Source organism: Hipposideros armiger, unplaced genomic scaffold, assembly GCF_001890085.2.
Source record: "Hipposideros armiger isolate ML-2016 unplaced genomic scaffold, ASM189008v1 scaffold_759, whole genome shotgun sequence".
Lineage (NCBI taxonomy): Eukaryota > Metazoa > Chordata > Mammalia > Chiroptera > Hipposideridae > Hipposideros > Hipposideros armiger.
The window spans coordinates 570,823-642,911 of NW_017732109.1; positions in this window are offsets into that span (position 1 = coordinate 570,823).

Genomic DNA, 72,089 nt, shown 5'->3' on the forward strand with positions numbered 1-72,089 from the left:
ACTTTTTCTGACTTATTTCGCTTATCATAATAATCTCAAGATCCATCCATGTTGCTGCATATGGCATTATTTCATCTTTTCTTACGGCAGAATCGTATCCCATTGTGTATATATACCACATCTTCTTTATCCAATCAGCTGTCGAAGGACACTTTGGTTGTTTTTATGTCTTGGCCACCAAAAATAATGCTGCAATGAACACCGGAGTACATATATCTTTACGGATAAATGTTTTCTGATTTTTTGGGTAGATACCAAGGAGAGGGATTGCTGGGTCATATGATAATTCTAGCCTTCATTTTTTGAGGAACTTCCACACTGCTTTCCATAGCAGCTGCACCAATATGCATTCCCACAAACAGTGTATGAGGTTCCTTTTTCTCCAAAGCCTCTGCAAGACTTGTTATTATTTGTCTTGATGATAGCCCTTCTAATTGGTGTGAGGTGATATCTTCTTGTCACTTTTACTTGCATTTCTCTGATGATTAGTGATATTGAGCATTTTTTCACATGTCTATTGGTCATTTGTATGTTCTTTTGGAGAAAATTACAGACCAATATCTCTGATGAATACAGATGCAAAAATCCTAAACAAAATTCTAGCAAATTGAATGCAACAATGTATTAAAAAGATTATACATCACGACCTATTGGGGTTCATCCCAGGGGCACAAGGATGGATCAACGTACACAAATTGATCAATGTGATAGACCACATAAACAAAATAAAGGACAAAAATCATATGATTATATCAATAGAGGCAGAAAAAGAGTTTGACAAGATACAACATTCATTTATGATTAAAACACTTAATAAAATAGGTATAGAAAAAAATACCTTAATATAGTAAAGGCTATATGACAAACCATCGATCGGCTAATATCATGATTAATGGCGAAAAACTGAAGTTCTTTGCTCTACATTCAGGAACACAACAGGGCTGTCTCCTATCACCTCTGGTTTTCAAGGTAGTATTGGAAGTCTTAGCCAGAGCAATCAGGCAAGAGAAAGGAATAACAGGCATCTGAATTGGGAATGAGGAAGTTAAATTGTCACTTTTTGCAGATGACATGATGCTATATATAGAAAACCCTAAAGACTCCACCAAAAAGCTGTTAGAAACAATAAACAAATTCATTAAAGTTGCCAGCTACAAAATCAACATACAAAAATCCATTGCATTCCTATTTGCTAACAATGAAATCTCAGAAAAACCAAAAACAAATTATTTTGCAATTGCAACAAAAGGAATAAAATACCTAGGAATAAACTTAACCAAGGATGTGAAAGACCTATACACTGAAAGTTGTAAGACATTTTTAAAAGAAATTGAAGACACAAAGAAATAGAAAGACATTCTCTGCTCATAGTTTGGAAGAATCAACATAGTTAAAATGGCCATATGACCCAAAGCAATATACAGATTTAATGCAATCCCCATCAAAATGCCAATGGCATTTTTTAAAGAAATAGAACAAACAAATTATCAGATTTGTATGGAACCACAAAAGACCCCAATGAGCCAAACAATCCTAAGAAAAAAGAATAATGCTGGAGGTATCACACTACCTGACTTCAGCTTGTACTACAGAGCAACAATAATCAAAACAGCATGGTACTGGCAGAAGAACAGACACACAAACCAATGGAATAGAATTGAAAACCCAGAAATAAACACATGTAAATATGGACAGATAATTTTCAATAAAGAAGCCAAAAATATACAATGGAGAAAAGACAGCCTCTTTAATAAATGGTGCTGGGAGAATTGGAAAGCCACGTGCAATAGAATGAAACTAGACTGCTATCTGTCACCGTGTACCAAAATTAATTCAAAATGGATCAAAGACCTAAACATAAGACCTGAAACAATAAAATGCATAGAAGAAAACATAGGTACTAAATTTATGGACCTTGGGTTCAAAGAGGATTTTATGAATTTGACCTCAAAGGCAAGGGAAGTAAAAGCTAAAATAAATGAATGGGACTATATCAAACTAAAAAGCTCCTGCACAACAAAAGAAACCATTGACAAACTAAAGAGGCAACCAATTAAATGGGAGAAGAGTTTTACAAACAATGCCTCTGATAAAGGACTAATATCCAAAATATATAAGGAACTCATACAACTCAACAACCAAAAAACATACAATCCAATTAAAAAATGGGCAGATGGCCTGAATAGACATTTCTTCAGAGGACATACAAATGAAAAATAAATTTTTAAAATATCAGAAAAAAACAAAAAATATATAGACATAGACAGTAGACAGAAAGATATTTAAAAGTATGTTTTAAATGTTATATATACTATTTAAAAATAATGCATTACATTATGTTTGTTTTATTAATTTGACTAGACATTAACATAAAGATGAATATTGAAAGTGGAAAGAATTATTTAACATAAAATAAGATTTCTCACACGAGATTTTATTTTCTGATATTAAGAAAATGATTTGTTAAAGATATTAAACATTTAGGGTTATTGTGTTTACATTTATAATCACATCTTAATATTAGCCCCTCCACTATGAAAAACAAGGACATTAATACATTTGCACTTCCCCCTCTCATGTCTATTTGCTATTATATCAAGTCTGACATTTTCAAGGAGTGTAACATTGTTATTCAATTTTGTAGCTATAGGTCCCAACGTTATTTAGCATTGCTTTTATATTTACATTTATTTATGCTGAACAGAGCTGATTTCATCATGGTTTCTCAATTCTTGAGTTGTTTTTATTAGACTATAATTTGACCAGAGTTCAGTGACAAAAAGTATTTTTTTTTTCTTGGTGCCAAGTTTGTTCATATCTGAGGATGTTAGGCTATGCCTCTGTGCATGATGAACTTGGCAGAATATAAAGCTCTTCCTTCACAATTACGCAGATCTGGGGGGGGGTCGTGGAATACCACTGCATTGTTGTTCAGTCTGCCTGGCAGCTTGGTTTTTAGCTCTTTATATGGCTTGTTATTATTAACTAGGTGCCTAAAGAATTCTGAACAAATGAAAAGCAACTATTTACACTTTAGTTTTAAAATCACATCTAACTGGCTTAAAAATCTTTTTGTGGTGTACTTTTCATTTGAAGTCTGATAATAGGTCAAAAAGTCAATTTCAGAGAAATCTATAAGATGTACTTTTAAACACATTGGTTACTTTTTCTATCAGGAAATTTTCTTCATTTGTATAACTTTGGATAACTTTTCCCCTCAACTTTTTTTTTTTTAAGATTTTATTGGAGAATTGGGGGAGGGGAACAGCATAGGGGAACCTGGGAAGGGGAACAGACAAGTTGCTGTCCTTTTGTTCTTCAGTCTAGTTGTGGAGGATGTCGCTTCACTGGCCCATGTTGGTATTATTATTGCGTTTTTCCCGGATGAGCAGTCACTCACCAGCCATTGGACGGCTGCTCCCGGCAGCTCATGAAAGCTCATGCCAGCTGCAGCCTATGCCGTCACCAGTGACTCATGGCAGCCCAGCTCCAGGTCGAGCTGTTGTTCACCATCTTAGCTGTAGAGGGTGCAGCATCACTGGCCGTCATGTGGGATCCGAACCTGGGCCCTGCTGCTCAGAGCTGGCGTCCCAAACCAACTCTTACCCAACGTGCCACTCGGCTGGCCCTCCTCTACTTTTTAATACCCTTCAATCTGCTACTAATTTTATGTTATTTCAACTTTGACTATTCATATATCTATTTGTAGCCAAGTGTTTACACTTATTTTTCTTTCCAATAGCATTTCCCGTCATTTTCTCTAGGCCCTGTATAAATAGAGTTCAGAATATGGTCCCCATTCCAGCAGCATCAGTATCATCTAGGAACTTGTTCAAAGCACAAATAAATGCTCAGCCTGCTTCAGACCTACATTATCAGATACATGGGGTGTGACCCAGCATCATGTCCTCTAATAATACCTCTAGGTGATTCGGAAGAATGTTCAAGATTGAACACCACTGTTCTATATCATTAATTCACTAAGTAGGTAAATCTATATAGTTGTTTTCTAGTACTGCAGTCCTCAACTTATTACCTTCATCTGCAACATCCCCTAACAGCTCCTCCTATGTTTCTTGCTTCATTGAACTCATGCTCTTAGGTAATTCTAAGTTGTTTGACTTACATTGTTATTTTACTATGCTATTGTTCTATGTCTACATAATTGATTTGATATTTTATCATTTTATCCATTTTTGAATGGTGATGCCTGGGACCTACTGTTTGCACTGATCTTAAATCAGAGATGTGATTCCAACGTATCAGAGGCAAGAATGTTTTTTTTTCCCTCTGAGAGCAAGGAGTTTTGTTTCACATCCAGTTATCGTAGCCTGAATAAAGCAATAAATCCCAGAAGTAGATGGTCTCCCTACTCACATTTATCTGTCTCCTGTACCAGGGTTCAACACATATGCCTTTGGGGGTGTGGTGGAGAGAATTTGAGATTCAGATCATCTCCCTATTTCAGTATTTTACCCTGGAGTCCTCGCTTTTACAGAAAGCATCAGGGCCTCTACTGCACTGTTTCTCCCAGCAGCTATTTCTATTCCCCAGTTGGAAGGAGGGAACCATGAACGCTTCCACTTATGGCCTTATAAGCATATACACTAATAATATTACATTATATTGGCATATAAATATGACTATGGCCTTACCATCAATTCATACCTATTATACACACGTGTGTTTGGCTGTCATAAATTCATTTATTTGAGAGGTTCCCAAGCAATTTCTGAGAGTCTCTGGCACCTCCAAAACCCCCTACACTGTAGAAGCCCCTTCTGTGCTTCCCCTGGAAAAGCGCTGCTTCTATCCAACTTCTCTGAGAAAAGGTCCACGTTATTTTATTTGGCCAAGTTCAGCTACCTTTATTCCTGGACCAAGCCATGAAACAGGGGCAGTTGCTGTGTCAGTAAACACTGCTGAAGACACTGCATTGCTTAATTCAGAATTAGGAAGTTCAGGGCAGCGCATGGCGATCATTACCGAAACTCATGATCTTGTCTGTTGTCTCGCTTTTGTTTGCCTTTGCATCCACGTTGGCAGGGGTGAAGCAGAGGACCCCAATTGATCCTTCCCCCCACAAAAGCTAAATTCTCCCCACATTCTCCCCACAACTGTCACCTAAAGGTAATAAAATGAGCCCCATTTTGCCTTTACCCCAATTTATGCCACTTGCCATAAGAAGCCCAAGGCTTCTAGATCACCCTCGTTCCACTCACTTAAATAACCTTATGGTTGCACACCCTCTCGACACCCCCAGATAGAGGGACTAGGCCAGAAAATAAGTAAAGAACAGATGATCTAGAAAGAAAAGATACACAGTAGCTCTGTCCTCAAGGAAGGGTGGACGCACAGGTGGAGAGGATGGCCTTGGAGAGGAACAAGGCTGCATCCTCCATAGAGACGATGGAGACGGAAGACGGGCAGATGTGGCAGTGGCGGGAGCTTGCATAAAACCTTTTCTGGTAGCTTCTGGCATTTTCTATGAAATAAGTCATCAGCTGAGAATGCAGGTGGGGCGCTGGGGATTATAGCAAAGAAAGTAAAGTTTTGAGGATAAAAAAAAAAGGAAAGAAAAGAAAGAATGAAAGAGTCATCTGTGAAATTAGGACAATGACGGACTACAGATAATGAAACATTGAATGATTGTCCAAAAGCCTCAGGGCCCTGCTTGGCATAAAATCCTCCTGTGGTTTCTCATCTCAGAGTAAAAAACAAAGACCCTATTCTGACGTGTCAGGCCTTACTTCTGACTCCACATAATCTCTGATGTCATCTCCTGATGTAGTGCTCCTTCATCCTGCTGCAGTTGTACTTGGCTTGGCAGTTCCTCTGACATTTCAGAAAGGCTCACCCCAGGATCTTTGAAGTTGCCTTTCCTGCCTCTTGTAAGCCTTTCCTCCCAGGTCCCTTACTAGTTCACTGCCTCTCTTCCCTTAAGTTTTGTTCTAAAATGCCACCTCAGTGAGACTTCACCAAGTCACTCAATCTAAAGTTAAAATCTCGCTAGACAACCTGGCCACCTCTGTGCCCCTCCCCCACCCCCATTGCATTGATCAATTTTTAAGATAAAAGAGTTAAAGTTTTTTTCTTTTCTTTTTTAAAGATTTTTATTGGGGAATTGGGGGATGGGAACAGTGCTGGGGAATTGGGGGAAGGGGAACAGACAAGTTGCTGTCCTTTTGTTCTTCAGTCTAGTTGTGGAGGACATTGCTTCACTGGCCCAAGTTGGCACCATCGTTGAGCTTTTTCCGGTGAGGCAGATCAGTCACTGGCTTCTGGACGGCTGCTCATACTGGCTGCTGGCTACACATAGCAGCCCATGGCAACCCACTGCCACAGGGGCTGCAGCCTATGCCGTCGCGGTGACTCACGGCAGCCCAGCTCCAGGTTGAGTTGTTGTTCAGCAATTTAGCTGCAGAGGGCAGCATCACTGGCCCTCATGTGGGATCTGGACCGGGGCCCTCTGGTGTCCCAAGCCAGCTCTTAACCAACACGCCACTCGGCCGGCCCTTAAGTTTTTTTCTTATTGTTTTTTTTTTCTCTCACTGAGAAGTATGTTTTTTGTTTGTTTGTTTGTTTTTAAATTAATCAGTGGCTACAACTATGCCTGGCACATACCAGCAATAAATAAACTTTTGCTGAATACATAAATTGGGAGAATTCCAAGGAGATGTTGGAACTATTTTGTCTTATTAGTTTTACATCATCAATTTCTTATTTTGATGAACAGAAAATATTCATTACATGCCTAAATACATAGGTACTGATTTTGTCTTGATGGATTCACTTAATTTGTGATCCAGTAACACAAGTGCATGGGGTCTTTGAAGCTGTTTATACCCACAGAGTGTATTGAAAAAAAAAAAACTAAACATTTATCTAAGCCATATGAAGAGACTATTAGTAGCCTAATCTATTTTGATGATTGTCTAATATCTTCTTTTGATATTGAAATTACAGGCTTGTATAATAAGTTAATTGGTCAATTTCTAAACAGTTAATTTGGGCTATTTCTATCATGCTGTACTTAAAAGCATCTAGAATTTGTTAGCCTGGTAGAGTAACTTATAAGCAAGTATCATTCATTTTTGTATATCCAGTGGTTTGTGATACATAATACACATCTTATAAATAATCGCTATTATTTCCTTTCTATTTGCTTTTATATACTTTTTATAAACATTTTTTTGGCCTTATAACCATAAAATAGCAGCTCCCCTTTTCATATAGTTGAAGTCAGATACATACCATGTGAAGTAGAAGGCAGCTTTTTACCTAAATTGGCAATGAAGTTAGCAAAACCTATAATTCTAGTTTTTATTTTATAATCTCAATAATCAGTTTGGAGTCTTCATTGATCAAAATAATTGGATATTTTTCAAGTTCTGCTTTATACTGCATAAAAATTGATTTTGTTTTATAATCAGAATGAGAAATAAATTGTAGAAAGTAGGTGTATAAATAAAGGGAAATTTCATGTAAAATATTTCAGGGAAACAATGTGTAATTACGGCACAGCTATTTTCAGATGGAATTTCGAATCAGACTCTGATCAGTTCACAAATTCACAGTGGATTAGTCTATTGTCCTTAATCACAGGGATATGCTTTTTCTTTAAACAAGCAACTTACAAAATAGTCATATACTTAAAGAACCATGTGTAATCTATTTTAGATACATAATCATTGAAATCAGAAATATTACGTTTTCCAGGTAACACTATAATGTGTGTGGGCATCTGGCAAGTCATTCAAAATAATTAGCAAATAAAATTTATTCTATTTGTCCCATTTTTACATATTTTTTCACTATTACTCCTAATATAAATGGAGCTTTATAATGGATTACAGTCCTTCATATATGGTAAACTCTCTTTTATTTTATTTTGAAGAAACAATGTAAGAAGCCCTTTCAAATATTTTGTCCTTACACTCACCTGTTTGCATTATTGTTCAAATTTAATAAGTGTTGATTCCCGCAATCTTTAATGCAAAGTTCAGTCAGTAGTTAATACTATTACACCACTTCTGTGTACAAAAATGCAGTAAAACTAGTATGTTTTTCACTTACAATAAAATGAACCACGTGGCTTTCATGTGACAAAAATATGGTGCTAAAAATCTACATGTAGGTTTGAATAAATATACTCACTTTTATTTTTAAGATATCTTTCTGGCAGCTAGATTGCTGGTAGGTCACCTTGATCCTCTCAAAGTTTGGCTTTAGCATTGTCTATTACCACAATTTCATCTATCCTGTACTGCATGATGCCAACTTATATTTGCTTCTGATGTAGCGGTTCCAAAACTGGCATGGTTTTAGTCTGATTGCTTATAATCATTTGTAACTGAAATTTAAAATTTTTCTCATGATGGCTTGTTTTTCCAAGTGTGCTTCCAGTCATTGCAACTTCATGTGTGGAATTTTAGGTTTCACGAGGACTGATCTATTTAGGTTTTGCTTTCACTGTTAGGGCATAGTTGATTCCTAGGTATAGTCCACCCTCCTAGGGCCTGACCAGCTGGTATTTCACTGAAAATCTGAAATACTCGTCAAGGCACCTTCCCTTTGTCTGGAATTGAATTCCAAGAGTGACTGCTGAAATCACTTTCTGATATTTAGCTTCATAGCTATTGGTTTTTGCTGGGATTCTTGGAGTCACTACCTACACGTTTGCAGCTTAGGGGTGAACCAACAATTTCAAAAAAATTTGCATACAGGTTTTCAGGCTACGCTTATGTTTCCAACTCTTCTATTCAAGACATTTTGTACCACCTGAAATACTTCTGTCTCTTTGCCTGGTGAGGTAGTACCTTTCACTTAGGTTTCATGTTTCCATGTCTTCATTTGGAAAATTTCTTGGGGAAAGTCCAGCTGAATGTGCCACACAAGGAAGCCAAATCTTTGTGCATTGTACCATCATGGATCATGGGACAAAAATCTTCCCTCAGCATTTCAAAGCCAATGCTTTAAAACACAACTGTATTCTTTCCCATCCAAACCTTAGTAAACAGAAAACTTGTATTAAGCTCAACATACAGTAGATATTATGCTCCATCCTCTCATTTTTTTCCTGCACATAGTGTTTATTACATTTTAAATTTATTTCATTTATCTGTCTACCTGTGACTGGATAATTTCACTTAACATAATATTCTTAAGTTTTGTTCATATTGTCACATATTGTAGGATTTCCTTCTCTTTAAAGGTTGAATAGTGTTTTTATATCTGCCTATATTTTCTTTATCCATTCATCAGTTCATCAAACATTTAGGTTATTTCTGCATCTTGGCTACTATGATGATTTTAGGTACCTTTGTAAAAACATTAAAATGTAGTATGATTGCTATCGAGCTAATTAAAAATGAAATAGATAATTGTTTTAAAAAGTGCCTTTTGGGCTGGCCGAGTGGCTCAGCTGGTTAAAAGCTCACTTGGGAGCACCAGCTCTGAGCAGCAGGGATGCGGTTCGGATCCCACATTGAGGGCCAGTGATGGTCGCCCTCTACAGCTAAGATGATGAACAGCAGCTCAACCTGGAGCTGGGCTGCTGTGAGTCGCCAGCGACTGTGTAGGCTGCAGCAGGACTGCAGTGGGCTGCTGTGAGCTACATGAGTGGCTGGCAGCCAGCGTGAGTGGCCGACCATTGACCGGCGACCGATTGCCTCACCCGGGAAGAGCACAATGATCATACTGACATGGGCCAGTGAAGCGACGTCCTCCACAACTAGACTGAAGAACAAAAATAGCAAATTGTCTACCTGTCTGTTCCCCTTCCCCGATTCCCCAATGCTGTTCCCCTCCACTCAATTCCCCAATAAAATCATTAAAAAAAAGTGCCTTTTGTTTTAATTTAATGTTTCAGTATATATATTTTTATATTTTAAACCACTTAATCACATTCCTTCTGATCCAATTTAAATGATCATATATTAAACAATTTGCAATCCCCAAATGGCTGAGACACCTTGGTGAGTTGGCAAGGTAACAGATTATTTTGTTACATTGTAAATTGATTAGATTTGAGGACACCTCATTTGCATAGTTAAGATAATTTTCCCCTATTTTTGTAAAAAGCAACAAGTCCTGGTATGAAAGACATCAGCCACATGCAATTGTCTACACTTATTTGATTTTAGGTGAAATCTTTTTGTTTTCTCCAATCACTTGTATATATAATTTTAGATTGGTTTAAAATAAGTTATGTAAATTCCCTATGATATTTTTGAGCGGTGTTGAGATACATACTTTTCAGATGACTCATGTTGCATTGCAGCAAGCATCTGTTCAGATTACCAGGAGGACATTACATAAAAAGTTAGCATGTGTGCATCTTTAAGACATTAGACATGACCAGATGTTTCATATTCTCAGAGCCCTTTCAATAATGAAAGGCTCCTATGCAGCTCCCAGGTAAGGGCATTTGGAGAGGTAGAGGGGAGTGGGAAGGAACTTGGGCTTACAGGCAGGAAGATGCAATAGCATTGCTCAGTAGTCTTGCATTTTTTATGGTGTGGTGGTGACTGCTGCCCCAGTGGGCACGCCTTAGGCCAAAATCCATGTCTAGGAAGACAAAACAATCTCCAGGCCCTGTTCAAATACCTCTCTATAGGATAAAATATTTAGGTGCTCAGCCTAATGCAATTCTAAATACAGAAAAAGTGGGCTCCTCTTGTATGTTCAGGCTTTATTATAAATCATCTTGAATAAGCATAGAAAGAATCCTGTTGTATCACAAAAGAAACACTGACCTTTCCTTCTTTTGCAGCTTGTAATTAGAATAAATAATTCAACTCTTTTAACATGCTGCCTTTCCCAGCTTCCCTTGCTTAAAGCATACCCTAAAACGGTCACTTATTTTATCAACCCCAAAGTGCACAAGACCGATATTGTACAGTTCTTGTTTAACAAAACTTACACCAAATGCTGACTAGTATAGCAGACCCAATCAGGGTATTTCCAAATGAAAGAGAGCCCTAGGTCTCTAGAAATGACTCAGTTACAAACAGCTATGAATGGCGCCTGTGTTCATGTCCAGTGCTCCTCACCACGTTTCAGGGGACTTAGCCATTTGCATGTCTTCTTAGGAGAAGTTTCTGTTCATGTCCTCTGCCCATTTTTTTTTAAATTAAAGTTTATAGGGGTGATAATTGTTAGTAAAGTTACATAGGTTTCAGGTGTACAATTCTGTAATACACCATCTATATATCACATTGTGTTTTTACCACCCAGTGTCAGTTCTCCTTCCGTCACCATATATTTGCTCTCTTTTACCCTCATCTACCACCCTCCTCACCCCCTATAACCACTGAACTATTGTCTGTGTCTATGAGTTTTGTTTCTTCATTTGTTTGCCTTGTTTCTTGGTTGTTTTCAGTTTTATATACCACATATCAGTGAAATTATATGGTTCTCTACTTTTTCTGTCTGATTTATTTCAAGATCCATCCATGTTGTTGCAAATGGCACTATTTCATCTTTTCTTATGAAGAATAGTATTCCATTGTGTATATATGCCACATCTTCTTTATCCAATCATCTATCAAAGAACACTTTTGTTGTTTCCATGTCTTGGACACCAAAAATAATGCTGCAATGAACACCGGAGTACATATATCTTTACGGATAAATGTTTTCTGATTTTTTGGGTAGATACCCAGGAGAGGGATTCCTGGATCATATGGCAATTCTATTCTTATTTTTTTGAGGAACCTCCACCCTTCCTTCCATAGCGACTGCACCAATCTGCATTCCCACCAATAGTGTATGAGGGTTCCTTTTTCTCCACAACCTCTCCAACACTTGTTATTATTTTTCTTGTTGATGATAGCCATTCTAACTTGTGTGAGTGATATCTTATTGTGGTTTTTATTTGCATTTATCTAATAATTAGTGATGTTGAGTATCTTTTCATATGTCTATTGACCATCTGTGTGTCCTCTTTAGAGAAATGTCTATTCAAGTCTTCTGCCCATTTTTAATTGGATTATTTGTTTTTTTGTTGTTGAGTTGTATGCATTTCTTATATATTTTGGATATTATCCTCTTGTTGGAGGCTTTGTTTACAAAAATATCCCTCCATTCAGTTAGTTGCCTCTTCATTTTGTCTATGGTTTCTTTTGCTGGGCAGAAGCTTTTTAGTTTGGTATAGTCCCGTTCATTTATTTTAGCTTTTACTTCCCTTGCCTTTATAGTAAAATTCATAAAATCCTCCTTGAACCCAACATCCATATTTTAGTACCTATGTTTTCCCCTATGCAGTTTATTGTTTCACATCTTATATTTAGGTTTTTGATCCATTTTGAATTAATTTTGGTACATGGTGAGAGATAGCAGCCTACTTTCATTTCTTGACATGTCGTTTTCCAAATCTCCCAGAAACATTTATTGAAGAGGCTATCTTTTCTCCATTGTATGTTTTTCCTCTGCCCATTTTTTTTTATCAGATTATTTGTTGTTTTGTTGATGAGTTGTATGAGTTCCTTATGTACTTTGGATATTAGCCCCTTTTCAGAGGTGTTGCTTGCAAATATCTTCTTCCATTTGGTTGGTTGTCTCTTTGTTTTTATTGATAGTTTCTCTTGCTGTGAATCTGAAAACATTTATCCATAAAGATATATGTGCTCCAATATTCATTGCAGCTTTATTTATGGTGGCCAAAACATGGAAACCACCAAAGTGTCCTTCGATAAATGATTGGATAAAGAAGGTTTGTTATACATACAATGGAATACTATTCAGCCATAAGAAAAGATGAAATATTGCCATTTAAAACAACATGGATGGATCTTGAGATTATCATGCTAAGTGAAATAAATCAGACTTAAAAAGTTGTGAACCATATGAGTTCACTCATATGTGTGATATAAAACTGAAAGCAACAAAGGAACAAGACAAACAAATAAAGAAATAAAAATCATATTACCCAGACAACAGTTTAGTGGTTACCAGAGAGTAAGGGGGAAAGAGGAATGGTAGAAGAGGGTAAAGGGGGTCAAATATATGGTGATGAAGAGAGAACTGACTCTGGATGGTGAGCACACAATGTGACATTTAGATGATGTATTATAGAATTGTACACTTGAAACCACTGTAATTTTGCTAACATTGTCACCCCAATCAATTCAATTCAAAAATTCTCATTTTAATTTTGTGAGTGCTCCCCTCCAAAAAATTAGTTAGAGTCTATTTTTGTTGCTTTCAATCAAGAAAATATTACTTATACATATGCTAGTATATGCACTTACTGTTATTTTGTACCACTGTCTCTGTATCTCTACTACCTAGGTTGTTACGGATATCCATATTTTATAATAGTCTCCATAATTATAATAATATACATCTAATCTGGTAAAACATATTACCTAGATGGACTTTTCGAATACTTAAAATTTACTCCTGGGATGAGATAAGATCTTTCATGCATTTAACTTCCTCCAGACTGAAGAAAAAAAAATCCTTTTAAATTTCAAAAGAATCACTTCTTTAAATAAGAAGAATGAAAAGTAAAGTGGAATTAATGGGTGTTGAATTATAAAAGAAAGTATGGCAGAAAAGAGGTACATCATACTGGGTCATATAAGACAGCTAAGCCCCAGGATATTGGAAAGGATTCAAAGCATTTGAAGCTGGAGTAAACAACATCAGATTTATGTTTACCAGTGGGGAATGGCGAGAAGAATTATGAAGAAAATGAAATAGGGTAGGGATTTATTGCTGCTGCCAAAATGAGAAATTATGGTAGCTGAGATGGTTGGATGTTGGTAGTGTGAGCTCAGAGAAGATGAGAGAGATGTTCAGGTGGAATTTAAAGGACGTGATGATTAATTATCTTGTCTGTCCTAAGGCCGTGTTGAGGATGTGAAAAGAGGGTTGTCCTACAGGTTTCTTGCTCGTGCAGACATAAAGTACCACAATCAGAAATGGGGAATGGGGGTGGGGGTGGGGTAGGAATTTGGGGAGGAGCAGAGAAATTAAAATGACGAATTCAATTTTAGACATTTTCAATTTAAAGAACTTGTGAAACCCATGCACGACGAGGGTCAGTAGTTTGCTAGAGATTAGGACTAAGAAAAATATTGGATAAAAGATACAAATTTACAAGTGGCCTGCATAGAGATAATGGTTTCAGCCTAGAGAATGGATGTAACTACATATGGAGAAAATGCAGAAACTGAGAAGAGACAGCCTTTAATAGAACATTGTGAAGTGTAATATTTAAGAAATAACAAAAAGAAGATGATTGCATGATCTACTAGGGTTGCCATACAAAATACCACAGACTGGGTAGCTTAAGCAGCAGAAATTCATTTTCTCACTGTTCTGGAGGCTGAAAATCCAAGATCAAAGTTTTGGCAGATTGGTTTTCTCTCTCTCTCTCTCTCTCCTCTTAAAAAAGCACAAGTTCTATTGGATTTCTGACCTCATTTATATCTTAATTACTCATCCTAAAGGTCCTATCTCCAAATACAATAACAGTGGGAGTTGGGGTTCCACATATGAATTTAGGGGGACACAACTTAATTCATAACAATGATCCAAAGGAACGTGACTGTGAAGGGGCATTTGAAGCCAAAAAGGAAAATGCCAGCAATATCAGGAAAACAGAAGTCAAGGGAAATCAAGAGTGAAGACTAAAGCTTAACAGAATCAAGTTCAGGGTAAAGAAAACTATAGTCAGTTTATTAGAGCTGAGGAAATAGAATAAGTTTTAAAAATTCTGTTTTAATGTTTCTCTGACAGGGAGAGAAGGATATTGTTCGCTGCAGAAAAGAATGCAATATTGACCAAAGTATTTGATTTGTTTACTTAGGAGAAAGTGGATCATATTTAAATGCTGATGTAACATCAGAGACAAAACAGTTTGTTGACAGTGAAAGGGAAGTGAGGGCAGAGGCATGAGAACTGAGGACCATTGTAAATGTTACTGCATACATTGTGAGAGAATAGATGGTTAGGCTGGGGAAGTTTGAGAGCTCACATGTGGTTGTTGGTCATAATTTGATATTGACCACTCTCTACCTGGTTGTGTGATTGCTCCCAGGGATGCTCATAAGCCCTGGTTCAGGTAGAGAGATAGCATATACACACACACACACACACACACACACACACACACACACACACACACACACACTTTGTAGGTGACCATGATGATATTCAGCAATGAGGTATGTAGCACTTTTTCTAGGATGAGTTTTTTCTAGTATGAGTTAGTGAACTTAATTGTTTGACCTCATATGCACATATACCAAATCATTATGTTGTACACCTGAAGCTAATACAATGTTATATGTCAATTATAGCTCAATCAAAAATACATACAATTTAAAAAACACAAAAGAATCCAACAGTACTCTAGACTAGAAAAAAATAGCCTTTAATCACTTACAAGAATTTTTATTTCAAAGTATTTTTAAAGGTTTGAGAATGTTGACAACATGCAAAGATTTCTGGTCCCAAACTTTGACAATCATTATCCTCAAGACTCATGAGGGCAGAATTGCAGAATGTTGAAAAACAAATCCAATGTACGCACTGCCAATATACTTACTGCTTGAACCCAGGTGATAAATAACCCCACCCAACTGGATATGAAATCCGGGAGTGGAGAGCTTCCCATGAGTGGCATTATTTTTGTGCTGTACCTATCTTGAAGCCATACTCAAAACTGCGTTGCCTCTACCAAACAGACATGATCCGTTATGCTTCCTTGAAGATTGGGAGATAAGTAAATTTTGTTTGTTTTTTGTTTGCTTTTTTTTCATATCCCAAAGCAGAAGTGTAATCAAACTTCCTTTTAGAAATGATCTCTTCCATCAAAGTTCCATTCTTTCTGACTAATTTTCTCTCTCTTCCTTGTTGGTCACTACATAGACTCTAAGGGTCCCGTTGCTGGGAGCAATTAAACTCTTATTTTCAATTTTCATTTCCACTCAGTTCTCATGAAGAAACTCAGTCCTACAACATACCCCTTCTGGGGCTCTTCTATCCCCACCCCAGCTTTATGTGATTATTTTTAAATTGGCTATCTCAGGGGTCGGTTGGCTACACTTAGGACTTCTAAATCTCAGCACTTCTCTTTTGTGAGTTCTGTGTAAAGCTTCTTTACTTTAAAAAAGCTTGAAAGGGGGTATAAAGGAGAATATGTTTATTGAATAGGTCAGTATTTTATAGAGTTCAGAGGGTTTTTTTTTTCTTTTTTTCTGGTAAAGAGGTCAGAAGACACGATGTCATAAAAATGGTTATAAATGTGGGTCTTTGGATGGGGCTAGAAGAAAGGAGGTCTGCAGTAGGAGCTGGGTGTTCCAAGAAGGCTTTTTCCATTTTATTAACAGTTTCCTAATCTACATCAAGTCAAAGTACTGTGTGGGTTTTCCTCTGCTTCAATATGTTCATAACATGGTGGAATTAGTAGAAAAAGCAACTTGACACAAAAGGGAGACGATGAAAGCCATCATACTTTTTTTTTTTAAGGGAAAGGATACAAACATAGGAACCCCACTAATAAAAACTGCCTATGGGTACCTCACACAGAACACCTGAATAGCAGTGGACAATTTAGGGGGAAAAAATACAGACATAAAATCATTTGCTTCTGTCAACTACCTTTCATTTCTAACATTATGGGATTAGATCAAGCAGGCGGACATCCAGACTCCAGTCCCTTCAGGGATTATGGTTCACACTTGGAGCATGCCCTGGTGTTAGATGTTAGGACTACTGGCCTTTCCACTGCTCCTTTTTTTCTTTACCGCTACCAAGCACAATATCCCTAAGTGAACAATAATATGCAGTCTCGGAATTTCAATTCCCATACCAACTCTGCCCTTGAAAAAAATCTGTTTTTTATTAGTAATTTAGAGCTAATGTACTTTGCAGACAGTCTCCCTGTTCTGAGGTTATTCACACCTGGAATGAAATTCTGAAATATCCAAAGAGGAACACTAATTTTATCCAGCCATAAAACTCCTAGACTTCAATATTTGACTACTAATGATGTTAAAGTTTTTCCTTTTCTTTCCTTTCTCTCTCTCACCCTCCCTCCCTTCTTCCCTCCCTCCCTCCTTCTTTCTCTCCCCCTTGCCCTTCTTCCCTCTCTTTCTCTTATTTTTCTTTTCTCTTATTTTTGAAGATGAGGATTTTGCTTTGGTTAAGTGCACTGGCCTGGATATTTGTACATTCTTGAATGAAATTTTATTAATACATTATTAATTTGGCTAAGATTTGTTTTTCTGCAGATATACTTTTACTCTTGGAAAAAATAAACATAGTTAGAAAGTCTTTCAGAATTGCAAGGGAAACTTGCCTTCTCATATTTTTATTTGTCATGGAAATATCAAGAGAAAAAAATAGCTAAAATTGAAATTCCAAAACATTTCTCTTGATACCAGTTATCAATAGATACATGTATAATCCAAAATCAAAATGCTAGATTGAATTGACCCCTTTCTCTCTATATAGTGACTGAAGATGAATATTTTGGAAAAGTAGATCTCAAATCCCTGAAAGCAAATTTGAAATAAATAACTAAAATAGCGATGTTTGCTATATTTTTAAGGCCTAAACAAAAAATATAAATATATAAAATTTTGAAGCCAGCCATAATCCAGTATTGCTCTGAAATTGGTGTCAAATAGAAACATACACATGTGTAATGCTGGATTGGTACAAATTGCAACATTTTCAGTTGTTTAACTTAGTACACAGGGAGTGAAAGCTTTCGAAGAGAAAAAAATACAAAAAACTAAAGATAAGTTAAAAGATAACTAATTTAATAATATTTCTTAACTAATTTGATAACATATGAAATATATAAGGCAATCAGTCGGCTCTACTTTTAAGGACTGATATTTTTATTACCATTAATTACCTCCTGTTATGGACAATTTTCATGGTGACAAGATAGCATATTTTTCTTTAATGATGCACAGGTTAAGATAAGGTTAAAATGGAAATAAATAAATAAATAAATAACAGTGCAGCCAAACAGTATAGTCTTATAAAAGAATCCTACTAAAAAGTATAACTATTTGGTTTATCTTAAGCAGTTTACCAAAAGCATCAGCCTAGGGCCACATGAGCAAAGTAACATATGTTAGCCTTCGAGAAAAATGGACCTGGTTTCTACATCCAGTTCGACCAATTTCATAGCTGTGTGACCTCAGAAAAATGAAACTACCTCTCTGGGTTTCAGTTTTCTAATCTCTAAATTTGTGACAGTAATAGGCAACTTTTAAAAGTATTTTATAAAGACATTATCAGATAGTGGACGCAGAGTACAAAATAAGAATAACAACATAGCTGGTGCTTAAAGAATAATATCTTAGAATACATGTACATGGAAAAAAGAATGTGAAAACTTCACAAAACTAGGCTTATTCAATCCTACCTCATTTTATCTTATACCTTAAAAATTCCCCCTCGCATCATAGAAATAATGGCTAAATTAACAAACAGTGCAGACTTAAAAAAAGAATACTGACTATATTTGTAATAAAAAAAAATAAGGTGCAATATTATAGTGTAGTCTTTCCACACTGGGAAATCTTAAATTGAGATAAATATGTGAGGCTCATCCTCCTCATCTTGGTAATTCATCCAGAGCAAGGCTGTGGAAGACACGTCACTAGCTCCAGGAAAATGGGTGTGTCCTTTCTGATCCCCCCTCCAAGACATTATTCCCCAACTTCTGGCCCTTAAAAATACAAAGAAACAGATGAAAATACATAATTACAGAAATGATAAATATGTACTGATAGAAGATAGGTTGATAGATAGATAGATAGATAGATAGATAGATAGATAGATAGATAGATTTATTAATATATGTTTGAAATGACTGGAAGACAACATTTAGACAGTCATTTATTATCAATAAACTGTATTGGTTTATGAACAATCTAATAAGACAGAGGCCACTTTTTACTTATTGCAACAAACTTGGACAAAAGGCACTATCATATTAACACAAATTAAAGCCTTATGTAGTTGAAATACCTCTGAAACAAACAATATTCTAATTTCTCTTCCTGAGTATCTTATTTATTTGCTGTGAGATTTGGATGTATCTATATAATCATTTTGTAGCTTATCCAAGAAGTTGAATTTTTTCAGAGGCTGTTAGAGTGGAACTTTTGGTCGTCGTAAACTAAAAGATATGCTTGGAAGATACTTGAAAAATATATGAAGTGTTCTGATCTTTAAATTAGGAAACCTTCTTAAACCCATCATCATTTCTAAATGAAAGAAAATAGCAACATTTTATAAGCATCCAGTAAGTCATGCTGTAGATTTGATGTATAAACAAAAATATCTAAGTGAGAAAATTTTGTCAAACTAAATATTCATAATTATTAAATTTCCATGTTAATGATAAAAATTTGAGTTACCTCATTTTTTTTTTTATGAAAACTTTCAAAAGGTGATGTCTTAGTCCTTTGTCCTGTTTCATTGGGCTGGGAGAAACAAACCCCAAAAAACAGGAAGTAGACTCTGTCTACCAAGAAATACAAAAATATTCTGTCACTTTATAAGAAACAAGGACTCTTTAGTCATTTAGTATAAATATTAAAGGTAAGTAATGAGATCAAAGCAGTGCTTCTGGAAATTGTAAAAGTTTTAGGACATTTTTCTTTACTATTTTTATTCTTCAAAATATGAAAAAAATATTTCACTGATTAAAAATTCAGGATGTAAGTGCCATAGAATACTTGCTCGTAAATATTTGCTCATAAGTTTGGAAAATGAATCATGTTGGTGTCATATGCTTGGTTACCAAGGAGGCACTATAATTACTGAGAGGTCTGATACTTTGAAAAGTCATGCCCACTAATAAATGAAGATTTTGCCTATGCACTGAATCTTCAGAAAGCATTGGCAAGTTGGTTAATAAATTAAAAAAATTGTGTGTGCATATATAAATATATATATATATATATGTGTGTGTGTGTATACACACACATATATACATATACATATACATATACATATACATATACATATACATATACATATACATGTAAATGTATACCTTGGTATGCTCTGGTGGAGAAATATTGTCAGTTAGTAAAAGTAAATGTTATTTAACAATGATAAATGTGAAGTTTGATAACAAATTATTTGAATTTTACTCTTTAAGAAACCAAAATTTATGGGAAACACTAGAATACTACATTGCAATATTCAGATATTGATCATAAGATGCTGTCTGCAAGAATGTAATTTACACTAATTGGGTACCCCATTCTGAAACTTATAAAAAATGTATTATTTACTTTTACCGAAATCTTCCCCTTTAGAAACAAACCTTGTGAGGGAAACATTTTAAGTTATCCTTCCATTTTATCAAAATGTTACCCCATAACACTAAACATGTTTCTTTATGCTTCCTTCTTCACTCTGACCAATCTTATGCAACCCTAGTTTTGAAAAGAGCTTTGCACTTCTGCACAATTCCTGGTAATTTTCTTTATTTCACATTTTGCTCTGGCCTCCCTTTTTTCTCCTAGTTTTTATTTTTAGCCCACAACTCACCCACTGTGCCATCTGGAAATATTACTAGATGAGTAACAATTACATTTCTGCTGAAAGACTAAGGATTATCTGCAATATTATTTGACGATGTATCATCCTACAGGATGTAATACTAAAACTGTCACATACTATATCACACTAGCACCAACTATCATATAACACCTGCACAGGCCCCTCCATCAAGTTCTGATTACTGTCAACGAGAGGTTAGCAATTGAGCCAGAGAGTAAAATTTGCAGAATAATGGCATCTGACATGTCTCCACAGCTGGCAAAGACATGCAACAGATGAAAAGGCAGCACATAATATCACTTTCCTTTCTCAGCAAAGGCACACTTTACTGTGGGACATTTCAACAGCCGCTGGTGGCTTTTGTGAGATACCCCTTTTTTTCCTAAAATGCAATTAAATGCAGGAAGGCCATACTGTATTTTATAAAAATATGCATGTCAATTCAATGAACACTTCGGAACTATTCACGCTGGACTGAAGTGTTCCTTCTTCTGCAAAAAGCCATTAGTTACAAGTGGTCTGAGTTTTCACGTTTGGGGTTGAAATCTCTTTACCAAAACGTCTCATTTCAATCTTCCAATTTACTCTGACTCCTCTTAGCCTTTCTAGCAAGAGTTGCTCTGCTTACGAGGGAGCTAAACAAATCAATTCAAAACAAAATCTTTCGTTTCAGCCAAAGATTGGAGAAGTCGTGCTTACTGGGTGTCTTTGGTTTCCAATCATTTTCCCTTCAATCTGGTATGCAGGGCCCGTCCTTTTCACTGTGAAATTCCTCCCTAGTGGGAGGTCATAGGGTGGGATGAAGGAGTGTAACCTTTCTTTAAATAAAAACTATTATTCTCCCTTCTTTTCTTTTTCCATAAAAAAAGAGGAATCAGAATTAATTGAAGCAAAATATAAGAAAAACCCTTGTTTTATTTCCACAGAATGCCTTGTAACTACATATATACATTTATTATTCATGTACACCTGTAATACAAGCTATTCATATTTGTAATGAGGTTACGGTTGACCAATTATTGTTTGGAGGATTGATCTCTGGCTTCCAAACGTATGGGCTTTCTGCAAATGTGCTCTCTTTGGTTCCATAAATTTGAAACATTGATAGCTTAAACGCTTTGGGAGAAAAAGTTAGGATACATTGGCTAAAATAAATGATGAATTTTCAAGGACTTTCAAGTTGTACAAGGGACTCATACCCTATGTGTTAAACATTTGGCAGTGGGGTTTTCAATCAACCATGACCTGAAAGTTTATTCTTTACAACACAGAGTAGTCAAAAAAATAAGTATCAACATTGAGCTTATACTCTCAGCTCAGTCAAGTTTGATAGATTTTGTGATACATAGTGTACATAATGATATTTACTAGTCATAGGGTAAAACTTGGGGGAAAAAAATGAAGATTTTGCCAAAGCACTCTGGAAAATGAGTTGTAAATTTGATATTCTGGCAAGCTTTATACCAACTGCAATATTCTGTACTGGGTAGGTGTGCAATAAATGTTGGCAGGCTACATTCATAAAGTAAGACAATAGTTTCAATATTTTAAACACAGTTTATATCAAAGCTTTAAATGTAAAATTTAGTGTTAAGAAACACTGGCTAAGTTTCTAAATATGCTATTAACATAGGTCAATCTTTTTGCAAGTGATTTTATGCCCTTGGGGGAAAAAAAAGAAAGAAAAGCCAGACCTATACCTCAAAGAAGTGCTTCAAACACGGGAGTGTTACCGAGAGCATTTAATGACACATGCTTTGATCTCTTTGTACATCCAATAAATACAAAACGTTGCTATATTTTAAGGATGTGCATGCCTATACACATTATGACTTTAACAAATGTTTCAAACTGCATTTTGAAAGTTATTGATTTGGTAAAGCTCCAAACATTTCCCTTAGAAAGTTTCCAACATGAAACCTATGAGCTTCAAAGTTGGATGGTTTTGAATATTGCAAAAAGCTGTGTATGCAAAATTTTTCAGACATACTGTTTTGTGTTTCAGATGATGAAAGTACAATGCAAATAGCTATAAAAATGAATGTAAGTACCTGGTAACTTTGATGAAAGCATCCCATTATAGACTAGCTTTGCATATGAAGGTTGAAAATAGATTGGATATACAGTGCAAAATGCATTCTAATATTTAAAATATATTAGTGGTTTGGTTTTTTTTTCCTGTTTGTTTTTTTGGGGTTTTTTTGAGCTTCAGTATGGATAAGTACTTTTCACAGTATGGAGTGATGTTTTGAGGGCACATTCTAGAATGTTATTTTAGTTCTTTTAGAAATGTGTCCATTGCTGGATGCTGCTACTGGGTGATTAGTTGTACAATGTTACAGCTGTGGCCCAACAAGTAGACATGTGTGGACATAGATAAACTAAGAAAATCTGCTTTACCATTTACATACTCACCCGTAATATTTTAACAGCAACATGCTTTTAACTATTTAGAACGTAAAATAAAACATTGGAACTATAGATAGGTGAGACAATATAACAATGATTGAACATTTGTCTATGATAAAATTCAGTTTTATTGATTTAAAACTATGGAGAATGAGAAATGACCTTATAGATTGTAGGTGATTGTTGTCAAATTGTGTTGGATGTAGACCCTGGCTTATCACTGAGAGTCTGAAGGACCCCCATGAGGCCAAGGACAGAAAAAAAACATGCATGTAGAGAGACAGAGAGGTTCATGACTATTCTATTGTATATTGGGGCTCTGTGCAAAATTTTGCTATTTATTTTTTAATTAAAAAAGAGATATCATTGCTTAAAATAATGTGAAAACTGATTTAAACCAAAATTCTTTTTTTAGAAATGAAAAATAAAAGTGCTTTACAGTGAGACACAATTATTTCTTTTTTTTCCTTCAGTTTGTTTGTTCATATGTTTGTTTTATTTTTGCTTAATTTTGCTTATTGATTAGCATTTTCTATTTCAGCTGTATACCCTATATACATTTTATGGTTTCGAACCTATAAGGAGTTGAACAATGTTAGTGATCATATAAATATATTATGACGCATCATTCCCTTAATTTATGCCACACTCACTTATTTATATCAAGGACTGGAATAAAAGAATTGTCACACTGTATTTTTGATGGCCTGGTTAATTTTATTCACTTCAATCAACAAAATTTTACAGAGGGCCTCCTCTTTGGCAGATGCTTAGAGATTAACTATAATCTCTAACTGACAGGTAAATATATAATAATTATAAAACATTCTAAGGATTATGATAGAGGTATCCACAAAGAATTTGAGGGGAAACAAAAGAAAGAAGCTCTACCTAATGGACTGGTTAGGCTGGGAGGAGGTGTATGAAAAACCTCTACTACAAACAGCATTTGAGCTGGGTTTTGGGTGAGAAACTCTTCCTAGGAAGATAGTGGTTAGGAATGTGAGGGATGGGAAAGGCTCAAGGATTTTATTATTATTATTATTGTTATTATTATTATTAAAGTTTATTGTGGTGACAGTGGTTACTAATGTTACATAGGTTTCATGTGTACAATTCTGTAATACATCATCAATATATATCGCATTGTATGTTCACCACCCAGAGTCAGTTCTCCTTCCATCACCATATATTTGATTTCCTTTACCATCATCTACCACCCTCTCCCCTTACCCTTTGGTAACCACTAAACTATTATCTGTGTCTATGAGTTTTTGTTTCTTCATTTGTTTGTCTTATTCTGTTGCTGTTTTCAGTTTTATACACCACATATCAGTGAAATCATATGGTTCTCGACTTTTTCTGTCTGATTTATTTCACTTAGCATAATAATCTCAAAATCCATCCATGTTGCTGCAAATGGCACTATTTCATCTTTTCTTATGGCAAAGTAGTATTTCATTGTGTATATATACTACATCTTCTTTATCCAATCATCTATTGAAGGACACTTTGTTTCCATGTCTTGGCCACTATAAATAAAGATGCAGTAAACGTACATATTTAAGGATTTAAGGTCAAGGACGTGGTATTTGTAAATGTTCTTTGATGGAGATAGTCCAAGCTAGAGAAGAAAGTGAAGGGAGGTATAAGATGCAGAATGCTGAAGCCCACCTCTCTGAGAAGCAAACTCTTTTCTGTAGTGTTTGCTGTACACTGTCCTTTTCCTTTCTTCCCCTGTGTCCCTTTGAAGTTGCACGCCAGAGTCCAGGGAATCTAGAATGAGGTAGCTGCAGTTTTTGCAACAAAATGTATCTGGGAGTGATGAGCAAACTTTAGAGTATACATTCTTTTAATGTTGCCCTGTGTGTATTATATATGTGATACACATATATCACAGTACATCCTGTATTATCCATTCTTATAATCATGAATGGATATTATATTTGCACACAATAAAAAGTTTCGTGTGTATGTGTGTGTGTTTGTGTGTGTGTGTGTGTGTGTGTGTTTTCAGCAATTTAAAAATATGTGTCTACTCATACAAAGAACTGCCAAGTCCAATGTGAAGGAATTATTGGTAGGCAGTGGATATTGGCTGTATCTGCGGGAAAGGCTGTCACTAGAGAGCAGAGGGGTCCAGGTCACACAGCGCAGGCTCACTGGCCAGAGAAATCAGGCAGGGGCACAGCTGCCTTGCAGAATAGAAGAGTGCTGAGGAGCCATGCACCATGAAGAGACACATCTTTCTTTGGACAATGAACAAGCCAAGAAAACAAAAAAAGATTACTATGTCAGGGTTAGGTTTTCATGTGTCAGGCAGCCCTCTTAAGCTAACATTATTACAAGCTGTATATGAACCACAGCGGAAGAAATCACTAATCCAGAGGCATGGTATCTCCCAGAATTAAGTTGAATTATGGAGCATTTCCTCCTATCCCCTGGCTCGTCCTTTTCATCTGCCTCTCCCTGATCTCTTCCTGCTTACATATATTTGTTTGCCTTTTCCTGGCTTATTTCTACTTAACTTGTCACAGCTCCCACTTGAAGTCCTGGCATTTTCCCTTGCCTCATCTTGCACTTTGGTCTCTTACATACCGGTTTAAATATCCATCTGCTGATTTTTATTACCACCCATTCTCAACCTGATTTTGTGCCTCAGAAGTTTCAGACTTTCTATGTCTCAGGATCACTGGTGACCAAAAAAAAAAAAAAAACCTGCAAAAATTAGAGAAGCTACAGTAGGGACCTGCTTGAGAAATAGTTACCCATTCCTTCACTGGATCCACAATGTGCCTGTAATATGGCTGGGTCAGCCTACTCAGGACTTGCTTGGACGATGCTTCCATTTAGATGGATTTCCAGAGGTGTCAGTGCTGCCTTTCATATTGTAAATATGTGGCACTATTGACATCTGGCTTCAGCTATTGTTCAGTATTTATAAATCTGACTTTTTTCAGATGTCAAATGATTTTGCAACAAATCTAAATTTAAGGTGAAGGATACTATGATACATTCCACCTAGGTAAGTGAGTTCCCCACGATCGTAAACTAATGGTGTTTTCCTTGCTAAGTTTGGACTTGCTTGGAACCCATCCGCGCTTCCTTCTTTCCCATGTCTACTTTTTGGAATAGAAGTGTCTATCGATGCTTCTCCCACCATTGATTGCATTTACACATCATTTGTCTGGTTTCACAAACTCATAGCTGGAGGGGACTTTTGCTTCAGGATTTATTGTAACTTGAGCCTCATCTATGTTTGATTTAGATGATGTTTAGATGGGGCTTTGAACTTTAGAGTTGATCTTGGAATTAGTTAAGGCTTTGAGGGTGTTGGAATGGAATGAATGTATTTTGCATACAAGAAGAACAGGAAATCTGAAGGGGCAGGGTGGGATACTATAGGCTGGATTGTGTACTCCCAAAATTCATGTTGGAGCTCTAATCCCCAATGTGCCTTTATGTGAAGATATGGTCTTTGAGGTGATAAAGGTTAAATGAAGCCATAAGGGGGGGGACCCCAATCCGATAGGGGGAGCGCCTTTATTAGAAGAGGAAGATACACCAGAGCTTTCTTTCTCTGTCATGTGAGCACACACATATGCAAGGAAGAGAGCTCTCACCAGGAACCAAACTGGCCAAAACGTTGTTCTTGGACTTCCGGCCTCCAGAATTATGAGAAACAAATTACTGGTGTTTAAGCCACCTAGTCTGTGGTATTTTGCTATGGCAGCCTAGGTGGTTTAATACAAAAATCAATACTTTTATGCACCTTATACCCTAATTTTCATAATTTATTGCAATCCATGCGCTTTTCATTTCCCGCAGCATGATTATCACTGCATACAGTGTTTTCTCTTCTTGTAAATGTCCCATGCATCCTTCAGTGGTCATTCAAATATCATCTTTACTCTAAAGATATTATTAATTTATAAGATATTAGTCAATAAACTAGTTATTGATTAATTTATTTTTTGGGCATGCTTATCTACCCTTTACATGTCAGCCACTGAGATAGACATTTTATCTTTGGTCTTCACAACAATGCATTGATGAATTTGTAGTAGTGAGAAAAACCATAAGATTATTCAAACATAAAAGATGATGGCTTATAATAATGATAAAATGCATTTTTATTCTCCCCCTTTTCCACTTATGAAGACAGATAAAGGAAGAAGCAGAGCAAGGCTAACATTTCTAAGTTCTATCCAAGGCTTCTGCCTGCTCTGTGTGAAACCCATGGATCTTTGTTAATGCAAAACCAGGCCCATGTGGAATGCCAAATTGTTCTGCATAATAAAATGCAGGGCATGCAGTTTCTTGAAAAGATTTAAAGTGGAGGGGGGGGAACTAGCAGAATAAAAAGCTGAGAGATTTTTTGAGGGGTGGGGGGTGTGTGTTTGGAAAAGGAAGGGTGGGATTCAAATAACATAATAAGCAGGAGTCTGAAATCTGCAAAGAAATGTGGCAGGTGAGGAATTTTCAAAGGCGTTTAAATGAGGGACTTGCAGTAAAAGAGTGAATGATATACAATTTTGTGTTATTTGTGCTATTGTTATGTTAATCCTGAAATCACCTCAAACACCGCCTGAGTGGTTTTTATAGAAACCAAGGAACATAGACTGTTTCCCTTTGTAGATTTGCATGAAGCAGAAAACTGAGAACAAGTCTATCACCAAGGTCCCACCCAATATTTTCACAGAGACATAGATGATAGAATTCAGTGGTGCTTGGATATTGGACAAAGCAACCATTGTATGTGGAACAACAGGGGCTGTAAGAGTTTCTTAAGGCTACCGTAACAAGTACCAGAGTCTGGGTGTCTTAAACCACTGAGCTTTACTTTCTCACAGTTTTGAAGGCTAGAAGTCCAAGGTCAAGGAAAATATTGACAGGGTTGGTTCCTCCTGAGTGTGGAAGGGGAGGATGTGTTCCAGGACACTTTCCTGGTAGGCCAGTGGCTATCTTCTCCAGTGCTCTCACACTGCCTTTCCTCTGTGTGTGCCTGTGTCTAAATTTCCATTTCTATAAGGACACTGATCATACTGGATTAGGGCCCATTCAAGTGACTTCATTTTAGCTTAATTACTAGCTCTTTAATGATTCTATCTCTGTCTATGGTCACATGTTTAGATACTGGAGTTTAGGACCCATTTAGGAATTTTTTAGGGGTAGGACATAATTCAGCCCATTAACAGGGGTTTATAGAAACCTTGAGATTGGTATTACACTTTCTGTAGGAGGTAAGGTAAGAATATTGAGCAAATGGTTTTAATCTCAAAACATAAAGTAGCCTCAACATATATCTAGGTTTCATAACCAATTTAAAGATTTAAAAAATGAGATTCAGTGATATTAAGTAGCTAATCTAAGGCTCACAGCTTTCCTGTGGCAAATCTAAGATTCAAGCTCATGGGATCAGAAAAATTATATATACCATTTCAATCCACCATTCTGCCTCTCAGTCATACTCACAAAGGAATACACCTGATGTATGCCTTTCTAATGTATTAAATGAATATTTTAAAACATTATTAAAACTAAGATAACCTTCAGTGTCTTAACTAAACTTTTTGAGCCAAGAACAAATTACAGTAAGAAGCAATTTTATCATGAGTAATATATAGCGATTGTTAGTTTTGATCTCATATAAAAAGAACAGGGACTTCACACACACATACACACACACACACACACACACACACACACACACACAGAAGGAAGAAAGCATTATGTGAGTAGATACATGTCTTTAATTCTTATCCATTGAAAAAGTATAACATTTAGAATCTATGCCTTAAGGAAAATTTCAAAAGTTACAAAGAAAAAATTTCATAACATTTTCATTGTAGGCATTGATATTTATCATTGAAGATGTCATAATGAAACTTAATCATAATAATATTATGAAAACTGGACATTTTCAAATCACATTTATATCTATCAGTATTAGCATTGTCAAGTTCTGTTAGTTAAACTACAAATAACAGAAAACCTAAATGTAAGCTATGGATAACTTTTATAATGTCTAGAGACAGATACATTTAAATAAAATAATATTAAGAAATTTTGTGTCAAAGAATCGACATCTTGTACAACAATTCTTATACTGAATTACCGGGAATGCTAGCTGCCAGCTCCGGTAGACTTTAAGAGGAGGCAAAGAACTCATGTGGTTAATTTTGCATGGAAAATAAAAGGATAAAGTTAAAGGGGTTTCTTTACTGTAAAACTCACCAAAGCCCAAATATACTAACACTTTTACAGTCTCCAAAAGGGTAACACAGCATAGATGCATAGATGCGTCACCAGGGTGTGTGATTCTGGAACTTGTACTTGAGGATCGCCCTGCAGAGAAAGAATTTTTCAGAATGCTCTTTTGGAGATATTGCTCCAAATACATCATAGAATATCTTCAGATGCTAATCATTTTGACAAGCACTTATTAAGTGTCTGTTATATTAACAATAATGGGCTTAGTAGTTGAAAGTTTAACTTGGGAGGTAGGATGGAAATATTATGCTTACCAATATAAATAAGGTAGATTATGTTTAGGTGTTCATGTACTAAGAGATTCATTTACTCTTTTACATAACATTTATTAAGCAGAATGTATGTACAGTCAAATATCTTATATAATCTATAGTCATAGTATACAGTACATTGAAAATTATTGTTCCCAATGGACACCCTCAATCAAGGAACAATTATTATAGAGAGATAAAAGTATTTTGTACAATTTTAACATTAAATATACATTATTCCATCGTATGTATCTTTGTCATGATTGCAGTAATAAAAGGCTCTAGTAGAAATATTTATTGTTTGCTAATAACTGCATGTATTCATAAGAAGTAAAATTATTTGATATGCAAAATAGCTATACAAAATGTTAAATAGAAATAATCTATATAATGGGGATTATCATCTCAATTAACTCAAATATTTAATAACATATGGCACTAAATTTTCTAAATATTTTGGAGAAACCATAGCTTACTCTAGAAGATTCACTTTGTAGTCATAAAATAAAATTCTGGCAGCTAATTTGCTCTGAAACCAAGATTCTCAGGTTAGGTAACATTCCAATAACAAATTGTTCATAGCAGTTAGCTAATGAATCATAAACTATATTCCATTGGTTTGCATCATTTGAAAGTCAGAAGTATTTATGCATTTATAAGGATGCCATTTATGTCATGAAATTAATGTGGTCTTTATTCTAATTAGGGCTGTTTTCTAACTTGGTAAATGGAAAGGGAACTGAAATATATGAATACATACCTGGGATGAACAAAGGAACCAGGCAAAGCAAAAGGCAGTTGCCTCCAAACCACTCAAAGAGGAGCATTTATTCAAGAAATAAAAGAAACAAGTGGATTCCACCATGACCAAAGATGACCTCAGGAAGCACACTGATACCATGGGAAAGGTCAAGGGTTTGGGATCCCAACAGCATAGGCTCTTGTTCTGTGTCTACCAGCTACTATTTTTATGGACTTGGTCAAGTCATTCAATTTGTCTAAGCATAAATCTCCTCATCTGAAAACTGAGGAAAATAAAGCTTACTTTGTAGAGTTATAAAGACAAGCTAGGATTCATGTATGTTCAGTGCTTAGTACAGGGTCTAGCACTTAGCAACCACTAAATATATGGCTACTTTTATTACAAATAAAAGATTTAACAGTATCCTGAAGGAAATTTTGGAGAGAAGTAAAATTTAAATGGTTAGATTAGGTTGTCACCTCTTAAAATAGAGAGAACATAAAACTTAAATGGTGGAAAATTTCTATATACATCTTGCTTGAAATTTTACTATTTGTAAACTATCTATTACACATAAACGATTCGATATTACCTCCCTATTTTTCTGATCCTTAAACGTTGTCTGGCTGTTTAGTGTCCTGTTTCTAGTTAACAGAACAAAGTATGTTGTAAAGGAAAAACTCCTGTTCTCAAAATAAGCCCATCTAAACACTAAAACTTGTGAGCATATATGTAAAAAACTATATCCCAGGGGTGCCAAAAAATGTATATGCATTTTAAGTGATGTTATCTATGTATTACTTTTGAAAGTTGAATTGAATTTCAGTAGTAAGGTGTAATTGCAAACATCAAATGTGGCTTGTATTCATCTTTTGTTATCAGTGTTACTGATACTATTACAATTTTAGTACAGTTTTTTTCTTTCTTAAAATATGTATGCATTTTTTGGCACAATGTGTGTGTGTGTGTGTGTGTGTGTGTGTGTGTGTGTGTGTGTGGTGTATGGTGTAAGTATGCCCTATCAGTTATTGGCAGAACCAGATAAGATCTAGCCAAGATTCTCATCAAATAGTTTACATAATCAATTCAGTGCCGTCTCTGGAAAGTGGGAAAGAGCTAAAGGAGTCTACTCAGGCTATATCAAATGAACTGTCAATCAGGGATCACCTATTCATTTCTGTGCCTTTCTCATGCCTTGAAAGCAGCTAGTGAAAATCTTCTCTGACTGACAGCTATGAGCTGTCAAAGGTGTTAATGAATATACTATCATTCAACGGACCCCTTGTAAAGAAGTAATTGAAAACACAGTCTACCATTGACTAACGAGATGGCACATTTTGTTTTAAAATGGTCTTTAGCTAAAAGGTTCTAAATTATTCTTAAACTAATAAGATAGGAGGAGGAGAGTCTATTCTTTTTCATGTCATCCCAAAACCTGATACACAGTTTTGGTCCTGTGTCATTGGAAAGTCTTGCCTTTCTAACCACTCCAAAATTCAGAGTCCATACATGCATATCCGTTTGTAAAATATATCTATTAATCAAAAGTTTTAATTGAAATATACTATTTGTCCATATCTATAAAACATCAGGAGGAAACTTCATTTGATCCCGAATTACTGGAATAAAAAACTTAATTGCCTATTTTACTTTGAGCATGCATAGTTTCAGAAGATTGTTTCAGAAAAGCATGTGTGTGTGTTTGTGTGTGTGTGTGTGTGTGTGTGTGCGTGCACACATGCTATTGTCTGAATCAGTTTTCAACAATCCCATTGAGAAAAAAAACAAAAAACTGCTGGCATTGAGCCACTATAAAATATATTTGGAGGAAGCTCATAACAAATAAGAATTTTGGTCATATTCCTATGGGAGATCTAAAGCGAGCAGTAGAATGTCAGCATACTTGTATTTGGCAGAGTGGATAAAAAATGTGTATAAATTTACAACAAAACTATTTTCAGTTTGCAGTGTAATATTTTCTCAGATTATTTACTTTTATTGCACTATTTATTAGACTTACAATAGGGTTCTGTGACCACGACGAAGTAATGGACAATGTCTGAGGAAACCGATAATGAGGATAAAGGTAACACACAGGTGCAGTCATGCAATTGAACCATTTATTAAGTTTATTAGCTTTTTTATTGCACATGCCCATACAAAAGCTACATTGAAATGAGGAGAAAGTTCTGGTGCAAGCTAAAAGCAACAAATTTGATGTTAAGGATGCACTTTTATTTTTGAATTGCCCCATTGGAGAGGACATAGGGACATAAAATACAGAATTTTATTTCTCCAGATGAAACCTGGAAATCGAATGAAATTATGGCTACAAAAGATGAAGCTTATTTCTGAATTGTACTCAACTGAGCCAGGGCAAATTTCGTTTTAGAATAAATAATGTTATATAGTTACATTTGATGTGTGAGATGTTTGAAAGAACACATAAGTTATTTATTTATATTACTAAGTTTAAAGAAGGTGTCAGGAATAATATTCTAAATTTACCTGCCAGCCTAAATCACGGTTATGCTGTGTACCATAAATGCTCAAATGACAGAAAAGATGATTTTGAATGGCAAGACCAGGAAGACCTTAGGCAAAATATTGAAAAAAACATATCTTTCTCTCCTCCAAGCAATCCCATTAACACCATCATTCTCCCTTCAAGCCTCTGTCTAACCTCAATCCCAGGCCCTTGTTCTGGATTCCAGACAAACCTCTATAAAACTATAGAAGATCTTTAACTAGTAAAGGTTTAACTTGAAGCTTTTTTCACAAGAAGGTACCCAAATGTCAAGGCGTCCTCTCCTAAAGGCACCTCTCTGACTGCTCATTGCAAATCCTGACCTGAATATTGAACCCATTGCTTGAGTTTGAATAAAAGAAGGCTAGATATGACATATCTAAAAATGAAACAACTCTTGGTCCAGAATCAAAATATTATGCATTTTCATTAAGATATATGGTCTTAGCATAGCACAATAGACGAATTCACAACTCAGCTCTCGCCTCTTCAAGGAACGACAGGGTTGACCTATAGGCTACACAGGTTTTCTATGCAATTTAATCTCCTTATGTTCTGAAATGTTCTATGAGAGAATTTACATCGAGTTTCACCACAAGTCAGCCCACTGCAATTGTTTTCAGGCACTTAATATTTGTATCATATTATTCACAAATATTTTTAAGGTCTTGATACATTCTGTTTTCATGTGCTATTTTTCACTATGTTTCTGGTCTACTTTTTTCTAGAACAAAAATCTACATATCAATATTGTTTAGTGTATATATAATATACATAAATTCACCTTGATATAATAAACTGTGTTTATATAAAGGACCTAGTTCTTATCTTGTAGCTTATTCCATGTCTTGGAGAACTAACTCACCCATGCCTGCTGTTTAACCAATGATTTCTTCTAACTCTTAATCTCCAAGATGGACCTCTCACAAAAAAATAAATAAATAAATAAATAAAATAAATATTCATTTGCATAGCTTGAAACACTTGCCTAGCAATCACATGTGTTTGGTGAAGGAGTTCTCTTTTATGGTATAATTATTATTGTTATTATTATTATTATTTTTACTTCTGCCTTTCTTCTAGAATTTTTTTTTAAATTTTCTTTGCTTTTATAATTGTGAGTAGACAAAGGGTCTGTTGGGAGGGACTCCAATGCAGACCCAGGTCACCCACTGCCTGTGACCAGCCGGGGACTACCTGGTAGGAGCTACAAAATGATCCACACTTGTTTGCTGCCTAGGCTAAACCTGGAGGCATGTGGGAGAGGCCACACTATGAATTGAGGACCTCTGCCACCAAGTACCAGGCCTGGGGTAGCTCTGCAAAATACTAGGATACCCCGAGGCCTGCTGCCACCTGCTGGCTCCCTTAAGGTTCAGCCACTGATAGAGCCTTTTGGGGGAGGCAAGTTGGGTGAGGCAGGGTCTCAGGGAGTCAGTGGACTTGGAACACTTGTAGTCACCAGGTTAATGTAGACTCTGGTTTGGTGCCAGTGCTGAGCCTGGAGCTTCTCAGCCAAAGTCTCAGAGCACACACACCAAGACTAGTTGCTGTCTGTTGGGCCTGCCAGGCTCTGATAGTTTTCCAAGAAAGAGTGCAATGCAGGCAGGGTTGCCTGCTTGAGGAGAAAATTTCTCAGGCATTGGGGGAGAGGGGTGGAGCGCGGTCTCAGTGAGTCAACAGTTTGGAGCAGTGGAGCTCACCAGGCCAATCAGATTCAGATTTGGCCCTGGTGGGGGTGGGCTCAACACAGGAAAGATGGCTTCCACCTGTCAGCTGCCGAAGAGAAGAACATTATACAGGACAAATTCCAACTGTCCTCCCCTTCTACCCCCAAAGCCACACACCTCAGCCTGCCCCCTCCCGTACCCCCATATGTCTCTGATGCCTCCTGAGTCACCGTCCCTTTGCTGGAGCCCAAGGTAAGTGCCTGTGAGCAAGTGAGTCTGTGTGTGGCCCATTTAAGAGGACGTCTGGTTTTCTGGCAGCCTTCAGTCCCACCAGGACATTCAGATCCCCACTGTTTTTTGCAGCCAGATGTTGTGTGTGTGTGGGTCCTCTTTCTAACATCGGTTAGAAACTGCCCAGGGTGGGGCACTGGGGTTCCTTCAGGGGGAACCTCCATGGCCGAGATAGCCCCCTGATTCTCAACCACTACACAGAGGTTTGGGTCTCTTTTGCGTCTTTGCCCCCACTACCAGCCTCCATGTGGCTTCATCTTTATATTTTTAGTCAGAGGACTTCTGTTCAGGTAGACTTTAGATGGCTCTCCAGGTTGATTGTTATATAACTTAGTTGTAATTTTAATGTATTCATGGAAGGATGCAGGCATAGTATTTATCTACTCCGCCATGTTTGATCTCTTAATCTATTCCATATATTTATAAAATAACAATTATGATATCATCTAATATCTATTAGACTACCTCGTATTGTCACTTTAATTTTTGCAAACATCTTTTGCTTTAAAATCTTAACTTTATCTAACAGTTTCACAGCTATCATAGTTTTATATTATCTGTCAGTTTTTACCTGTTTATATTATCTGTCAAAATCCTTAAAAGCTGTTTTTGTTTATAAAATTAATAGCTTTCACAATAATCACTAATCACTATGATATTTTAAACTTGCAAAAATAGTTGTATATTTAGATTGCTACTGATGGAAATGTTTTCAATATATAAAGCCTGTTAGGAGACATTCATTCCAAGTTACTGGAACCCTTACCTACATTTATGTGACTATTCACCCATTAACATTAAATCTAAATGGCATACCTTAGTCTTACTATGGAAATTGCTGTCCTTATTAGATATGACAGTGCCTAAAAGGATGAAGTAGGCATTTGGCAATTTGACTTTCCTAAAACTGCAGCTAATGGAGAAACTGACAAGCAGATTAAAGTTGACTATCGAGATTGAGGTTGATATGCCTCCTGGTGCTTTTACAACACCAGGAACCACACTTGCCCATTTTAAGGAAAACTTAAATTAAGTGGAAGAATTTTGGAGTCTTACAGAAGAGATGTGATCAATCTTTGAAAATGATGAGGAATCAAATTAGCTCCAAAATGCCAGGGGCCAACCATCTCAAGGGCTCTCACAGAGTAGGAACTGTTCTTTCACACACTGCACTGAAGCCTGAATGGATTATAAACATCTTATTGCTACCCCACCTTTGCATGACTAGCTCAAAATCCAGAGCCCACAGACACAATGCTTTATAAAGTATCAGGTGCAGTAAGAGAGACAATCTCAAACCTGGCTCTTTCAACTTCTAGTGTCGTTTACAAGCCTTCCTATAAGATGTCATATCATGGAGGAGAGGGAGGAGATATCATGATTCCCTCATATCATGGAGGAGAGGGAATTCCCTACAGGGGCATTGGTATAGGGATTGAATTCATCCATGTATAATTCATTGTTTTGTTTATTGTAAAGAAGTTTGTGTTTAAGCTGCTGGGGCTAGATCAGGGGTTGGCAAACTTTTGAGACAGAAGAGCCAATCCTGTCCCTCAAAGTTTTGGGAGACCTATAAAACAACTGAAATCACCATTATGTGAATAATATTCTTTAAAAATTTTATAAATGAAACTATTATAGTTTTATTTTCATTTTCAATTTTACTTCAGAGCCACATGTACATACCCAAAGAGCCAGCCACATGTGGCTCACGAGCTGCACTTTGCCAACCCCTGCACTAGATGAATCAACAGAAAGACAAAATATCTGCTATGATGGAATTCATATTATACTGGGGGAGAAAATAAATTGTAAAATGTATATTATGATATCTCATGTAGATAAATGATTAGGTCAATGAAAAGTGAAGTTAAAAAAGTGAGATGCAAAGCCAGTTTGAAAAGGGTGGCAATGAGGTCGTCACCAAAGTGGTAAAATTGGCACAGAGAATTGATTCATGAGAAGCCTGGAGGAAGAGCTTTGTGGGCAGAGGACACAGCAAGTGCAGGGGTCCTGAAGCTGGAGAGCGATTGATATGATTGAGAAATAACAAGGAAGCAGCCAGTGTGACTGAAAGAGTGAACAAAAGAGAAAGTGCCTGGATATGTAAACAGGAGTTGCATTGCTTAAGGCTGGAAGCCATGGAATGAACTTTAGCTTTTATTGGGTTTTCGGAAAAGTCATGACTATTTTTGCAAAGAAAAACATAGAATAAATACGTCATGACTTTTCCAACAACCCAATATTTTTAAAGCTGTAGGAAACAATGGAAGGTTTTAAGCAGGAGAAAGGCATAATCATCATTTTCTAAGCATTGAATGTCATAAGTTGCTATATATCCAACTATGACACTTCTCAGTCCAACTTCAAAACACAAATGCCAAAAATATAAAAATGGCCATGCAAATTATGACACAGAAACATAAAAAGAAATTATGCAGGAAATATAGAAAAATAAAAGGATACAGAGTTAAGCAGAAAAATATGAAATATTAAATTGTAAGATATACATATATATATTAGGATATATAATTGTAAGATTATATATATATATGGATAACAAGCAAAAGTAAGACAGTTGTGTTATAATGGCATGATTATGTGGGATTGAAAATTTAACAATGATATATTTCTTTTTCAATTTCATGTATCAATTAGTTTTCTCTTCTAACTCAGAATCACCTAACCACTCTATTTAGTGTATACAAATGCATTAGGAAGACCTAAGGGCAGGCCACCATAAATTCATCACTTCAACTCCCATTATCGTAGATTGTCTCTAGTACCTGTCAAACTTACCTTCCCTGTTTTACCATTCCTTGCTAAAAACATTTCTAACTGTACCCTACCAAACCAAAAGTTTCCTTGGTCATCTTATTTTTATTATATGATCAAGTCTAAGTCATCTTTCTACAGTATATTTTTCATAATTTTTATGATAACTTTTGGCATCCTAAATATGGACCTATCCTACCCTGTGCTAAAATAGTTTAGGAATATGGAGCAGAAATGAAAAATAAGCATGCTTTCTCAATAAAGATGTATAATTTTAAAATCTAGTCTTGTTATTTTTGAATGTAGTGACTATTCTATTTAAAATAAAATTTAACACGTAACTTATTTTACCCTGAATAGATATTTCAGTGAAAGTCAGAAACAGATGTAGACTTTAACAGCATAACACTTTAATGATATGCCAATCTTCAGTAAGAGGATTAACTATCTCAGTGCTGATGGACCAGTAAGTGTTATATTGATGTGATCATATACTTCCAGAAAAGTAAAGATGAAAGAATTGGCATTATATTTAGACCTCCTGAGGGGAGGTCCTGGCTCTGAAAGGCATTACCTTTGTGACTATGGACAAGGTAGATAATCTCTCTCATCATTAGTTTCCTCACCTGAAAAATAAGTACAGTAAAATTTACTAGCTCATAAGGTACTTAAGATAATTAATTAAGTGATATTCTACATGCAATGTAATTAGCCTATCTCCTGATGCAGAATAGAGTTTTATTTTTTTAATACCATTCATTATCATCACAATCATAATCAGAATTGAAGCCACCAGTACCACCACACAACCAATTTTTCAACCCTATTCCCTACTCAGAACAGTTTATTATGGGGTGTAATAGTTCATGCTTTAATTCTACCAAATGGGTTCAAATTCTAGATCTGCCATCTATCACCTTATTTAATTTTTCTGTTTTCACTTTATTTAACCTTTTTTAAATTTAACTTTGTGTATACAGTTGAAAAAAAATACCTGTGTTGTAGGGTCATTTATAGGGTTCAAGGGTTTGATATAAAGTGCTTAGAACAGTACCCGAATGTTAGCTTTTATTCATTCAAATGCCTTCTTTGTATAAGTCAAATTTCAGATTTGCAATTTTCACATATGTCCATCTGTATAAACTTTACAAAAATCATCATCATTAAGCTTATACTCCTATTTAATATATCTAATAATTTAAAACTTTCTAAAGAACACATTAAGAAAGGTTAACAATATTGTTATATTTTTTCAAAAATTCAGAGAGAAATTGCAGTTCTGAAGGCAGCATTAAGATCTTTGAATAAAAAGCAAACCAGAAACTTATAAAATTCTCTGGAAAAGTTTTCTAAATGTTGACTCAGACAGTATTATTGTAAATGCAATAACTCAGACAGAGAAAGACAAATACTATATGGTTTAACTTACTTGTGGAAGCTAAAAAAAAAAGAACAAATAAAACAAAATAAAAAAGGACTCAGGGAAACAGAGACCAAAAGGATGATTACTAGATGGGAGGGGTGGGGAATGGGTGAAAAAGGTAAAGGGGAATATAGTAAAAAAATATTGTATAAGTTTATATGAAGACAGATGATTACTAGAAGTATTGGGTGATCTCATCATAAGGTATAAAAATGTTGAATCACTATAATGTATACCTGAAACTAATATAACTAATATAATATTATATATCAACTATGATTAAATTATAAGTCAATAAATCAACAAACAAATAAATAAAAAACCAAAATGTTATGCACATTGCTCAAAAAAAAAAAAGTTGTCAAAATGAGGTGAACATTTTCCTACATGTATAAAACTAGGTAAGTTAAGTGGGGGTAAATTAAATTCCAACTATTAGGGGTTTTTGACAGCCAGGCTATAAATAATATTTTCCATACCTAACTGTTGTTCTGGACAATGTCTAGATAACTGTCCGGCCTGCTATTATTATCCATGGGGCTTTCTCATCCACCTCGACTTTTCCAGGTGTCAACCCTACCTTAGGAAAGACTGTATAACAGGTTTTGGGAAAAGTGCAGACCTGTGAATTTACTAGTGGCAGTGAGGGAACAGTTGTCTGCATGCCTGGAACTCGACCAGCAGACTGTTGACTTAATTATGCCACACAACTGCGCCAACATTTTAAAGCTGTGAAAGATGGAGACTTTTCATGCTCTTATTATTAATTTTTTTTACCCTGCCACCGTAATCTGCCTGAATAAATCATTTAAACTCTTAATGCCATACCTAACATCACCATTATTAGGGTCTTCTGTATAATCATTTTGTTAACTAGTATAAGCCTGGAATAAGAAAATAATTAAATATCCCTAACTCACTTTAGAAGTGTTTAAAATTCCATCCACCTTTGTATCCAATTCCTGAGCATAGAACCATGAAGGATAGATATATTTGGGGAGGAAGTAAGAAAATAGAAGGTAAACATTTACTGCCAAATTTATTTAAACTCAACATTGCATAAGTTGTTGCCTATGATTTCCAGGAAAATTTGATAAACCTTACTTTTGACACCATTAGTAAATTCATTTGAAATAAAATGCAAGGTTTAGGGAAACTTTTGTCAGGTTTGAAAGTGTTTGACCACTTATGAATTTAAGAGAGATGTTAAAATATTGTTTAAAAACTTTGATCCGAGTGGACTTAGCAAGGTAATAGAAAGGAAAAACATATTTTTTTTCACATTGACTTTCAACCCCTCTATATGAATTCCTTTCCCACCACTTTAATAATATCTCAAGTAGAGTCCATAAATTTTCCTGTCACCCACAGCTATTTGTAATCGTCCTAATTTCCAGACCTTGAAAATCCTGGTCAGTCTAATGTAGAATCATCTATCATTTATCCACTTCAAAATGTCAGTCCTCCTAGATCTTATTCTGACTCATGGCAGGCCCCTGGAGAGGAGAAGTAGGTTTGGGAGGTTTCTTCACCTCTTTGTTCTGGTCCTCCCCTACTCCCTCTGTTGATGTTGGTTTCCTCCAGGATTGGGGCAGGAGTGGGAGTGGAGATGATGATCAGGTAGCTGCTAAAGTCACTGAGATCAGATGTCAGTAGTCTTTTTCTTTCTTTCTTTCTTTCTTTCTTTCTTTCTTTCTTTCTTTCTTTCTTTCTTTCTTTCTTTCTTTCTNTCTCTCTCTCTCTTCTTTCTTTCTCTCTCTCTCTCTCTCTCTCTCTCTCTCTCTCTCTCTCTCTCTCTCTCTCTTTCTTTCTTTCGGGGGAAATGGGAAAGGGAAACAGCCAAGTTGTCCTTCAGTCTTAATTGTGGAGGGCACAGCTAGCTCAGCTCCAAGTCCAGTCGCCATGCAGCCTCCCATTGGCAGCCGCTCAGCTCAAGGTGCCATGTTCAGTCTTAGTTGTGGGAGGGCATAGCCCACTGTCCCATGTGGGAGTCAAACTGGCAACCTTGTTAGGAGCACATGCTCTTGCCAGCTGAGCCATTCTGCCACCTGTTGCTCAGCCGCAGCTCAGCTCGGGTGCATGTGGGAATCAAACTGGCGACCCTGTTGCTCAGAGCTCGCGCTCTTAACCAACTGAGCCACTTGGCCAGCCCCAGTCATAGTCTTTCTAATAGCCCTTTTAAGCACCGCCTTCTGAAGATCTCCCATTGTACAGTTCTCAAGAGCTAAATGTTTAAAACTGCTCCCTTGTCTGCTCCTGGTAGGCTACTGCACACATAATCTGCTACAGCCATCATACCTTGGCAGGCATACTTCTTATGTAAGGTCCTTACAAGAGGCTCAAGTTTAGCTATATTCTACATCAACACCAAAACCATGAGAAAAACTCAGTGCCTTAGGGTTGCCAAGAGCTGGGAATTCAGGCCATTCCAATGGCATCTCTGTTTTTCCTTAAGAGCAAATTTGGCTGGCTTTTCTACCAGTGTGCTTGCTTTAGATGAAAATCAGACACCAGTCCATATGCCTGACTCTCCAGGAACTGTATTAAGTGTCCAAGTTCTTCTGTGAAAACCTTTTTCACTTAACTTGAAATAAAAGTAGAATCTTGTGGCAACTGTAAAAAAGGGTTCAGAGAAAATCACAGGACTCATCACACAACTCGTCACACAAATATTTCTCATCAGACATCCTCCAAGATCACCGTTGGTTTCCTTCAGATACAGGCTGAACCTGCTTGAGAGGCTCTCAACAGAATCAGTTTCTGGCCACCAGCTGACAAATTTGAATAGGTGGTTTTTGCACTTTCAGTGAAGTCTGAGCACTCTCTAGGATACACAAAGCACTAAAATGCATTCTTCTCTGCAGATTTTGAGAAAATTCCCATTTAACATTTTGTTAAGTTGTATTATCTTCTAAAGTGATTATTCTTACTATAATTTATTTGGATTTCACATTCAATCATTTCATACATGATTGATATTTAACAATGGCAAAATATCATAAATATAGGGTAAATGTTTTTTTCTTTAATCTACATGAAAAATAAGGAACACCATAAAGGCAACAGAAAGGAAAAATTGACTTACATAGAGTGACTGAAGGAAATTGCCACATTCTTATCCTAACCTAAACTCGGAATATTGGGAATTTAAGAATCTGTTTCCTTTTGTGTTATCTACCTCCCCTACTAGATTATAAGATCCACAAGGACATATTCTTTTTTCTCTATGGTATCACTAGGATAGAAAACAACATTTAAAAATGAATGTTCAATAATAAAACAATTGAAGGAATCAGTGAACAAAATGCCTACCTGTAAGGAGATAGCCATCTATTTGACTAAAGTATGTATGTGTGTGTGTGTGTGTGTGTGTGTGTGTGTGTGTGTGTGTNTATATATATATATATATATGTATAATCAGATTTATATGAAACATATCTAACACAGAATTACACAGAAAGATCACAAAAGAAAAAGTGTACCAGGCAAATATTACCAAAACAAAGCTAATAAGTAAAATAAAATAATAAAAATGGTCTTTATATTTAAAATTCATTGCTAGATAAAGTGAGGTATAATTTCAATTTCACCCTGACTTTTAAAACATGCAACTTATGAGGAAGATTTGGGAAACTTAAAAATGGGTGTGCTAAATAAAACTTCCAAATGTAAAAAGTAAATTTACAGAAAATTTTTGTTATATATAAATATAACACATATATATGAGGAGATGGACATTCCACTCTCAAACAAAATTAAAAAAAAAAGAAATATTTAGAGGGCTAATATAACACAATTACTTATCTGTAACATTTGGTGATGCTCTAGTTCTTTTCAAAAATATTTTTATGAAAATATAGCTAACATACAATATTATATTAGTTACAGGTGTACACAATAGTTATTCAACATTTATATACCTAAAGAAGTGATCACCATAGGTCCAGCAACCATCTGACACTGTACCACACTATCACAATATTATTACTACATCTCCATGCTGTGTATTACATCCCTATGACTTATTTGATTTGTAACTGAAAATTTGAACCTCTTATTCCCTTTTACCTTTTTGATCCTTTTAATTTTTCTTTTAATTATAGCTGACATTCAATATTATTTTATATTAATTTCAGATGTGCAGCACAGTGGTTAGACATTTATATAATTTTTTTTTTTAAGCTGAGCCATCCTGCCAACAGCTGCTCAGCTTGGGCCGGGAATCGAACCGCTGTTGATCAGAGCTCGCACTCTTGAGTGAGCTCTTAACCAACTGAGCCACTCGGCCGGCCCAACATTTATATAATTTAAGAAATGATTCTCCTGACTAGTCTAGCACCCACCTGGCAATATACGTAATTACCATATTATTTACTATATTCCCTATGTTTTATTTTATATCCCCATGACTCTTTTGTAACTACCAATTTGTACTTTTTAACCCCTTCACCTTTTGACCCTTTCCCCTAACTCCCCTCCCATTTATCACCCCAATAAATCTAGTAGCCATCTGACACCATACATAGTTATTGCAATGCTATTAACTATATTCCTTACTTTGTAACAACTAATTTGTATTCTTAATCTCTTCCCCTTTTTCACCCATTCCCAACCCCTATCCCATCTAGTCCCCCAAAACCAACAAAATGTTCTCTGTATCTATGAGTTTGTTTCTGTTTTATTTGTTTATTTTGTTCTTTAGAGTCCATGTATAAGCAAAATCACATTGCATCTGTCTTTTTCTGTCTGACATACTTCACTCAGCAGAATACCCTCCAGGTCCATCCATTGTCACTGCAGATGGCGAGAACCTATTTCCTTCCATGGCTGAGCCATACATATTCTATTGTATATATGTACCACCTACTGAGTATCCATTCACGCATCCAGGGACACCCATCCTTACTCTACATCTTTGCCATTGTAAACAATGCTGCAATGAACATATGGATACACATATCCCCTTGAAATAGTATCTGGGGTTTCTTTGAATAAATACCCTGAAATGGAATTACTGGATCCTTCTTGGTCACTTGTTATAGCCTTTTTTTAAAAAGTATATTTTGTCTGGCATAAGTATTGCTACTGAAGTTTGATTTTTTTTCCCCATAAAATGTCTTTTTCCAATGTCTTTACTTTCAGTCTGTGTGTGCCTTTTGATCTGAAGTGAATCTATTGTAGGCATCATATGTAAGGGTGTTGCTTTCTTATCTATTCAGTCATCATATCTTTTGGTTGCAACATTTAATCCATTTACACTTAAAATAATTGCTGATAAATATGTAGCTATTGCCACTTTATTATTCATATATTTTTTTTAATTTTTTTTTTCATCAAGAAGCACCCCTAACACTCCTTGCAATATTGGTTTGGTGGTGAGGAACTTCTTTAGCTTTTTCTTCTCTGGGAAGCTCTTTATCTGTCCTTCAATTTTTTTTTTCTTTTAGCTGAGCCATCCTGTCACCTGTTCACCTGTTGGCAGTTCAGCGACAGCTCAGCTCGGGCCGGGAATCAAACCAGCAACCCTGTTGCTCAGAGCTCGCACTCTTGAGCGAGCTCTTAACCAACTGAGCAACTTGGCCAGCCCCTGTCTTTCGATTTTACATGATAGCTTTGCTGGGTAGAGTAATCTTGGTTGTAGATCCTTGCTTTTCATCACTTTGAATATTTCCTACCACCCCCTTTGGCCCACAAAGTTTCTGTTGAGAAATTAGCTGACAGTCTTATGGGAGTTCCCTTGTAGGTAACTAACTGCTTTTCTCTTGCTGCTTTAAAGATTTTCTCATTGTCTTTAACCTTTGCCATTTTAATAATGATGTGTCTTGGTGTGGGCCTCTTTGAGTTGATCTTGTCTGGCATCTCTGCATTTCCTGGACTTGTATATCTATTTCCTTCACCAGGTTAAGGAAGTTTTCAGTTATTATTTCTTCAAATAGGTTTTCAATTCTTTACTTTCTCTCTTCTCCTCTGGCATCACTAATATGCAAATATTGGTATGCTTGATGTTATCCCAGAGACCCTTTAAACTATCCTCACTTTTTTGTTTATTCTTTTTTCTTTTTACTGTTTTGATTGGATGTTTTCTGCTACCTTGTCTTCTAAGTCACCGATTTGATCCTCTGCTTCATCTAATCTACTGTTGATTTTCTGCTATGTATTCTTCCTTTCAGTTATTGTAGGCTTTATTTCTGACTAATTTTTTTGTATGTTTTCTATCTCCATTTTTATGTTTCCTGTCTCTTTGTTGAAGTTCTCCCTAAGATCATTGAGCATCCTTGTATCAGTGTTTGGAACTCTGCCTCTGTTAGATTGCTTGTCTCCATTTTGTTTAGTTCTTTTTCTGGAGCTTTGTTCTGTTCTTTTATTTGGGACATGTTTCTTTGTTTTCCTATCTTGGCTGCCTCCCTGTGTCTGTTTCTATGCATTAGGTAGGGTTGTTATGTCTCCTTGTCTTAGTAGAGTAGCTTTATGTAGTAGGTGTCCTGTGAGACCCAGTGGTACATCTTGGTCACGTGTACTGGATGTTCCAGAAGGGTCCCTTGTATGGCCTGTGTGTGCCCTACTGTTGTACATCAATGGGAGGGATTGACCCTCAGGCTGATTGGTTTTGAGGACTGACTGTGACTACAAAGGAGGAACTATTGTGCTGGGGCCCTACAGAGCAGGGTTCACTTTAATGGGGCTCTGGTGTCTTCCCAGTCTCTCCTTTAGGTTTGTGGTCCTTGGAGGTGGCTGGGTAATGCACAGGCCCAGCTCAAAGCTGGCCACTGTGCCTGCCAGCACTGGAGCCTCCTATGAGTAGACCTGCTGCAGGCCAAGTTCAGCCACAGTTTGTGCCCTGCCCGGGACCACCTGGCATTGAGCCTCAAAACAATCCAGACATGGCTGCCACCTGCACTGTGCTTGGAGGTGACTTGAGAGGCCAAGTCTTGAACCAAGGCCAGCTGTGGCTAGTGCCTAGCTTAGGACTATTCAGCCAGAGGTACAGGACATGCTGAAAAGCCAGATGCTGCTTGTTTCAGTTTTGTGAACCTTTGAGAGATTTTAGGAAAATCTGCAGCATGAGCCAAGGGAGGCAGTTTATATGTAAAAGCCACTGGAAGTGACTTGGGTGTGCCCAAAAGTTAGGTGGGGCATGGTCTCAGGGAGTCAGTAGGGTAGGGCAGATGGAAGGTGGTACCAGTTGATGGAGACTCAGATATGGCATCTGCCTGCTTCTGCACTCAGGGGGCGGGGACAGAACAACAAAGAAGCAATGTCTTCTGCCAGCTACTCCATCCAGGAGAAAGCTGCGCCTCTATCTATCTCTTGCACTAAAGCTAGAGAATTCAATTCCTTTCAGTATGTCCCTGGCGCTTTTCGAGTGGCTGCCCCAATGATGGAACTCAGAACACGTTAGTTGGTCAGTGAGTAAGTCTGTTCATGGCCCTTTAAAAAGAGCACCTGGGAATGCAGCCTCTTTTCATCTGACTCAGCCACAATCTGCTGGTTTTCACAGCCAGAAGTTATGGGGACTTCTCTCCCCTTCACTGGAACCCTGGGCTGGAACCCCTCTCCCTTAAGGGAAGACCTCCACAACTGAGATATGCCTCCTAATTTTTAATTGTCATGTGTGGGTGTGGGACCAATTTGTTCTGCATCTCTGCCCCTTCTACAAGTCTCGAGGTGGCTTCTTCTGTATGTCCATAGTTATAGGCTTTTGGTTCAGCTAGAATTCATGTGATTCTCAATAATGGTTATTCTGTGGTTTAGTTGTAATTGACGTGTTCCTGAGAGGAGGTGAGCACAGTGTTTACATACTCTGCCAACCTGACTGGAAGTTCCTGAGATGTTCTGTTTCTTAACCTAGGCAGTGGTAAATAGGATTCTTTATACTGTCCTTTAAACTGAATATACATTATGTTAAATCATATGAAATAACATTTATGTAAGTCAAATATTGTGGACTATTGACATTTTGAATGTCCCACCCTAACCCATTACATGGGTTCTTTCGATTAAATGATAATGATCACATGTTAGAATATAAATAAAAGATAATTTGTATATGAAAACAGGATATCAATACTTTGTGCAGGAGTGTGATGACCTCAAGTATAACAGCCTGGATATAATTGTGATAAAGTTTCTGTAGAAAAAGAGTTTTTTTTTTTTTAATTCTCCTGTATTTTATTTACTTTTTGTATTTCCTTATACATTTACAATGTAAATTTAGGAAATATTTGTCCCACTGCACAAATACTTGATGAAAGTGAAAGAGTCTCAGGGTCACTTTTAGCTATTGGAAGTCATTATCATATGATGGTGATACCAGGCAGCTCTGATTTAAGACAGATCCAGACACTTTTAAATTTTATGTTTGTCTTGCAGGGGCCTCAGTCCACATGTTCAATTTAAATCCAATGACAGCATCAGATTTGTCTGCTAAAGTGTTAACAAAAGTACCATCTGGTTTTAAAGTTTCTAAATTGTACCAAAGATACTTTAAAGTATTGCTGGGTATGAAAGCCTTCTAATTAAGAAAATTGTGGATGTTGAACTAAATCTAGTTCATCTACTTGCACTAATTGAACATGTTCATAACTTCTAATGTCGTTTGTAATCTAATAATATCTCTGCATGTGGTACAACAAATATTTATAGGAAACTGGGGTTGTGCTTTAGTATTGTTGGGGGGTTTGTTTTATTTTGTTTTCTTTTGGGGACAAATAATGCATATTAATTTTACATAAATAGCTTGTCATTTTTCTTTTCTTTCCTTCTTTTTTTTTCTTTTATGCTACATTTGTTTTTATTCCTGCAAAAACACATGCCTATTAGCCAGGGTTTTGTTCCTCTTGTCCTTTTGCCAAATTCTTGGCATAATTTGGCCAAATATCACTTTGACACCTGCTCTGGTCTCCTTCCCATTCCTTCTATTTATATCTCATTTGTTTTTTACCCTCCTTCTTTCCTGTTCACTCATCCCTCACTTGATTTGGCTCCTTAGGACCAGTCCAGAATGAATTATCCTTGTCTGAAAATCTAAAATTATTCATTATGGATATTAACATCCTTTCCAGAGGGCTGAGTGCCCAGGTTAGATTTCTACAATCGAAATGAATGAACAGCTCTAAAAAATATCAGAAAGTTCTTTATCTATTTTTCAGTCTTGACAGAGTACTTGATAAAAAAAATAGCTGATTTGTTAGAAGTCATTATTATGGAAAGAAAACTAAACACAGGTAAATCATTAGTGAGAATGGATCAAGTATGAAGAGACACAGAAACCAGATAACTGAGTTAGGATTCTGACTCACTCAAGGAATCTGCTCAGAATGAACAGCAGGGGTAAGGCACACCCACTGGTTTTATAGTTCTTTGGAAAATAGCAGCTTCTGCCGTTCCATCAGGACCCTTCCATTAACCACATATCACGTGGTCATTAAAGCATGATTGTAGAAAGTGCTCACAGTTAGAGGTCTTGCACAAATATGCATATTCCACAATATAGATAATTTATTTAATATTATACTACTATAGTTCATGAGACTCACAAACATATACCTTCTTAGTCCTATACAACCCCCAAACACACAAACATGTGTTCACACAACTTTTGGTTCAAATTAAGATATATATATATATATATATATATATATATATATATATATATATATATATATATATCACATAAAACTCCATATATATGCAAGGGAAATTAAATAAACATATACTAACAATATAACAGTAATAAAAACAAAAAACACATACACATTAACCTTTGAATACGTTGTAGTGAAGTCTGTGTTTGTTCCTTTTCCACAGCATGAAATTCTTTAGCAGAAATCTGGATCCTGCATTACAGTTGGTCTTGGCATAGAAGTATAAAATTTGTAACCCTACCTTAAGCCCTAGGTACTCTGTATCCCTAATTGAGGGAAGTAACTTAGGCATATATTTTTTTTTTAACTGCACCCATTTGAATGTGTTCACTGCTTCTCAACCATTAGTCTACTAAGTATTCAATTTCAGACAGGAGTTTTATTGTGTGCTTATTAACACCTCTGACAACTTCATAAATAATAATTACAGGTTGAAAAAATCAACATTATACTATAAGAAATGACTAACTGTTGGAAATGGAAACTAAGTTTCACTGTTTCTAACAAACAGATACTTTTTAGTACACAGTAACAGCAAGCCTCAAATCTAAGGCAAATTTTAAAATGAGCATTTATTTTTAATTTGAACAGTGTTTTTTTCTTTAAGTGTCATTCTTTATTAGTTCCAACTGAAAGGGCTCATTCCCAGAATTGTTTATTTACAGCTAGAAGTCCCCATTTTTGAGCCTGTAGATTTAACTTAGTTCTCATTACCAAGAGGTTAGTACCATGAAGGTAAGTTCTGTACCTCCAAAGCTTTTGTCTTGATGGCTTGGGTGTGTTTAATTACATTTTTGAAAAACAGTTAAAATGTGTACTGAGAGATTTTAGATTAGTTATTTTACATCCTCATCTAAGGTTTCTTATTTTAATAAGTCTCCATTTTAAAAGTTTAGTCCAACTCTGAAAACTTAGAACAATCATAATTATGATAAAAAAATGTAGTTCAGATGGACAATGTGTCCTCCTGTCTCTCACCATGAGGCTCTCGATGCAAAGTCCTTTGCAACAACCTGGCTGGGGACCAACTGAAAAGGCATCAGCCAATGGAAGACTGAGAGTACCAGGCCTTTCCAGAACACCTGTTATCCCTACTGCTTCTCTTCACAGAGCATTCTGCTGACTGCTGGTGATCAGGGAGTCTCAGACTTACATGGATTCAAAAACTGGGCCTCAGAATTTAGGGATGAGAAATGAGGGACATGTTGCTTCTCATCTTTCTCATCTCTCAGGAGAATATAATGAACATGATGCTTCTATTCTGAACTTGCATTCATTCATTCTACATGCTCACACAATCACAAGGACACACTATCCTTTGCAAGCCTATCCAATTCAGTTTTTCCCCCCAATTTTCCATCATTCAAGAGAACAGGGGTAGTATCAGCATACTCAATAGTGTATGCATGCATGAATGCTTATGATTTATTCAATCACTTATTCACAAGCATTAACTTATGACCACTATGTTCCCAGCAGGATGACTGATCTCAGAAATGGAGGGAAACACACACACAGACACACACACACACACACACACACACATATGCACATGCACACAAAACCCTCTGCTGCTCAATTGAGGGAGCAAAGAAGATAATTGCATGTTTTACCAGATGATAATGGAGGTAAGCGTCAAGCATCTTAGGATCTTAGAAATAGAGAGATGATAGCAATTAGTTTTGCCTGGGAGGGTACTTCTTATGACTTGCTGTTGCTTCCAGACCATTAGAACACTGTATTATTTTATAATTTATCCTGTTTTAGAATCTCTACCATTGGTTTTTACTAATATTATGCCCTTTGCTTCAAAATCTGATCTGAACATTCTTGACATTTACCCATTTTCCTCAATGACATTTGTGATTCATTAGTATCTGATTTTGTCAGTTCTTCCTGTTACTTTACGAAAGTCTCCAACTTCAAAAATGATGTTGGTTACTCTTCTTTTTTTTCTATCTAAGCTTCACTTCCTCTTAATAATTAAAAATCCAATGACTTATTATAGATCTTAATTCATTTTGCATGTTAGGATTTCCGTTTTGAGTATTCTTTTTAAAGAGGTGCAATATGATACATAAAAATGAAAAATAAAGGGACAACATGCAATAATATGCAATATTGTAGAGGATATGATACAGGTAAGAAGTAAAGGGCTAACTATAGAAGGAAGAAAAACATGTTTCCTATAAAAAAAGGTGGTGACAGGAATTCTTAGAAGAAGGTAAATGTCTGGCAGGGAATGAGTAGTTCAATTAATTTATAGCTTATACTCCCCTTCTTCTTAGAGAAAGTGGAGGCTACAAGGAATGGAAAAGAGAATCTGTGACAATGTTTGCTCCATCTTCCAACCTCTTCATTTCTATTTGATCTCATTGGCCTCAGTCTCTGGCCAGGACACCATGTTCAGTAGGTTTGTGTGTCCTCCGTGGGTGACTGTCCTCATTCATAGTTTCTGCTCCAGTAGCTAAGCTCTTGTGTATGAATGGTAAGCAGGGAACTTTGCTGATTTTGTTCACCCTAAATATTGCTTTCCTTGGGGAGGTTAAGGTCTTACACCGGTGTGTAAACATGGGCCATCAACTGCCACATGCCATTTCTTCTGTTCATTTAATTTTCAACAGTGTTCACTAAACAAGAAACCCAATGTCCTCAAAATGGCCTCCAAATATCAAGTCTCCACAACTGAGTATAAATTCCTTAGCTTGGTACTCAAACTCCACTATAATACATTTGTTTTTGTTCTTCTTCTTTTTAAATCTGTCCATTACAACTCCTTCTGAAGGAAATTATTGTTCTTGAAGCTCATGCATAGAATTAAGTCTGAGCAGTCATAATTTGTACCATGTCACCCCACCCAACATGGCTAACACTGGTCATCTCAGAATAAGTGGTGTAGTAATACAATAAAATACATAAACTTATGTTTGGAGAGTGTGCAGAGAGCCTGAGCCCAAGTTCTATCTCTCTACTTAATTATTATTATTTTTTGAGCTTGGGCTAAATTAAATAACTTCTCTGAGCTTCAATTTCCTCCTCTATCAAATAGTGTAATAATAAGGATAATAATGTCCCCACTAAATAATGTACCCTGAATCATAGTACATACTCTGCTAATATAAACTGAGATTATTGTTTGCTAATGCAATCAGATTATCTCTTTTAGAGATGAACTGAACAATGCTAATCATAGTAGAGAGTTTGCAGCAAGCTAAAGTTTGAAAGATATACAAATTGACTCCAAAGAAAGAACTGAAAAAAAGCAGAAACTATGAGTAAGGACAATATAGATACAATATCTTTAATAAAAAGAAAGAATAAAAAATAAATGAAAAAGTGACACAGTAAAAAGCAGATCTAATAGTGGAACTGAATATTCTAAGCTCCCCAGGATTGATTTGCATTCTGTTCCAATTATCCTAAAGTTTAGCTAAATAACTTGTTTGCAGAGACCTGTACTCCTATGAAATCCATTTCTCCATTCTTAAAGAAAACATTTTATGAACCAGGGTTACTTGAGTGCATTATTTGTTAGCAAAATAATTCAGACACAATGTTGGCCTTATCTGCAAATATTTCTCTCCTTATACTTTAGACTGTGTTGCTTAATGTTTCCCCAAATACATCTAAATTACTACAATGGTAATTAGAAACACTGAGCATACAAAATAGAAATGGTGCCTGGTAAGCACCATTATTTCCTTTGGGGGTGCTCATGGAGATGGTGATACCTAGTGAATAGGGATAGATGCAGAGGAGAGATAGATGTTCAGGAACAACTGGCCAGAAATGTTACTGCATGCCAGCTCTCTTGGGGCATCAAAAACTAATTTGGGAAATCTGCAGGAGGCTGAATTATACAGGTAATTTATAGCATGCCATGGCACTTGGGCTACTCATTCTATCATTTGACAAATAAAATATTTCTACTGCGAGCCTAGTGAAAAATCCTGAACAAGAAATTGATTGTTGCAGTTCATCTTTTGAGTTAAGCCCATAGGATTTGATATAGCTGTCTACCTTTGATCTAGTAAGTTATTTCAGGGTAGAAATCAGAGGCACTCATCCAAAACATAGGCAATTGGGACCAAAGCTGGGAATTATCCCAAGTCTTAGAACATGGCATGGACAATGAAACAAGGAGAAATAGAAATAATTTAGTGTATGGTAAGTATAATCTTAGTGATAAGGGCACAATGGAACAAAAAGAAAGATTACTGGAACAAAAAAACTCTGTAGAGATCTGGAGAATAGAGAATATACTGGGAGTGCCAAAAATTGTATATAAGTGGACACTTTGGTCAGCATTGCTCAAGCAGTAGTTCACCATAATCAGAAGTGTCTGGATGCTGATGGTAACTACTTTGAGCACTTCTTGTAATTGCAGAAGTGACACATGACTTGTGTTCATCTTTTGTTATCAGTTTACATTATTGACTATTACAATTTTAATAGTTCAGTCCTCGCTTAAAATGTGCATATATTTTTTTGGCACCATTCAGCTTATAGAGAATAAAAGCACATGAGAGTTTGAAATTGTCAAAGATGAATAAATTGAGAAGACAAATGAATAATATAATCATTTAAGATATGGGAAGAGGAAGAACACATAAGCAGACACATACAGAGGAAAAGAGAATAATCAGAAAAGGACATGGACAAAGTGATTCAAGAAAGAAGGAGAGAGACACCAAAAGTATCAGAAACCAAAGAGAAGTCAAGTATGATTACTAGCAAAAATTGTTGAAAGTGGCTTCAAGAAAGTTGTGTTCATCTAAAAACAAACAAACAAAAAGTGGGAAGTAGGTTTAATGGGAATGTTACAACTAGAATCCTAAAAATGTAGTAGATTGAGTAATACCTGGAAGGTATGGAAACCTATATTGTTAGTATAAATGGTACATTAGAGATATGTGGCTGTAAAGAGCAGGAAAGAGGTTAGATTGGAGGAAAGATATCTAGGGTCAAAAAAGAGGATTTTTTTTTAAAGAGGAGAAACAATTTTTGAAATATAGTTTGGATGATATAGAAAGGACAGTTTCATTCATATGGGCCAGATACATGAAGAGTTAAATTATAAAGAAAAGACCACCAGGAAGGTAAGAACAAGACCTGGAGCACAGATGGGATCCTGGTCTTAGAAAGGAAAAAGTGCTCATCTTCTATCCTTCCTATCACGGGAAAGGAAGAGAAAAGTGCCATACAAATGCAGGTATATGAGGACCTCTCTTTTATTTGGTGAAACAGATGGTGTTTTCCAAAGATGACTGTGCCAATACCCCATAGCACATGCTCTTCTTTGGAAGCCATAGTGACATTTCCCCATTGAGTCATGAGGCTTCTGTTCCTTTCCCTAGAAATTGTAGAAATTGAGTGGGCTCATGATAACAGGGTGTACTGCAGGCTTGACAGAGTATGGTAGGGGAAGAAGGAGCTCTGATGCAGGAAGTAGAGCTTGTATTAAGTGGAAATACATGTACTCTTATACTATCACCTTGCTTCCTCAGTTATTGGCTGAAGGCTTCCCTAAGATGAATGTGACTTTGGCTGGAAAGCTTAGGTAAACCTTAAAGAAGCAAATAGCTGCAGGTTATCACTTTACAATGCTCCTCACAGTTGGGCAAAGTCTTTTCTGGAAGGGGAATATGAGTAGTATACCTTCATGTATGCCACACTCCTTTCTTTGGCCACTCTGATCCACTTGTTCACAATTCACCGGCAACTCCTTCAAAGTCATAATGGGTCTTTCTTGTTGCTATGGGAATGAGGTTTGGAAGAGGAAGGTAAATGGACAAGCTACAATCCCCATTGCTCCATGTGCTCCTAGGGACACAAGTGCTACTTATTGTTTTCTTCCTCCACTCTCCATTCTAAATTCCCATTGTCCCCAGCTATCACCCCTGTTAAAGTGGCTACCTGGTGGTATGACTCAATACTTCAGTCATGAAAGGTCTGTGCCTGACCACTCAAGAGGGTCTCCTGAGTTCTACACATATCCCCACCTATTGACAATTGTATAATAGCAGCCAGACATTCTTCTGCTGACCATGGTCAATTAACAATGACAAGATTGTGATTTCTCTATTTGCCAACTGGTTCCTTGAGCACGCAGTACCCAAAGTTCCCTGGTAACAGCTGTAGGTATACTTTGTTTTGTTACTCAGATAAAGTATCATCCCCTAGAATTTGGGGGCCAGGATTTCTAACCCTGCAGAGCTCAGAGTTGCAGTAAGTCCAGGTCCCCCAGTAGTTCAATGAGAGTGATTGTAAGTAGGGACACTTCTTCTTTACCTCTTGACTCTCAGGTGTGTGCATTCTTCTTAGCAGATATATACAGACATAAAGAATACTTTAATTTAATATATTTTAGGGAATGGTGCCCTCACCTTATGAGATGTTGAATTTGAACAGGGCATCAGCTCTGTTTCAGCAGGTCATTCTGTTCTATTATACTGGGAGCTTCTGGATGGAACATAAGTAATGCAGTCAGTGAATTTCATGCTCAAGTCCTCTTTCCTCAACCTTCTTCACTGTAAAATGATGTCTCTAGTCAGAAGTTATACTGTCTGTGATTTCATGCCTGTGGATCATGTATTCCACAATCTTCTAGATAGTGGTCCTAGCCAAGGTCCTATGGACAAAATAGGCAAATGCATAGCCAGAAGAGATCTATTTCCATGAGAACAAGTTTCTGGTCCTTCTAAAAAGGAAGAGGCCCAAAGCAACTGGCTTGTCACCCAGCGGCCACTTGATCTTGTCAAGAGATAATGCATTGCTCTCTGTTGTTGTCATGTTGAACATTCAGAAGCAGCAGTAGCTGGGTCATCCTTGGTAAGCAGAAGCCCATGCTATTTACCCAAAGGATAACTTATATATCTGCCCAATGGCCACTTTGTCCGTGTGTCCATTATGCCAGCACTGGAGTAGCTGTGAACAAGGTGTGGTTAACATCAACTAGATGAGCCATTTTGTCTCCTTGGTTACCTGTTGCCCCTTCTATAGCGGATGCTTTCTGATGTTAATATGTAATACACAGGTCTTCACACTTCCTGCTCAATCTTGTATCTTCATTCATATGCCTCTAATTCATATACTGTTGACCCTTATCTTCCAATCATTTTCCTTCTGGGCTCTTGATCAGCTAGTGAGACTATTTTTTTAATTCTTATGAATCAATATGTACACTAACGTTAGGCCTGTATTCATTTTATACAAAATGGATGCCCAGGTATACTGCCTAAAACTTTGCTTATTGGGATTATTTTGGGCTGTCAGAAAAGTCATGACGCGTTTTTGCAATGAAAAACATAGAAAAAAATACGTCATGATTTTTCTGACCAGCCAATAGTATTTCTTTTCCTTGCCACTGTCTTTCAAGTCCACCCATACATGAGGTTGAAATAAATTTGTGATCTATTTTTTATAGTTTGTGCCATATACCAAGCCAGCCTATACATAATGTGAGGCTGAGATTTTTACTGCTTCTTCAGCTGGTCATAGGAGACATTGCATATGACTACAGGGAGGAGTTGGTGGGGAGGTGCTAGAAAAAACATGGTGGGTGAAGTGGAGGTCTAGGCTATCATCTCATGCAGCTTATGTGTGCCTTTGGTTTCTGCCTAATCCTATTTCTATATTGCAATGGATTGCTATTGTGCCCACCCACCACTGTTTTCTGCAGGGCCAGACAGGATCAAATAAGGATAGGTAGTTCTGGATGCATCATCACTAGGGCCGGCCGAGTGGCTCAGTTGGTTAAGAGCTCACTCAAGAGTTTGAGTTCTGAGCAACAGCGGTTCAAGTCCAGCCCGAGCTGAGCAGCCGCTGAGCTGCCAATAGGTAGCAGGATGGCTCAGCTGAAAAAAAAAAAAAAAAAAAGGTGATGGATGCATCATCACTTGGTATCCATGGTTGAGTGTTCAGTCTCTATCACGTTAGAATAATATGCTTTTTTCAAAAGGCATGACGTTTTCTGCTGTAAATTATATGGATTTGCTCTGGAAAACCAATGTCTAAATTGTGGTTCTCCCCATCAGACTTGCCACAAGCTCCACACTGCTTGTTTGTTCACCATTGAAACATCCATCACCGTGGACTCTGCAGGTTGTATGGCCTAAGCAGCCCCCCTTTTTCCCCCTCTGGGCCCTGCTTAAAGTAGGCAACTTTTCATTTCACCTGATACGTCATCTGGAACAGTATTACTAATGTTGATTGAATTGCCTCTAGGACCCTAGGAGGAATATCAGGTGTTGTTCTTCTTTCTTTGTTGAAGGAAATGAAAAATGCAGCAATTTTTCTTTATCTTTGGAAGTATTATCCTAGCATGCTCCTTACCAGGAGATCTGTAGAACCTTTGCTTTCTACTCTCTATAGGACATGTCTTTAGCATACTCACTCACTCACAAACTAACTCATGCATATCCTGCCTGATCTGCTTGATATCATAGATGTTCTATGTCTTCAACTATGTGCAAATAGTCCAGATATGTTTATACTATACTGAGATAGAGGACAGAAGAGTCCACTGTAAATGTGCGTTGTCTTTCATTTCATGTGAATGAGAAATATTTCAGATCCTCTTTAATGACTGCAACAGAAAATAATTCATTTGCTACTTGGATGACCTAGAGTTATTCTGTAGTCATTATACAGGATACATCCAGTCTTATAGGAACTGGGATGGAAAATTAAATGGAGATATGATAGACATCACCACCCATGCCTGCATTACATTTTTAATAAGGGCACTGTGGTTCCCCATTTCACAGGATATTATACTGTCTTTAATTTACTATCTATCTGGGAAGTAAGGGAGGAATTTTGGTAGCTTTTTGGGGCCTCAATCAGAATTAGAAATTAATGATTTATTAATAACTGACTTTTCAAAGGTAAAAAAAAAAGTAATGTGTAAGCACAAAGAAAGTGAACAATTGGATTGATTCAAGGATTTTTTTTCTCTCAATACAATAGAAAGATTAAGGGTTCTAATGAGTTACAGATACAAGTCAAAGGTTGATTCAGGTGAAGGATTATGAAATATTTGACACATATGGGAAGAAATGAAGACAAGAAGGGGCTTTATATTTGGGATAAACATAGAGGCTCATGAGACATAAGTTTAGACGAAGTTCAAGGGCTACTATGGTCTTGACTGAGAGAATTGGAAGGAAAAGAGATTTTAGCCAGACACTGGAGAAATTCAATTTAACATGGAGAATTTTTAGTGTGTAAAAATTTATGTGAAGGCATCAAGAATGTAATATCAAAATGCTACTGAAGAGCTGAGTCACAAAAGCTTGTATAGAAAAGGTGGTTTGGTGTGTGTGTGTGTGTGTGTGTGTGTGTGTGTGTGTGTGTGTGTGAGAGAGAGAGAGAGAGAGAGAGAGAGAGAGAGAGAGAGAGAGAGAAGGAGAGAAGGAGAGAAGGAGAGGAGTATGTTAGCTGTGGCTGTGGCATAGAGTGTGCATTTTCACACTGAACTGATGGGTTGGGTAACGGTGTTTTGAGGGTTCAAGAGACATGTGTTTTCTACATATGGGGAAAACCATCTAGAAAGCCACTGAGCTGTGGCAGCATCTGTACCTTCTGAGATCAGGGAGAGCTTATGTGTGGCTGTAGTTTGGGGAAATGGTAGTTACTGAAACTAAAAATAATAGAATAAGTCAAATTGCATGGTGCTTCATATCTTCATATGTCAAACTAAGAAAGATGGCTTAATATTATTATTGTGTCTCCCAAATGAAATAATTAGCAGCTCTGGGGTGTTTTTCACATAGCTTTGCATTCTAACAGCTAGCAATTTAAAACTTAGTAATTATTGCATGAATATATGTATTAGTGACTGTTTTCACACTCTGTAGCAATACTAGTAAATTTCATGACATACCAAGTGAGAGTTGGTAAAGAGCCCCATGTATTATATAAAGAGCATAATATTTTCACTTTGTCATGATAATGCAGATTTTTAAAAAATTAATATGAGGCTGTAAATAAAATTTAAGGACCTTTGAATTAAGAAGCAAAGTCATTTGTTAGCATAAAATGTATATGCTATATATATATTATCATTCACCATGAACCTATCATTAAGAAAATAACAAAATAAACTTTTAGACAAGCAGCAAATAGTTGATTTCATGATGAGTTCACTTTTTTTTGACAAATTTTATTCAAAGTACAAACAGTATAAAAAGGACATATTCTATGAACCACAGATCTTGTTTTGCTGAAAAAGTTATATGAAAGAACTAATGGAGAAATAAGCAATATCCTTTACAAAATGTATAATTGCCCAACAATGTAAACATCTTCAGGAAATGAGAAAAGTGAAGTTCATAAAAGTCTAAGTTGGTTAAACCATATGTTTAAAAACTTGAAGCTGAAATAAATAATCTGAATAGATTTTGTGACCAATAGAGCATAATTTGATTTGAATTTTATATATATCCTCAGAATTCAATTTTAGGGGAGGAAGGAAAGATTTGAACTGTTCCATTCTACACAGAGAGAGAGAAAAAAAATGATGGCAGATAATGTAATTTCTAATTAAAAAAAGCGCCTCCTCCAAGTTTTGTCCCTGCTCAATTGAAATGTTAGACACTTGTGTATTTCCTGGTTATCTTAGTCTGCTTAGGCTGCAGTAACAAAATACCACAGACTGGTTATCTTATAAACAACAGGAATTTGTTCCTCATAGTTCTGGAGAATGTTATGTCCAAGATCAGGGGGCAGCACAAACAGGTGAGCTTTCTCTTCTATGTAGCAGACTTCTTGCTATGTCTTCACAAGGCAGGGGAGGCTAGGGGGCTCTGTAGGTCTCTTATGAAAGCGCTATTCCAATTCATGAGGGCTCTACTCTTATAACCAGTAAATCTCACCCAATCAGGCCTCCTTCTTGCCAGTAATTAGTTCAGGAATGGGCATATGACTCAATTTTCATCATCAGTGGGCTTTGAGGCTAATTTATTCAGTGTCTTCAGAAAAAGGATGCCACACACTTAATACAAGGAACTTGTAGGAGGGTGGGCCCCTCTTCTGTTAATGCCTGAACTGTGGAGCCACCGTTGCATGGTCAAGTGAACTGACTGAAATGCCTCTTTCTGACCTGCTCAGGGAATTGCCAACATGTGAGAATGGTGCATTAGAAAGAACTTGTGAGCTTGATGTTGAGACTTACTTAACCAACCCTGGAATTGCCTCTGTTCAGATTTCTGCTTATATTTAATATTAAAGCACATAGTAAAAGTAAGGGCATTTTAGCTCAGGTTTTCTGTGTTTTGAGTCCAAAAGTGTCCACATGGTTAAAGAATTAATAGAGGTTGAATGATGAGGGTATTTAGGATCTGAAAACCTTCAATCTGGGACTGAAAAAGCTGGCAAAGCATACAAGAAAAAAAAATGTGTGAGCTAAGAGGAAGAGGAATTGTAACAAAGAATTAGCAAGGAAGTAAAAAACCTTGATTTCTCACATTGCTGCATAAGCATTCTGGCACTCAGTAGAAGGTTTGTGGAAATGTTTATTGAGCACAGATGTTATCTTTTTGCTTCCTTCAAAACCTGAGAGCATACTAAGTAAAATAATCATATTGTAATTTCAGATGCAACTTTAACACATTCTTTCCTGAATAGTATATGAATACATGTGAAAAAAATCATTAAATAGATATTATATCATTTAAAAATATTATTTTTTTAAATTTATACACTTTATAGTTGATTGGTTTTATTAGAAAATAATTTCCAAGGAAATTATTGTTGACTGATTTTTAACTGGGACCACTCCTAGCCTTCAGTTAGGGTATGAACACAAATAGCTAAAGTAAGTTTAGAATGGATGGCATTTTTCATAAGAAAAAAAATATTGTAAGGCTAGAACATAATCAGAAAGATGAAAAGATTTTCCAATCAGACCAGAACTGCAAAAACAGTTTTGTTTTGCTATTTACCTGTCCTTCTCTGTCTGACTCTTTTTATTCCATTCCTCCACATATCTTAATGTCTCATGGTATTTTTAGGGCCAACTCTTTCTTGTTTGTATCCAAAGACTTCCTGGTTAATGTCATCCACCCCCACTGCTTCAGCTATCTCCTATGTTCTAAAGACTTCTGCATCTTTATGCTCAGCCCAGATGTCTCTCCTATACAAAACTGTGCATCTTCAAATCCTTCCTGGAAAACGTTGTTTGCCATTAAAACACCGCCAAATCATAATATGCAAAATTAATTTCTATTCCCTTAAAACTTACTTCTCAATTTATAATTTTTTTAAATGAATGAAAGAACCATACATTCATACCAAATATCCAGAGACTTCCTCTCAATCACCTCCCACATCCAATCAGTAAACCACATACCAATGTCTAATTTAGCTATTTCTTTCTCTCTCTCCCACACCTTAGTTGCAATTCTGATCCTCCCTTGCCTGGATTATCATAAAATCTATTAACTGGTCTCTCTTCTTCCATCTCATGGCTCCAAAACTGAGCCTTTCTGAATATGCTGTCTTTATAAAACACAATTTTGATTAAAAAAGAAAAAGTCAATGCCTCCTATTACATGCAAGAGAAAACCCAGATTTTTAGCATCAAGACATTTACAATCTGTGGTCCTCCTTACACAACCTTGTATTTTGCCATTGTACCAAGTTGAAGATAGCTGCTAGCTATATAAATGTCATTGTCAATTTTCCTCAGTGAATCATGTGTATTAAACTCTCTGAAGTTCCTAAGTATACACCTCTGTTGCTTTCTCCTGGTCCTGCACACACTGGCATACTACTCAGCTGCCTCAGGATACCTTACTAAGGTGAGATAAGCCATACGTGTCAAAATCAACACAGAAAATCATATCCTTCACATACCTGTCCCTCACCCCCCATCTCCTTAGTAGTCTGAGGGGAATCAGATTGCAACCTTCATGTTCCCTGAGTACTTTACTTACAACTTAGGACACTTCACTTGTAACAACTAAATCACAAAATAGTTTCATTTTCTTTGTTTCTTATACAACTAGTTAAATGTTTGACATATACTGTGCACTTAATTTTTAATAGTATATGAGTCTCAATAAATTTTAATAACATGTTATTTTGGACTTTGGGGTGTTTGACTATTTAAGAGTGTTTTATAGCTGATATTGAGTACCCTCTATGTCCTAGGATCTCAGTTAGACATTGAAAAGATGAAGATAGTGGTTGTTGTCTCTTAGTATATTTAACTGATAGAAATTGCTCTCGGACAATCCATTCTGAATATTTAGCATGCCAGAGTATATTAGTCACTTTTCTATAATGATTTTATATTTTAATTTCTTTGGATATTTATTGTATCCTTATAAGTGAAATCAAGCAAATGTTATTATCGTTCTTGTTTAATGGGTGATAGCATAAAGGTTCAGAGAGTAAAACATATTACATAAGACCACACAGCTTGGTATCCTAGATCTGAAAACCATATGCTTCATTTATGTGATATTCTCCTAACACTGATAAATTCAATTTAATAATCTCTAATATACTCTGTAGTTTACAAACACAACCAAAAATGCACTCTTCTTCATATTTATAGACAGAATAATCCACTGAGTCATCCTCAATTAAGTTCTGTGAGGGTAGTGAGATGCCTCTGTGACAAAATATAGTGGTGTTAGAGAATGTTGCAACTTAACTCATTGCTCAGGACTCAGCCCTGGATTTTGACCTCACAGGGATGGGTAGATTTGTGACCAGGCCATAAGTAGGATAATTAATCCCAAATAGTTTATAAAATTTTATGACATGTACTGATCTCCATATGACCTGAATGTTAAGTAGAATTTAGTCCATTCTATCACTCACTCACCCACTCAACATCTGTGGTATGGATCAAATGGAGAAGAGCAGGAAAGAATTTTTTAAATCCTTTCTTTAGAAACTGATCTTTCAAGACTTGGGGAGGTTGATCTCAAGGGAAGCATCTGCCTTCTTTCTGGGATTATCAGTCTCTTGTGTTTAGTGGATCTCATTTCAGGAGCTATCATGTCAATTAATCTCATCATCAAGGATCATCTTACAAGCTCATAAATACCCTTAAAATCGCACACGCCAATTGATGGCTTACTTTGTGTATGCTTAAATGATTGATACTTAGTCACAGTTTGAAACAACAAACCATGTGGCACTTGCCTACTTGGAGGGTTTAATTTTGTTTCAGGGATTACACAAAAACAAATAATATGAGAAAACATGGCCAACCAGTGTTGCTTAAAGTTCATATTTTAAATTTCCTTATTTTTTGTTGTAGGCTATTTACTGAGCTGTGAGTGGAAGAATATGCTTTGGGAACAACAACAAAATAAAAGATGATGGATGTGAGTAGAGATTGTGAATGCATTCTAAAAAAAAAAACATGGCACACATATATGTACATTGTACTGCACAAGACACAAGAAGTTCCCGTAAATTTTACATTTAGAATTACAACCCTATCTTTTACTGTGTTCTGTTCTTATTATTTTTAACCACACTGCAAATATCTACTACTTTCCAGGATATGTGTTTGAAGCATTAGATTATTAAGAACTAGTACACTTTATAGTAAGTGGAATTTTTTTCTCCTTTTCTTTATCTATTCTGTGCCATTTAATTGTCTAAGAAGAGAAAATATTGACTGAAACATCTCAGAAGTCTGAGTTACCATGTGTTGTCTGTCCCCCAGTCATCGTTAAAACAGACTATTGTTTCAAGTTTCTTTTTTAATGTACTCAAACACACCTACACCTTTCAGAAGTATCCTCGCATCCAGGGAGATAGAGGAGCAGAAAATCTTGGCTAAGATACTAGGTGAATTTCTGCACAAAGTCTGTGGAGCCTAGCATGATTGATTACTCAGCAGGAATAAAACAATGTGAGACAAAGAACCATAGAGGCAATGAGACGCTGTGGAAATGGCTCTGTATCCAATTGAGTCAGTTTTAGGGGAGGGGAATAAAAAATTTAGGGAAATAGAAGGAATTATAAGGTCCAGGGCACTGCATGAGTCTTATGTTCTTTTATTTTTCTGACCAGAATCTGTCAAACTCCCTAAAATAATAATAAAAAATATTAATTATTTTGCTTATTAATTAATTTTGATGCAAGGAAGGTGCCCTTTTTATTAAAAATTAGCTTTTCTCTTGATCCACTATAATTAAATAATGAAAGATCTAATACTCTAAAACACAGACCCTCATCTCAAAAAATTAAAAGAAATAAAATTATTGGGTTACAAAATTATATGCTTAAATGTTATTTACTCAAGTTCAAAGAAAAATATAATATCTACATAAAACAAGATAGATAAAAACTATCTAAATATGATTTAAAAACAAACTACCAAAACACAACAGCAAGAAACACACTAAAAAGGTTAAATATTGAAGTCATTTGCTATTCAAACCAAGAACAAGCCAGGGCATCCCTGTCATTTTCATAATTTACTATTTTGGCATATGTAGCTAATGCAAAATAAAGAAAAAAAACCCAAAACAGCAATTAATATTAGAAATGAAATATAGAATCATCTTTATTTACAATTAATATGATGTATCTAGAAGGGAAAAAAATAATCTTAAACCAAATTTATCTCTTGACCCAGTAATTGCACTTCTAGGAAATGAGTCTATAGAAATGAAAAGCAGCTATATGGAATTACCTAATGTATTGTTAGGTAATAAGAACAAGTTACAAACCAAACTGTGTAAGACAATCCTGCTTTATTAGTAATAATAAAAAAAAGAAAGTTGCAGCAAATCCTATATATTTAGGGTATGTTTGTAAAAGAGTACATACGTTCATTTTAAAATATAGTATAAATGAGAACAAAATACATATTACATAGGGTGGGGTGAATATAAAGAAACAAATATAAGGGGAGTTCATTAATTATTTATTAATAATATTATTTATATATTCATGTTGGCATGTATTAATGTAATGATAATCTTGATAACATCAATTAATAATTGTAAATATATTAATTATAATGCTAATGTTAATTATAAAATGTTTAACTGCGGTGAGAACACCAAACATGAGAATTACTCTCTTAACAGATTTTTAAGTGTACAGTATATATATTGACTATAGTCATATGCTGTACAGAAGATCTCTAAAGCTTATTCATCTTTATACCCATCATTATTATAGTTTGTTTTTTTTTCTTATCCTGAACATACTTTTATTGAAAAGGAAACAAATTCTTGGAAGAATTATAGGTTGGTGTAAATGAGTGATTTTAAATTTTTGTACATATATAAAATTTATATATTATCAAGTGATTATAATACTTTCAATTTATGTGATGTGATTCAGTGTATTTTCCCAGGTATTATTTCATTAAAATTAAATGGAATTTTATCCCTTTTAATACAATTAGAAATCAGAAAAGCACTGTAATTCTAAAGCTAATAGTAAAGTTTTGGCATTGATGAAAAAGTGAGTAAAATGTACAGGAAAATGACAACAAACCTCACAGACTTCAGCCCTTTTCCAGCATGTCTTGTTTCATCATCCTAGAATAAATAAATTACCTTAGAAGCAAAAGTTTACTTTGAGGAAAGTGGCTACCTCTTAAACTCTCAGCTATTATATGAGGTGTGATAACAAAATACAGTGAATGTATAAATAAAATATATATATATGTGTGTGTGTATATATATATGTGTGTGTGTGCATACATATATATATATATATATATTACATTACAGTAAAAGACATTGCCACTAAACCCCTTCAAAGTACTCCCCTCACTTCAAACAGACTTAGCCCATCGTTCTTGCCACTTTCTGAAGTAGTTCAGAAAGTCCTCTTTCATGAGTGTCTTTACTTCATCCTCCATCATGACAGCGCTCCATGTCACACATCACTTCTGGTAGGAAAAATTCTGCCAAATAAAAACATTACAGTGTGTCCTCATCCACCTTACTCACAGGATCTGGCACCGTGTGACTTCTGGCTCTTCCCAAAGTCAAAATAAACATGAAAGGGAAATATTTAAATCAATTCAGGACATCGAGGCAGCCGCGACAGCACAACTAAAGACACTCACGAAAGAGGATTTCTGGAACTGCTTCAGAAAGTGGCAAGAACGATAGGATAAGTCTGTTCAAAATAAGGGAGAATATTTTGAGGCAGATTAATGGCAATGTGTCTTTCACTGTAATATATATATTTTTTAATTTAAACATTCACCATATATTTTGATCATACCTCATGAAATATCCAGAGCATAATGACTTTTTAAATTTTTCTTTATATTTCAGTATGTGCTACAGTTGAAAAAAATTAGGTAAATATCATGCAGGATTACACTTTGCACAGTGATATTGAAGACCCTAGGACAAATATAAAAATACTATAATAAAACTCAGCAGAAAAAATAACCCAAAAAACTAAGGTTTGAATATATTTATACTTATATATTTTTCTGAGGTCTCAAGAGAGGAAAATTAGTATTGGAAAATAAATAGACCCTTGGAAAGATGATTTTAGCCATCGACTTGTTTTCTGAGATATACAAAGTGCAAAGTAATTTTCATACTAATGGTAACATCACAAGACTGTAAGTAGCTTTAAAAATTCAACACAATTTTAAGCATACTTTCTCAATTAATTGTTAAGTCAAATATAAATTGTATCAAAATTGCAGTCTTTTCTCAACATACTTATTATTTATTTAAAAGTGCATGCAATTTGAGACAAAAAAATGAGACAAAGTAAGTCATTCAAAAACTTGTGGAACTGTGAGAGGAATCTGCCATTCAGCTCAACGTCCAAACTATAAAGCATTTAGGCAATATGAGGACCAGAAATGGATTTTTTTATAGAAATAATTTCCTCAGGCTATAAAATTGCAAATTGCTTTGAACTGCCTTTTATACTCAGTAGGGATAATCAAAATAATATTGCCTGAACTGTGTTATCATCCATAAAGCATGCTCTTTAATAATAAAACTTTTGTGCTTTGATAGAATTTTAAATCCCAAGTATGCATGATCATTAAACATTCATCTATCTTGAAAGAATTGGCAAAATATGTAGGTGACAGATAATATTTTCAGCTTAAGACACAGGAAAAGAAAACAAACCCTAAGAAACAAAATACAAGGAAGTGGGCTTTTGTGTTGATTTAATGGCTCAAGAAGACTTTTTGTCATTCACGTCTGTAGCCCTGGTTTCTGAGAGGCCTGCCACCACCCAGCTTCTTATAGGTAGTACAATAATCCATGAGCAGATATAATGGTTATAAATTCAGATAATAACAAAGCAAGTGAAGAATCGAGAATAGGAACACAGTTTAAGAGATAAATACGTAAAACTTCATGAAATATTGGAAGAGTCAGGTAAGGGACAAGAATGCATCAACAAGCAATTTGAATATATTCCTTTCATTTTAAATATTCTTAAACTTTCTACCTTGCACTCTAACTAGCATTGTCTATCTAAGAGCTGTTGTAAAATTATCTTCATGAATCCCTGTATCCTCCTCTCTCTAATCCACATAGTATGCTGGTTTTAGCCAAATTAAGAAACAATTTAATGAAACCCATGTTAGTGATTTAGGTATTGGGTTGTTGGAAAAGTCATGACTCATGATTGCAACAGATGGCACTAGTTCATTTTTGGAAGTACTAGAGTCATTCACATCTATGTTATTGCTATGTCATTTGACAGCTGACAGTTCTAGCTTCATTCTAAAAAAAATTGAGCGATTTGGTTGAGTTTTGGAGATTTTGCAACAAGTGGAAGATGGAAGACCAAACTGTGTATTTTTGCCATATTTTACTGTTTTACTTCCATAAAGGGAAGAACATGCGTCAAGCTTGTGAAAAGTTGCATAAAGTTTATGGTGCAAATGCTCTACAAGAACGTCAGTTCCAAGGATAGTTCACAAAATTCCGTGCTGTTGATTTTGATCTCAACGACACTCCTCGGTCAGGGAGGCCCACCGAGGTTGATGACGACAAAATAAAGGCATTGATCGAGTCAAACCCATGTTACATGACATGAGAGATTGCAGAAACATTAAACATCCATCATTCCAGCATTCATGACCATCTGAAGAAGCTGGGATATATAAGTAAGCTCAATATTTGGGTGATGAACTCAAAGAAGTTCATTTGACGGCGTGTATAAACATTTGCAATATGCTCATTAAACGTGAGGAAAATGATTCGTTTTTGAAGCAAGTGATAACTGGTGATGAGAAGTGGATTGTTTACAACAATGTGGTCGCAAACGGTCTTGGTTCCGATGTGATGATTCACCTCAAACGACATCGAAAGCAGACATTCATCAGAGGAAGGTTATGCTCTCAGTGTGCTGGGATTTTAAAGGTGTCATGTTTTTCGAACTCCTACCAAGGAACCAAACAATCAATTTGAATGTGTACTGTCAGCAATTGGACAGTTTGAATGAATCCATCATCCAGAAATGTCCAGAGCTTGTTAATTGTAAAGGAATTGTGTTCTGTCACGACAATGCAAGACAACACACAAGTTTGATCATCCGTCAAAAATGATTGGAGTTTGGATGGGATAAGTTGCCACACCCACCATATTCGCCTGACCTTGCGCCATAAGACTTCCACTTGTTTTGCTCTCTTCAAAACCCCTTGCATTGTACAACATTCAATTCAGATGAAGCTGTAAATCAGCACATTGTTCAGTTTTTTGCAAATAAAGACAGGTCCTTCTATGAATGAGAAATTATGAAGCTCACTGAAAGATGGCAAAAGCTTATTGAACAAAATGGACAGTATATTATTTATTGATCTTTGTTCTTTATATAAATAAGTGACTTTTGAAAAACATAGACAAAATGCATCGTGACATCTCTGACAACCCAAAAGTTCAAGATCAATTCATCTTAGTGCTGGGCCTTCTGTGAAATTGCAGTACACTTTCAAGTTTCTGAGAGATGTAGTCCCTTCATTAATTGAGTTTCTTTTCTCTTGCTTCCTTGTGGCAGAAACGCACATTTGGTAGCCTTACCTCAGAGACACTCTAGCTTTCTCTTAGTAGTTCTGATCCTAATTGCAACAAAAGACAAAATTCCAAATATATTTCCAGACATCCCTAATAATACATTTTTTATAAGATGAGATTTCTATACATTTTCCTTTAAAAATGTTCTAAATAAATTGATGTATATGCAACATTCATTAATTGGAAGACCTAATATTATAAAGACATAAATTTTCCACCAATAAATCTCCAGATTCTATTCAATCTTACTCAAAATCTCAAAAGAAAATTTCTCTTTGCTGGAACTCAACCAATTCTAAAATGTTTGCAGATTTTAAGACAATCTTAAAAAAAGAACAAAATGGCAGGGCTTGCTCTACCAGATACCACAACTTACTGAAAAGTTATAATTATTCATAAAATGTGGTATCAGCACTAATAATAAACAAATTAAATGATAAAATGTAATTGAGAGCCCGAAAGTGGACATCTTATATATAAAAAGTTTGATTTGGGATAAAGTTGACATTGAAAATCAGTAGTGAAAGGAAGGTATTTTTAATAAATGAATCTAGGATGATTCAGTATGCATATATTTAGAAAAAATATATTTGGCTCACCTCTTACCATATCCAAAATTAAATTATGGAGACATAAATGTGAAAGGTAAAACGATAAGCATTTTAGTTAGTCATTTGTGAAAATATCTATAGCATCTCAAGTTAGTGAAAGTTCTCTTTTATAAAATACAGAAAGTTCCACCCAAAGAGGTAGTTGATGTATTTTACTACATTCAAATTAAGAACATATGTTTATCTAAATACACCACAGTGATTGTTCATTTAAAAATACACAAAATGTGTTTTTGTGGAACATATTCAGAATAAGAGGCCTTTATGATATAAATAACAATAAATGATTTATAAATAAGCAAACAAACAAAAACTGAACAACAAACAAGTAAAATCACTAAAAATCAATAAGAAGTCTGATAATCAATGGGAAATTGGGGCACAGACTATAATAGCCCTTCATAATTAATTCCAAATGGCTACTAAACACATAAAACAATACTTTATTTACTGCATTAATTGTGAGATAAACACAGAGAGATACCACCATGACCCAAAAGAATGGTTAAACAAAAAAAAAGAAAGAAAAACAATTTAAAAACGGAATGATAATATCAATATAGTCAATGACTTAAAAGAAATAAATTTGACTTACATTATGCAACTAAAAGTGTAAATTTTCCAACCATTTTAAAAAATATCATCTACCAAAACTTTTCTGTGAAAGCTGGAGATAATTTACAACTCTGACCCAGTAATACCACTCAATAGTATTTACCTGAGAAACGGATGCTCAAATGTGTCACATATATGTCTAAGAATCATCAAAACCATGTCATTCCCAATATTCAAGGAAAACAAACACTCCAGTATCTATCAACAGGTAAATTGACAAATAAATCACCATATATTCATACAGTGGAATAAAATGGAGCAATTAAAATAGGCAAGTATATCATGACTAAAACTCGCTAGCCTAATGTTGAGAAAATATGAGACAGAAAAGAGTACATATGATATGATTACTTTTTTAAAATGTTCAGAAAAGAGCAAAGTGAGCCTACTGTTTTTAGCGGTTAAAGATCAGGCAGTGATTACTACTCAGAATAAAGATTACCTTAGTGAGGTGGCTGGCTGTGATGACTGGGAAGATGCCTAGAAGAGCTTCAGGGGTACTGGCAAAGATCTATTTCATGAACAGTATAATACAAACAATTCATTTATGTAGCTCTCCAATGCTTAAAAATTAACATTACAATAAATTAAAAGAAAATATATTTCTGATTTTGAGATAATATCTTTACTAAAATAAAGAGTAAAATTCCATTGAGACTGTAATAAGGATTGTTTTATATATCAATAACTAATATATCCATGGTTTAATATTCATTACTGCTAGAGTAAGGTTAATTTAAGTGCAAATTAATAGCAAATAAAAGAGAAGGTCATTACTAAGGAAAGTCCACTAGGAAGTGTAGGGATTACAATAAAGGCCTAGCAATGATTGGTATCATGTGCATTAATTATAGTAGCATCGTCAACAAAATGAGGGGTTTCTAAATCCAATAAATATATGAAAAGAATGAAGAAATAAGTAGAGAAGTGATTGACAAGTGACAGCAAGCAGGTGAAATGCACTCAAGTTAGCAAAATAGCAATTTTAGCAAAGATCAACAAAAATGTTCATTTTTTTTCTGAGTAAATGTTAAAGAAAGCAAAAGAGTAATGTACAGCCTCTGCAATATATCTGAATTTAGAACATGCCAGCATAAACTAAAATACCATTTCTAATGCAACACTTCACCTTTTATAGAAAAAAGTGTAAGAGAAATAAACATAAAACCCTATCAAGTGTGTATGATGCCCATACACACACACACACTCACACACGAGAATATATATATATATATATATATATATATATATATATATATATATATATATATATATATATATATATATTTGCTGCAATGCTCCAGAGGACACCTCAGTATGAGTGTTCAGTGTCTGCTTGTTTGTTTTTTTCAACTGGAAAAACAGTGATTTTGAAAGAAAGAGGTGGGGAGTGGGAAATCTTCCCATTTTCTCAACTGTAGAAAAATCTCAGGCCAATAAGTTTTAGGAAAGAATATATTTGGAATTTGACAATCTATAAATTGATTCTCTTAAAACTCTCTCATTTGTCTTTCCCTTGGAAAATATTTGGGTACTTTCAGAATATGTATAACTTAATTTGCAGACCACTGTCTATGGTCATCTCATTTATTCTATGACATCAAATGACACTGTGTTAGATCATTTCAAATTTATTTACTGAATAAATAATCATTAAGCACCTAACATATACCAGGCGCTGTGCTAGGAATTGGTAAGTAAAAATATAATGTTGTACCCAAAAGTGTTCCTAATATAGATATCTATATTCTAATCCAGGCGTCATTTCTGATCCCAGGCATATATTTTTGTTGCTTTTTTTGTTTAACTGAAAATATCTTATTTCTCACTTACTCTTAAGTGATATTTCAATCTGGTATAAGTCATCTTGGCTCTATTTTTGCTCAGCAATTTGAAGATTTTGTAACATTAGTTTTAGACCTCTATTCTGTTAATACAAAGGCTCAAAAATAGTTTGATTGTCTCTCTTAGGTAGTCCCTTTTTTCTCTCTGATTAAGTTTATGTTTTTCTTTGTTTTGTTTTCTGTAGTTTATGAAGGTACAAATTGTTAATTTTAAAATTATTTTATTTTTCCTGAGACTCATTATGTATGTTCCAGTTAATAATTAATTTCTTCAATTCTGGAGTGCTTTCATAAAAAATCATTGTGTCTTGTTCTTTTTGTTGTTGTTCTCTCCCTTGAATACATAGATCCTTCCCATTTTATCATTTTGAACTCATAACTGATCTGTTAGATTTTGTATCTATTGTTTTATTCTCTGCTACATTTGAAGTGTTATCCTCAGAGCTATATTTCATTTTGTT